The following is a 72089-nucleotide window of genomic DNA, read 5'->3' on the forward strand; positions in this document are numbered from 1 at the left end:
GACCACACCTGGAGTATTGCGTACAGTTTTGGTCTCCTAATCTGAGGAAAGACATTCTTGCCATAGAGGGAGTACAGAGAAGGTTCGCCAGACTGATTCCTGGGATGTCAGGACTTTCATATGAAGAAAGACTGGATAGACTCGGTTAGTACTCGCTAGAATTTAGAAGATTGAGGGGGGATCTTATAGAAACTTACAAAATTCTTAAGGGATTGGACAGGCTAGATGCAGGAAGATTGTTTCCGATGTTGGGGAAGTCCAGAACAAGGGGTCACAGTTTAAGGTTAAGGGGGAAATCTTTTAGGACCGAAATGAGGAAAACATTTTTCACACAGAGAGTGGTGAATCTCTGGAATTCTCTGCCACAGAAGGTAGTTGAGGCCAGTTTGTTGGCTATATTTAAGAGGGAGTTAGATGTGGCCCTTGTGGCTAAAGGGATCAGGGGGTATGGAGAGAAGGCAGGTACAGGATATTGAGTTGGATGATCAGCCATGATCATATTGAATGGCGGTGCAGGCTCGAAGGGCCGAATGGCCTACTCCTGCACCAATTTTCTATGTTTCTATTTTTTTGTATCTTTGTCCAAAAAGAGAGAGAAGAAGAGGGAATAACCAAGAGGTAGGTGGCCCTTGATTATTTTGGTTGATTTGCCGAGGCATCATAAAATGTAGTTGGAGATGATTGGGGATGGTGGTCTAGTTTGGGTGATGGACTGGGTTACATTCACAATTATCTGCAATTTCTTGCTGTCGTGGGCAGAGCAGTTGCCAACCCAAGATACTTCCTGATAATATGCTTTCTACAGTGCATCTTTAGACACTGGTAAGAGTCGTTGGAGACATGCCATATTTCCTTAGACTCATGAGGAAGTAGAGGCAATGTTGTGTTTTCTTCCCACAGCATCAATGTGGTTGGACCAGGACAAAATATTAGTGATATTTAAATCCATGGCCATGCATTTTCATGACCATCTCCACTTCAGCACTATCAATGCTGACTGGGGCATGACTGACAATTCCTTTCTCCCCATCTCAACCAGTCGAGTTCCACCAGCCATTTGTATTTTTTGTTCAAAAATATAGCCTTACCTTGTAGTGTAGTACTGCAGCAGGTTGTATTAACTAAATGAGATGAGAAACTAAGGTTCTGTCTGACATCCTGCATAGACCTGATTGATGCCATTGCTTCAAAGAAAAGCAACATCCTGCCATTAATTTTAGTTTATTTCAGTCCACTGAATCCATCGATCACTAGTTCTATGTTCTACACACGAGCGGCAATTACAGATGCCAATTAGCCTACAACCCATACGTCGTTGGAATGTGGGGGGAAACCGGACCACCAGGCGAAAACCCACACAGTCACACGGAGAACGTACAAACTCCACACAGACAGCATCCACAGTCAGGATCGAGCCTGGGTCTCTGGTGCTGTGAGATCGCAGCTCTACCACTGTGCTGCCCTATGTGTCCCTTAAATAAATCATTTTAACATATTATTTGGTCATTGTCATATTGTTTGAGCTTGCTGGCTGCAGATTGGTGGATAAATTTCACAAACTTGCGCAGGCGAATACATTTCAGATGCAATCCCTTAATGGCAATGCATTGTTGCATTCTGAAGTTATGATAAGTAATTATTATTATTAAACCATATGATCTCCTGTTTATATATTGCCTTCCTTTACTCCCTTTCTCCCTATGACCCTTCTTTATTTTCTTCCTTCCTTCCTTTCATTCACCCAACCATCAGTTTCTTTTAGTTTAGAGATACAGCGTGGAAACAGGCCCTTTGGCTCACTGAATCCACGCTGGCCATTCATCACCCGTACACTAGTTCCATGTTATCCCACTTTTGCATCCAATTTTGCACTAGGACCAATTTACGGAAGACAATTAACCAACAAACATAGAAACATAGAAACATAGAAATTAGGTGCAGGAGTAGGCCATTCGGCCCTTCGAGCCTGCACCGCCATTCAATATGATCATGGCTGATCATCCAACTCAGTATCCCGTACCTGCCTTCTCTCCATACCCTCTGATCCCCTTAGCCACAAGGGCCACATCTAACTCCCTCTTAAATATAGCCAATGAACTGGCCTCGACTACCCTCTGTGGCAGGGAGTTCCAGAGATTCACCACTCTCTGTGTGAAAAAAGTTCTTCTCATCTCGGTTTTAAAGGATTTCCCCCTTATCCTTAAGCTCTGACCCCTTGTCCTGGACTTCCCCAACATCGGGAGCAATCTTCCTGCATCTAGCCTGTCCAACCCCTTAAGAATTTTGTAAGTTTCTATAAGATCCCCTCTCAATCTCCTAAATTCTAGAGAGTATAAACCAAGTCTATCCAGTCTTTCTTCATAAGACAGTCCTGACATCCCAGGAATCAGTCTGGTGAACCTTCTCTGCACTCCCTCTATGGCAATAATGTCCTTCCTCAGATTTGGAGACCAAAACTGTACGCAATACTCCAGGTGTGGTCTCACCAAGACCCTGTACAACTGCAGTAGAACCTCCCTGCTCCTATACTCAAATCCTTTTGCTATGAAAGCTAACTTACCATTCACTTTCTTCACTGCCTGCTGCACCTGCATGCCCACTTTCAATGACTGGTGTACCATGACACCCAGGTCTCGCTGCATCTCCCCTTTTCCTAGTCGGCCACCATTTAGATAATAGTCTGCTTTCCTGTTTTTGCCACCAAAATGGATAACCTCACATTTATCCACATTATACTGCATCTGCCAAACATTTGCCCACTCACCCAGCCTATCCAAGTCACCTTGCAGTCTCCTAGCATCCTCCTCACAGCTAACACTGCCCCCCCAGCTTAGTGTCATCCGCAAACTTGGAGATATTGCCTTCAATTCCCTCATCCAGATCATTAATATATATTGTAAATAGCTGAGGTCCCAGCACTGAGCCTTGCGGTACCCCACTAGTCACTGCCTGCCATTGTGAAAAGGACCCGTTTACTCCTACTCTTTGCTTCCTGTTTGCCAGGCAGTTCTCTATCCACATCAATACTGAACCCCCAATGCCGTGTGCTTTAAGTTTGTAAACTAATCTCTTATGTGGGGCCTTGTCGAAAGCCTTCTGGAAGTCCAGATACACCACATCCACTGGTTCTCCCCTATCCACGCTACTAGTTACATCCTCGAAAAATTCTATAAGATTCGTCAGACATGATTTACCTTTTGTAAATCCATGCTGACTTTGTCCAATGATTTCACCACTTTCCAAATGTGCTGCTATCCCATCTTTAATAACTGACTCTAGCAGTTTCCCCACTACCGATGTTAGACTAACTGGTCTGTAATTCCCCGTTTTCTCTCTCCCTCCCTTCTTAAAAAGTGGGGTTACGTTTGCTACCCGCCAATCCTCAGGAACTACTCCAGAATCTAAAGAGTTTTGAAAGATTATTACTAATGCATCCACTATTTCTGGAGCTACTTCCTTAAGTACTCTGGGATGCAGCCTATCTGGCCCTGGGGATTTATCGGCCTTTAATCCATTTAATTTACCCAACACCACTTCCCGGCTAACCTGGATTTCACTCAATTCCTCCAACTCCTTTGACCCGCGGTCCCCTGCTATTTCCGGCAGATTATTTATGTCTTCCTTAGTGAAGACGGAACCAAAGTAGTTATTCAATTGGGCCGCCATATCCTTGTTCCCCATGATCAACTCACCCGTTTCTGACTGCAAGGGACCTACATTTGTTTTAACTAATCTCTTTCTTTTCACATATCTATAAAAACTTTTGCAGTCAGTTTTTATGTTCCCTGCCAGTTTTCTTTCATAATCTATTTTTCCTTTCCTAATTAAGCCCTTTGTCCTCCTCTGCTGGTCTCTGAATTTCTCCCAGTCCTCCGGTATGCTGCTTTTTCTGGCTAATTTGTACGCATCATCCTTCGAACATCTTTGGAATGTTGGAGGAAACCAGAGCACCTGGAGAATACCCGCATGGTCACGGGATCTTTACAGACAGCACCCATAGTCAGGATCGAAACCGGGTCTCTGGTGCGGTGAGGGAACAAACCCAGCCACTTCTTACAAAGATGATGCATTCATTTTGAGTAACTTCAATCTTCATACAGAATAGGTAAATCAAATTGGCAAAGGAGTCTTGAGGATGTTAATGGGATGCATTCAGTGCCTCTTCCTAGAACAACACCTGGTAGACACCACTAATAATTGTTCAAGAAGGAACTGAATTAGGGAAAAGGAATGTCTGGCCATATTTGATGCAACAGGATTTAATTCATTTATCTTTTCACCTGCTGGGCCGATGATTTTTTCCATTATTTTCAGCTTTTGTTTCATGATCCCGCTAATGTTGTTCTTTGATTTTGACTGGTTCCCAGTGTGTCGTGTTGTTCACAGTCCATCTCAGGACTAGATTGCCTGTTGTGGGAGAGTTAAAAAGGCAGTCTTGCGTGACCAGTTGCAACATTCCTTTGGCTGTTCCACCTCTGTAAGTGGGACAGGCCTGTTGTGTTAAGGGCCTGTCCCACTTACGTGTCCTTGGCACGCAAATTACGCGACCTCGTGATCGCGTTGAGCCGCGATGGTCCTGTGAAGGTCGGGCACGATTACATGCATACGCACAGCCGTCTGGAGCACGTGACATCATTTGAAGATGGACACAAAGCTGGAGTAACTCAGCGGGACCGGCAGCATCTCTGGAGAGAAGCAATGGGTGACGTTTCGTGTCGAGACTCTTCTTCAGTCTGAAAATGAGGGTCTTGACCCGAAACGTCACCCATTGCTTCTCTCCAGAGCTGCTGCCAGTCCCGCTGGGTTACTCCAGCATTTTGTGTCTATCTTCAATTTTCTTGGCCTCGCTCTGGGAGTAGAAGTGGGAGCGGATCCGGACCGCAACGGCCATGATCCTCAGGTTGAGTTTGGCGATCGTTTGCCTGCTTCTGCTGCTGTTGAAGGTGAGACGTTGCGTCGTACCAGGGTCTTGGGCCTGTCCCACTTTGGCCGTCAGATCCGTGACAGGCCATTGGCGCGCAAAGATATCGTTCACTACAAAAATTTCAGAGCTCCGCACGATGTCGCGCGCTACTACATACCCCTCTGCGCTTCTAAGTGGGACCGGCCCCGCGCGGCCATACGATGCCCGTACGCCTCAACGCGACCGTTAGGCCGCGTAATTTGCATGCCAAGGACACGTAAGTGGGACAGACCCTTTAGTAATTGAATAGTTGGATGCGAGAGTTAAAAAGACAGTCTTGCGTGACCAGTTGCAACATTTCTTTTGCTGTTCCACCTCTGGCTGGACAGGTTTCATTCACTCGCTAACCGTAGGTGTGGAGGGCTGAGAGTGGGGTTGGAACCAAGCAGAACAGAGGGTGGGACTGTGAAAGGTGAATATTACTTTGTCATGTTGTTCACAGTCCATCTCGGGACTAGATTGCCGGTTGTGTTAGTAATTAAATCGTTGGATGGGAGAGTTAAAAAGGCAGTCTTGCGTGACCAGTTGCAACATTCCTTTTGCTGTTCCACCTCTGGCTGGACAGGTTTCATTCACTCGTTAACTGTAGGTGTGGAGGGCTGAGAGTGCGGTTGGAAACAAGCAGTACAGAGGGTGGGACTGTGAAAGGTGAATATTACTTTACAACTTGTTGATCAGATGAAATTGTACAAGAGGACAGTTTCACTTCTTTACCCTGTGGAGGAATTCATGTTTTATAAATCAATAACAATTAGTTGTACATCATTCATTGCTCAATTATCTTGTTTTTTTCGTTGATAAATTTGAGCAAAAAGTCAAAATTAATTGTGTAGCATTACGGAGGAAGGGGTAGTTGTGTGGATAGGTCTAAATGTAGCAAAAGGCAGCAATGTAGAGTCAGAAATCCTCAAAGATATTGCACTATCCTTTTATTAGAACTGTTTATTTGTTTATATATAGGTATTGGAGCCTTTTCCAATCAAATTATTCTGAAGTCTGAAGAAGGGTCTCAACCCAAAACAACCTCTAGAGTAACTCAGCCTGCCCCGTTGAGTTGCTCCAGCATTTTGTGTCTATCTTCAAATATTTCATTTGGTGCCTTGTGGGACATGGATGGTGGTAACTGGCTGGTGACTGGCACTTCTGCAAGAGGAGAGGGATAGTCAGTTGAGATTTCGAGTGTGGAATTGCCAGTCAGTGGAGTTGGTGAGTGAACAAGAGGGGAATATAATGGGGCTTAACTGAGTTGGATGTCAGCCTGAATTAGCTTTATTAAAACCTGACAGTAAAAACAGAACATTCTGGCAATGTTCATTAGATTAGGCAGGAACCATGGAAAGAGAAACACAAACAAATGTTTTGGTCTATACAAGGTACTGTAGATGCTGGTATACAACGTTTTGTTGTTGGGACGCTTCTTCAGACTGATTGTTGGGGAGGGAAAGAAAGCTGGTACTCAGGAGGGTCAGGACAACGCCCGGCAGGTTGCTACAGGTGAGGGGCGGTTTTGATAGGAAGATGGTGGACAAAGACCAAAGATGAAAAGACAGAAGGTGTGAGACAAAAGGATTGGAAAGTTCCAAATTGTGAAACTAGAGGAAGGAATGAAGGTGGAGGGGAGAAATCATTTGTGAGTACAGATGGGGCACAGGGGAGGAGAGGGTGAAACGCAGGGGGGGGGGGGGGGGGGGGGGAGATAGGGAGGAAGAAGAGAGAGGTGGAGAGTTTTGTAGTTACCAAAAATTGGAGAATTAATTGTTCATACAGTTGGGCTGTAATCTACCCATATAAGGTGTTGTTCCTCCAGTTTCCGTGTGGCCTCATCCAGGACAGAAAGCTCAATATGGGAAGGAAGGTGGTTAGCAACTGTGATATCCAGCAGGCCATGGCAGATCGAGCAATTATTTTATTATCATTTGAAGTGGTTGTCATTAGAGTGAACAACAATGTGTGTTTCTCAAAACAATATCTACAATATGAACGTTAGAATTAAGAGCAGTAGGGAGTCACATGGTCCTTTAAACCAGCTTTCAACAGAATCGTAACTAATCCATTTATAACCACAATTGTGCGTCATGTGAATACTTCGTAATCTTACATCTACTTCCTTATTAAGTAAATGTCTACTTATTTCTTAAAGATATTCAAAGACTGTGCTTCCATTGGTCATTAGGGTATAGAGCTCCAAATGCTCACTCTCAGGAAGAAAAAATATTCTTATATCTTGAATGGGCAATATCATATTTTTAAACAGTCTGACCCCTCCTTCTAGATTCTCCTTATCCTCCATGTGAAAACCCATTTTTTGTGAAGTGTACTCATTTCCATGGCAGTGCTTCAATGAATGACGTTATCTAAATACACGTTATGAAAAGGAATTGCAGATGCTGGTGCGGTATGAATGCTGAATTCTTCAATTTTAGGTAACTTCAACAAACACCTCCCTACCCCTACTCTTCCTTCCCCTCCCTTCCTCCATTAAAAGTCCATTAACCAGCTCCACAATTCACAATTATGTATACCTCTAGAGCTCACACCTGTCCCTCACCAATAAGCGGCCTATCTGGTAACCTCCTTGCCAAAGGTTATCTGTTGCAGTCATGATTTTCACTTCCAGTTCCTCCGTTCCCCCACCCAAACTATAATCAGCCTGAAGAAATGTCCTGACCCGGAAAGTCACCTACCCATTTTCTCCAGAGATGCTACCTGACCTCCTGACCTGCTGAGTTAATCCAGCACGTTGTGTTTATCTGAATACATGGCTATTGGATGTACAGAGATGATACATGACCAGAATTGCTGATTACATTTTTAGATTGGCATGATTTGACTCAAATATAACCATGATCGTGTTCAGCTGTGGGGAAAATTTATCTTTCGACATTTGATGTTGAAAAGCAAACCTTGTATCCTTATGCAAATATTAATTGCTAAATACCACAAGTTAAGATGAGAGCCTGGGGTGTAATATATTCATATTTCATTTGGTCTATAGATAACAATAAATTAGAAATGGGCTTGGCTGTGACACATTTGTGGTTCTATGTTTCACAACATTATCGTGGTAAACTCACTTACATATTTTCAAGTTACAAGATAGAAAAAGAATGTGTTCAGGGGCAGGCTTTTCGGCTCCTCGTGCATTTTCATTTAGTAAGCTTGGGGGTAGGGTGTTGACATGGATTGAAAATTAGTTGGCAGACGTGAAGCAAATAGTATGAGTGAACGGGTCCTTTTCAGAATGGCAGGCAGTGGCACGTGGAGTGCCGCAAGGCTCGGTGTTGGGGCTGCAACTGTATATCATGTATATTAATGATTTTGAAGAGGGAATTAAGAGCAACACTGCGAGCAAAGTTTGCGGATGACACAAAGCTGGGTGGCAGTGTGAACGGTGAAGAGGATGTTAGGAAGTTAGGGGGGGGGGAGATAGGGAGGAAGAAGGGAGAGGTGGAGAGTTTTGTAGTTACCAAAAATTGGAGAATTAATTGTTCATACAGTTGGGCTGTAATCTACCCATATAAGGTGTTGTTCCTCCAGTTTCCGTGTGGCCTCACCCAGGACAGAAAGCTCAATATGGGAAGGAAGGTGGTTAGCAACTGTGATATCCAGCAGGCCATGGCAGATCGAGCAATTATTTTATTATCATTTGAAGTGGTTGTTCTTAGAGTGAACAACAATGTGTGTTTCTCAAAACAATATCTACAATATGATCGTTAGAATTAAGAGCAGTAGGGAGTCACATGGTCCTTTAAACCAGCTTTCAACAGAATCGTAACTAATCCATTTATAACCACAATTGTGCGTCATGTGAATACTTCGTAATCTTACATCTACTTCCTTATTAAGTAAATGTCTACTTATTTCTTAAAGATATTCAAAGACTGTGCTTCCATTGGTCATTAGGGTATAGAGCTCCAAATGCTCACTCTCAGGAAGAAAAAATATTCTTATATCTTGAATGGGCAATATCATATTTTTAAACAGTCTGACCCCTCCTTCTAGATTCTCCTTATCCTCCATGTGAAAACCCATTTTTTGTGAAGTGTACTCATTTCCATGGCAGTGCATCAATGAATGACGTTATCTAAATACACGTTATGAAAAGGAATTGCAGATGCTGGTGCGGTATGAATGCTGAATTCTTCAATTTTAGGTAACTTCAACAAACACCTCCCTACCCCTACTCTTCCTTCCCCTCCCTTCCTCCATTAAAAGTCCATTAACCAGCTCCACAATTCACAACTATGTATACCTCTAGAGCTCACACCTGTCCCTCACCAATAAGCGGCCTATCTGGTAACCTCCTTGCCAAAGGTTATCTGTTGCAGTCATGATTTTCACTTCCAGTTCCTCCGTTCCCCCACCCAAACTATAATCAGCCTGAAGAAATGTCCTGACCCGGAAAGTCACCTACCCATTTTCTCCAGAGATGCTACCTGACCTCCTGACCTGCTGAGTTAATCCAGCACGTTGTGTTTATCTGAATACATGGCTATTGGATGTACAGAGATGATACATGACCAGAATTGCTGATTACATTTTTAGATTGGCATGATTTGACTCAAATATAACCATGATCGTGTTCAGCTGTGGGGAAATTTTATCTTTCGACATTTGATGTTGAAAAGCAAACCTTGTATCCTTATGCAAATATTAATTGCTAAATACCACAAGTTAAGATGAGAGCCTGGGGTGTAATATATTCATATTTCATTTGGTCTATACATAACAATAAATTAGAAATGGGCTTGGTTGTGACACATTTGTGGTTCTATGTTTCACAACATTATCGTGGTAAACTCACTTACATATTTTCAAGTTACAAGATAGAAAAAGAATGTGTTCAGGGGCAGGCTTTTCGGCTCCTCGTGCATTTTCATTTAGTAAGCTTGGAGGTTGGGTGTTGACATGGATAGAAAATTAGTTGGCAGACGTGAAGCAAATAGTATGAGTGAACGGGTCCTTTTCAGAATGGCAGGCAGTGGCGAGTGGAGTGCCGCAAGGCTCGGTGTTGGGGCTGCAACTGTTTATCATGTATATTAATGATTTTGAAGAGGGAATTAAGAGCAACACTGCGAGCAAAGTTTGCGGATGACACAAAGCTGGGTGGCAGTGTGAACGGTGAAGAGGATGTTAGGAAGTTGCAGGGTGACCTGGACAGGTTGAGTGAGTGGGCAGATGCATGGCAGATGCAGTATAATATAGATAAAAGTGAGGTTATCCACTTTGGCGGCAAAATCAGGGGGGCAGATTATTATCTCAATGGGGTTGGGTTAGGTAAGGGGGAGGTGCAGCGAGACCTGTGTGTCCTTGTACACAAGTCACTGAAAGTTGCCGTGCAGGTACAGCAGGCAGTGAAGAAAGCTAATGGAATGTTGGCCTTCATAACAAGAGGATTTCAGTATGGGAGTAAAGAGGTACTTCTGCAGTTGCATAGGGCTCTGGTGAGATCTGGAGTATTGTGTACATTATTGGTCTCCTAATTTAAAGAAGGACATCCTTGTGATTGATGCAGTGCAGCGTAGGTTCACAAGATTGATCCCTGGGATGGCGGGACTGTCATATGAGGAAAGATTGAAAAGACTATGCTTGTATTCACTGGAGTTTAGAAGGATGAGAGGATATCTTATAGAAACATATAAAATTATTAAAGGACTGGTCAAGCTGGATGCAGAAAAAATGTTCCCAATGTTGGGCGAGTCCAGAACCAGAGGCCACAGTTTTAGAACAAAGGGGAGGCCATTTAAGACTGAGGTGAGAAACGTTTTCACCCAGAGAGTTGTGAAGTTGTGGAATTCCCTGCCACAGAGGGCAGTGGAGGCCAAATCACTGGATGGATTTAAGAGAGAGTTAGATAGAGCTCTAGGGGCTAGTGGAATCAAGAGATATTGGGAGAAGGTAGACACGGGTTATTGATTTGGGACGATCAGCCATGATCAAAATGAATGGCGGTGCTGGCTCGAAGGGCTGAATGACCTCCTCCTGCACCTATTTTCTATGTTTCTAAGACGGTGGCAGAACATTTTCCTCAGCGCCATTTGTCAAATTCATACAGTCACTCAACTCACCGTGACCTTACTGAGCTTTTTGCCCATCTCCACTAATCCAATTTGTTTGCACTAGCTCTGTATCCTTCCATACTTTGTATATTTAAGTCTCAATCAAAATATCCCCTAAACATAGTGATTATATCTGACTCCTCTGGAAGCAAGTACCAGATATCAGCCACTCTCTGAGTAAAAATGTTTCCTCTCAAATCCTCTTTAAAACTCTATTCCCTCACCATCAACCTATACCCTCTCTTGTTTTTGATACACTACCACAAGGAAAAAAAGTCTGACTACCTATTCTATCTGTGGCTCGTATACTTTTATAAACCTCTTCAGGTCATCAATCAACCTTCTTTGCTCCAGAGAAAATTAACCCAGTTTATCCAATCTCTCCCAAAATCAAGTCCTCCAATCCAAACAGCATGTTGATGAATCTCATCGGCACTCCAGCTAAAGCTTGTCCTTCCTATGTTGTGGCATCAGAAACTGCACCAGATACTCCATGCAATCTAACTAACGTTTTGTAAAATTGAAACGTTAAGTTCCAACGTTTATATTCTATGCCCTAACCTTTGAAGGCAGACATGCCACATGCCTTCTTCGCTACCCTGGTGATCTGTGTTGCTACTTTTAGGGAATAATGGACCTGAAACCCAAGGTCCTTTTGTTCATCAGTATCCGTTAGCATCCTTCCAATTACTGTGTTTATCCTTCCTCTATTTGACTTATGCATCACGTTGCTCTTCATGGGATCAGCTTCCATCTGCCAATATTCCACACAACTTTCCATCTGATCTATGTTCTGCTGCAGCCTAACACAACCGCACTTGCTATCCACAAAGCAAATTTATATGACAAGCGCAAACTGATTTTACTTCGGAGTCACGTGAGTGACTACGTGAAGAACCCGTTCAGCACGCATGCGCGACATGAGCGTTCACGCAGTGCAACAGCGATGAACGGGAGTACAGGCGCTCCCGCTACAAGCTTAAAAAGGCGGACCGTCAGGTAAGTACTTACTCTGAGGTCGTAATTACAAAACTTTGCTCTGCTTTTTGCACTCCAGATTAAGAAAAGCTGGAAAATGAGCAAAGCAAGACGGGGAAAAAAGACCGCCCCCCGTTCGACTCCAACAGAACAGGAGTGTTCCATCAGTGGGGGGCGAGAGGCGGCACCTGGACCGCACACGCTGCGGTCCACAATCATTGATACCGAGCCAAGCCCAGTACCGCTAGCGCAGCCTGACCAACAGCAGCGGACTGGAGGCAAATCAAAAAGAAAATCAGACCGGCCGGTAATTTCTGATAACTCCGACGAGGAAGACTCGCCGCCTAAGAGCGGCAGAGGTAGCCGACTGAGCCGCTTGGAAAGGCTCATGGAGCAAATGCTCCAGCGAGACTTGCTTCGGGTAGTCAATGAGGCACTAGAACTCTACTCGCCTCCGGAGAACTGCATTTCGCTCAACGTACTGGCCGTTAACAGCCAAATCTGGGGGTACGTTGGGCAGAGTATCCAAAACCAGGAACTAAAATTGCAGCGCATCCTCGAGCTCCTGACGTCAGCCATAACATCCTATGCTCATTCCGTGGATGGGGTGGACATGACCACCAACCAGCAAGACACCCTGGCTCTGCTGTGTAACACCCAATATGAAATAAACAACCTCCGCAAGGAGATAATAAGACCTGCCCTCAATCCCAAATTTGCAGGACTGTGCAAAACACCGGCCTCAGAGCCACAGATCCTGCTATTTGGTAAGGACTTGTCCAAACAAGTAAAAGACCTAGAGGAAGAGTCCAAAGCATTCAGCCTCATGAAGGCAGGCCCCGGAACGAGCAGACCCACAGAACCCAGACGGCAGTGTCCCACCGCATCCACCAGTCGACGTCAACCTCATGGGACTGGTGAAAGCTCGGGGTCCGCATACCATCCCTGAAAGCCTTTTTTAGGCCAGGGCCCAGAGCGGACCCCATGGAAAATGCGCCACCCCCACCCAGCAGTACATCCAGCAGTACAACGGCAGATAAAGAAACAGAAGAAACACCCATAACAATGGAGGTAGGTGGGTCTGGTTCCTACCAGCATATATAAAGTGGAGGAACTGTACTAACAGGTGGGAGATTACACCTATTCATGGAAGCATGGAGGACTATCACGAATGATAGTTATATACTTCACAGTATTCGTGGATACAAAATAGAATTCATTCAAGAAAATATGCCTCCAGTTCAGCATGCACCCCAAAGGGTCTTTACCCTCTCAGTCAAAGAAAAACTAGAGGGTCAAGCAGAACTGGTGAGGTTACTTCCAAAGGGTATCATTGAGAATTCCAAAACATGGACCTTTGGAATTTGTCTCGAATATATTTACCAAAAACAAAAAAGATGGTGGATGTCGCATCATCATTGACTTAACCTCACTAAATACCTTTGTTAAGTATATACATTTCAAAATGGAAACATTTGTAACTGCCAAACAACTGATTTCCAAAGGATACTTTATGGCAAGCATCAATTTAAAATTCAGTACCCATTCAAAAGGATCATCGCAGTTACCTGATATTTACCTGGATGGGGCAACAATGGCAGTTTAAAGCGTTGCCTAATGAGTTAACATCAGCCCCAAGACTATTTACCAAGATATTAAAACCAGCCTTGGCAATATTAAGAAAACGGAGACATATTGTCATGGCATATCTTGATGATATCTTAATAGTAGGCAAAACCATGGAATTGGCTAAATCAGCTGTATTAGCTACCAAACAATTGTTTGAAACCCTGGGATTTGTCTTGCATCCAGATAAATCTAAGTTGACGCCACCCACAACTATGGGATTCACAATTAACTGGGATTCACAATTAACTCAGTCCACATGTCTGTAACGTTGCCAAAAGATAAAGCAGCAGAATTGGCACAGACGTGTAACAATTTAATGGTTAGCGATCGACCAACCATCCGACAAGTGGCAAGAGTAATTGGCAAAATAGTAGCAGCATTTCCAGCTACACAATTTGGACCTCTGCACTATCAAAACCTACAAAGAGCAAAAGTGCATGCCAACATGAAGACTGTCCTCCCTCATTTCCATCAATATGTGGACTTTGCTACACGTGGAGAGAATACGCTGGACCGGGTCTACAGTAACATCAAGCAGGCTTTCAGAGCAGCACCCCGGCCTCACCTCGGCTCCTCTGACCACATCTCCTTAATGCTCATCCCAGCCTATAAGCCCCTGCTGATCAGAGAGAAACCCACTGTGAAGCAGGTTAGAGTCTGGTCTGAGGGAGCTATAGAAGCACTCCAGGACTGCTTTGAGTGCACGGACTGGGACATGTTCAGGACAGCAGCCACTTACAACCAAAACATCAATGTGGATGAGTAATGCCATGTCTGTGTCGGGATACATACAGAAGTGCATGGAGGACGTCACTGTCATCAGGAACATCATAACCCGGGCCAACCGCAAACCTTGGATTACTGCAGAGGTGCGTGCCATGCTGAAAGCACGGAATGCGGCTTTTAAATCTGGTGATTTGGGGGCTCTGAGAACAGCGAGAGCCAACCTCAACCGTGAAATAAGGAAAGCAAAGCGCGCCCACGGACAGAAAATCCAGGGTTTCTTCCAGGATGATACCAACACCAGGAACATGTGGGAAGGCATCCGGGCCATAACAAACTACAAGGCCCCTCAGATGTCTTGTAAGGATGACACAGACTTTCTCAATGAACTCAATAATTATTTCGGCAGGTTTGAGGCACTGAACACCACTTCAGTGAGGAAATTAGAGCCTCAACCAGGAGAACAGACACTGTCTTTTGAAACTGCTGAAGTCCGCAGAATCCTGGAGGGCATTGACAAGTGAAAGGCAGCCGGACCGGATAATATACCGGGGCGTCTGCTTAGGGGATGTGCCGACCAGCTGGCCCTGGTTCTGACAGACATTTTTAACACCTCCCTTTTTCAGGTCGCCTCCCCCGTGGCCTAACAGCAAGGATCGGCGCGGACTTTCCCGGAGACGCGCCCGGAGCTTCAGCGGCGGGCGCAGCGTGGACTCTCGGCGCGGAGCGGGTGAGGCCTCGCTGGAGGGGAGCGCTCCGTTACGCTGGCTTGCGGCAGCCGGCAGCCTGAAGCCGCGGTCTGCAGAACTCCAGCTGGTGCGGCGTCTACAGCCCGGGATCCCTCGTGGAGGACCCGGGGGGAAGAAGAAGCTTCCACCGCCGGCCCGCGGCCGTCTTCTACCGCGGGTGCGGCATGGACTTACAATCTCCCCTGGAGGGGAGCTTCGACTGCGGTGCTTCCGGCTGCGGCACGGCAGGTACTTTTAAACTTTGACCGCCGGCCTGCGGCCTTCACCAGCCTGAAGCCGCGGTCTCTGGTTGGGAAGAGCCGATCCTGGACTCACCTTGACTTTGACTTTGTCCCTTACCATCTGGACGCCCGGAGCAACGGCTGTGGAGGGTGGTGGTCCCGACCACGGGGGAAAATGGAGGAGGACTGGCCAAGCTCTGTGCCTTCCACCACAGTGATGAATGCTGTGGTGGATGTTTGTGTAAAATTTTTATTGTGGTTGTGTTCTTTATTATTGTACCGCTGCTGGCAACCGAAATACCACCGACCTTGGTTGTGTGGCAATTAAATTATATCAATATCAATATCAATCAACCAGGCCATTGTTCCATCATGTTTCAAGACAGCCACCATCATACCAGTCCCCAAAAAGTCCACAATAACCTGCCTGAATGATTACCGCCCCGTAGCACTCACACCAATAATAATGAAGTGCTTTGAGAGGCTTATTAAGCAGCACATGGTCTCTAAACTCCCCTCCAGTTTTGACCCGTTCCAGTTTGCTTATCGCCCGAACCGCTCCACAGAGGATGCTATCTCCTCTGCAGTCCACCTGAGCCTACAACACCTGGAGGAGAAGAACACCCACGTGCGGATGCTGTTTGTTGACTTCAGCTCAGCATTCAATACGATAATCCCCCAGCATCTGGTGAGCAAACTGGCACCCCTAGGATTCAATACCACACTATGCAACTGGATCCTGGATTTCCTTTCTGAAAGACCCCAGTCTGTGCGGGTGGGGAAGAACACCTCCTCGGTCATCACACTGAGCACCGGCTCCCCTCAGGGCTGTGTCCTGAGTCCGCTGCTCTTCACATTGATGACACATGACTGTGTCGCCAGGTCCACTACTAACCATATCATCAAATACGCGGATGACACAACAGTAGTGGGCCTCATCCGCAACAACGACGACCAGGCATACAGAGAGGAGGTGGAGCAGCTGGTGAGCTGGTGCAGCAGGAACAACCTTCTCCTAAATGTGGACAAAACCAAGGAGATTGTCGTCGACTTCAGAAAGAAAAATCAGCCCAGTCACACTCCGTTGTGCATCAACAACTTAGCAGTGGAGCAGGTGAAAAACATCAAGTTCCTGGGAGTGCATATAACGGATACCTTAACTTGGACCACAAACATCACATCTCTGGTAAAACGGGCACAGCAGCGTTTGTACTTCCTCCGCAGGATGAGAAGATCACACCTCCACCCTCCCATCCTCACCACATTCTACAGAAGCACCATTGAATCAGTCATGACCAGCTGCATCTCTATGTGGTGCGGCGGCTGTACAGCTGCGGACTGGAAGTGCCTTCAGAGAGTGGTGAGGACAGCGGAAAAAATCATTGGGACTTCTCTTCCTTCCATCATGGACATTGGTTACAAACGCTGTCTGACAAGAGCTAAGGGCATTACCAGAGCCCCCACGCACCCACAATATGGACAGTTTACACTGCTGAACTCTGGGAGGAGGTACCGCAGCATGAAGAGCGGGACAACCAGGTTCTGCAACAGCTTCATCCCCCAGGCCATAAGACTATTGAACTCACAATCAAACCGATGCCATAACTTTCTTATACATTGCCACTTTTAATAACTTTCCTACATATCTATTTTACAGAACTATGCACATGAAGCACTTTTTATGGACACAGTAAGCACTTTTACTGATCGCCTGATATAAATGTTATATTCTGCTGCTACTTTGAAGAGTCAATGCAACGAAATTTCGTTCAATGTGCACTGTGTCTATGTGTATATCTGAATGACAATTAAAGTTAATCTATTTTATCTTAAAATTAATCTATCTTAAAACGACATGCAGGTCACTTTGACCGAACCATGAAATTACCCATTGAAGCAATATCAGAGTTATAATGGTGGATAGAGAACATTTGGTATAGTTCCAGCCCTATCATCATCAATAACCCAACGTTAACTATACAAACAGATGCCAGTGCTCAAGGCTGGGGAGCAACTAATACCATATCCAGCACAGGTGGTAGATGGACTAACCTAGAATCATCTTTACTACAGACACTGGGCATAAATTATTTGGAAATGTTGGGTGCATTTTATGGTTTAAAAGCATATTCTATGAATATGTACAACTTGCATGTTCGTTTACAGATTGATAATACCACGGTGGTGGCCTATATCAACCATATGGGCGGAATAAAATCGATATCATGTGACAATTTGGTCAACATAATCTGGCAATGGTGTGTCGATAGACATATTTGGCTATCAGCAACTTACCTACCAGGTAAGCTAAATACAGTGGCAGAAACCAGGTCAGGCAAATTCAATGATAACACCGAATGGATGTTAAATCCCAAAGCATTTGCTAAAATTACAAAGCAATATGGCACACCAGATATCGATCTGTTTGCATCCAGACTAATGCGGCTTTTTCACGGGGCGACTTGACGCAAGAGTTAACCAGAGTTCAACATCGTGGGAACCTCGTGCGATAACAGTGCGGCATTCGTGGACCACCGTGGACCACCGTAGCGCTAACGGCAGGTCATCGTGTAACTTGGTCACTCGGGAGAAAATTCAAGAAAGTTTGAATTTCTCCAAGAGTGACTTGTACACTTGTGGTTGAGTATTGCAACATTATATGAACGTAGTGGCCAGTGCGATATCCGTAATAACTCTTGCGGGTACCGTGGGAACTCCTGCGAACGGTGAACCCGGAAGCTGGACAGAGGTGAGTAAAAATTATCTTATGTGGGATTGAATTTAAAAAATAAATAAAAATAAAGATTTGCATCCGCATATGGACATCAACTTATTCATGAGTTATGTTAATGAGATTCAAGAAAATAACTATGATCTTTAAAAGGGACTTTAAAAGGGACTTTACTGAAAGGTTACGCATTTTTTATGGTCCGTGAGAAATTTTTCACATGTACTTCTTTGAGAGATACAGGTCGGAGTCCTCGGGTCCAGGGGTCCGGAACGCTACCAATCAATGTTGTACAGAGACCCGTGTAAGGAGTGAACTGCACATGCTGGTTTAAACCGAAGACAGACACAAAAAGCTGGAGTAACTCAGCGAGTCAAGCAGCATCTCTGGAGAAAAAAAGCTGATGTTTCGGGACGAGACACATCTTCAGACTCAATTCCGATTAGGCTGTCTGAAGAAGGGTTCCGGTGTTGGGGGAGTCCAGAACCAGGGTCCCAGTTTTACAGTCTACCGTGGGAACTTAACTCAGTAAAGTAAAGTAGCCTTTATTGTCATATCAGCGCACAGGCAGCAGTTGACTGTTGCTCTATTCAGTTTCCCAGGGGGTCGGGACGGGACTGGAGTTGGGAGAGAAAGGTGGGGGAGGCGAGGGAGAGGAGGGGGAGACCGAGGGGGGGGTCTTCATTTACTGACGGCGGGTGTCTGTCACTGAAACAGGCAGGTGAGATTTCACATCCACCTTGTGTGTGCCTCTCTCTCTCTCTCCCTCCCTCTTACACAGGCTGAGAGACTCTGCCTCTGTGAGTGTACGTCTCTTTCTCCCCCTCTCCCACACACAGTAAGACCGAGGTACTGTGCTCAGTCCATCTGTGTCTCCCACATACACAGTAAAATATGTCTCCAAATGAGCCAATTCAACCAAGGGAGGATATATATAGTGTGTGAAAAAAAAAGTTACATCATTTGTGTCACGTGTAGTTCACGATGTTCATTCAAGATTTAACGGGAAAGCTCGGGAAACGGACAAGTTCACTCGCACAAATAGCAGAAATGCCGAGTACCGTGGGAACTCTTTATCTACTGCCGTTATATCGTGCGAGACTCGTGCTGGACCACGACCTCTTCACTCTGGTGACATCTTGCGTCAACTCGCCCCGTGAAAAGGCCGCTTAAATCACCAGGTACCAATGTATGTCGGTTGGGAACCAGACCCTGAGGTAGCAGCGATAGATGCATTCGGGATGGACTGCGGGAACTATTTATTTTATGCCTTTCCCCCCCCCCCTTCTGCCTCATCAGTCGGGTACTACGCAAAATACAGATGGACTCTGCTTCAGGTATTTTGATAGTACCCGACTGGCCTACACAGCCATGGTTCCCAGTGGTCCTCGACATGGTCATTGAAACTCCAATGACCATTCCCAGTAGCCCAGACCTATTGACTCACCCGGTGTCAGGCATAAGTCATCCATGCCATGACAGAATTAACCTACTGGGTTGCAGATTCTGAAAAGACCACTGCTGCGCCTGGGATTATTTGACAGGACCATCAACACGATGACAGCGTCCCACCGTATGTCCACCAGGAAACAATACCTATCGAGCATAAGGAAGTGGGAAAGATACTGCTTGAAAACTGGGACAACATATTCGTCTACAACCGTAACCAATGTACTGGAGTTCCTGGCCGGCCTTCACCATAATGAAGGACTGAGCTACAGCGCCATCAATACCGCCAGAAGTGCTCTGTCAGCCTACTTAAATCAGGCACCAGGACAACAGGCCATGGGGTCTCAGCCGATGGTGATCAAACTAATGAGAGAGATATTCAACTCCAACCCCCCCTAGACCTAGGTACACCTGAATCTGGGATGTCAGTGTGGTCCTGACATACCTAAGGGGATAGTCACCAGCCAGGTCTCTCACCCTGGAACAGCTAACCCTGAAAATGGTCATGCTGATGGCACTAGTCTCAGCACAAAGGGTCCAGTCCCTCCACTTACTGCGACTGGACAACATGGTTATAACACCAGACTGTATCACATTCACTATTCAGGAGCTGGTAAAGCTGAGTAGGCCAGGAACTCCAGGACTAGTTATGGATTTCCGGGCATACCCACCTGACCCACGGTTATGTGTCATGACTCATGTACTCATTTACATCAACACAACAAGAGATTCCCGAGGGAGAGAAAAAGCCCCATGGGTCAGCCACAAGAAACCTCATGGTCGGGTGTCGACCCAAACCATCTCAAGATGGCTCAAGCAGGTACTGGGAGCTGCTGGAGTAGATACTGACGTATATACATCTCACTCCACCAGGGCAGCATCCACATCGGTGGCTAAAAGGATGGACGTGCCATTGGACCACATCCTGGCTACAGCGGGGTGGTCCATGGAGAAAACATTCCAAAAGTTCTACAATAAGCCGCTAGCAGAACCTGTTTTATTTGCAGAAAGAGTTTTAGAATCTGCAAATATATAATTTAAGCCCGGGGGAGCATTATTTTCTTTTTGTTATTGTTTAATAAATACCATTATTGTTTTACAAATGGATTAATGGTTGATTATGATAACATACTTCCTCCCTTGAATGACTTTGGCAGCGAGTGCAGTATGAACTGTTACACGGTTTGGAATCACAGAGCTTTAAAATCTTCACGTAGTCACTCACGTGACTCCGAAGTAAAATAGTAAGATTAAACGAGCTTACCAGTTTGAAGTTTGATCTGTATTTTATGAGGAGTTACGATGAGGGATTACGTGCCCTCCGCTCCCACCCTCAATTATAGAGATCAACTGGTATCTTCTCCTTTTCTTTACTATGTTTATTTCAATTATTGTGTTTCCTGTGATTCCACACCGCTGCTTTGAAGTATGTCGCGCATGCGTGCTGGACGGGTTCTTCACGTAATCCCTCATCGTAACTCCTCATAAAATACAGATCAAACTTCAAGCTGGTAAATTCTCGTTTAATCTTACTATTATAACTCCTACATTCACATCTAAGTCATGAATGTAGGTCACAAACAATAAGGGTCCAGTATTGGTCCCTGGGGAATACCCCTGATCACAAACTTCCAATTAGTAAAAGATCCTTTCACCACTACATTCTGCCTCCTATCATCAAGCCAAGTTTGGATCCAATCAGTCAGCTCACTTTGGATTCCAAGTGCCAATCTTCTGGAGTGATCTACCATACATGAATTTGCAGGGAATGACGTGCATGCAGAGGAGATTAGTTTAATGCCCCTGTCCCACTTAGGAAACCTGAACAGAAACCTCTGTAAACTTTGCGCCCTACCCAAAGTTTCCGTGTGGTTCCTGGAGGTTGCAGGTGGTTGCCGGAGGTTGCAGGTAGTGGAAGCAGGTGGGGAGAATGACAAGAACCTCCGGGAACCGCACGGAACCCTTGGGTGGGGCGCAGTCTCCAGAGGTTTCCGTTCAGGTTTCCTAAGTGGGACAGGGGCATTACTGTGCATCATGTTCGGCAGAAGGGCCTGTTCCTGTGCTGTATTTCATATTACCTCCACAGAAAAACACCATTGAGAATTGTTGGTCACAGGTATTTAAGCAATTTCTCATTCATAGTGTTTTCTGGTATCACTTTGCAGGTGCTAATAATGGCATGATATGGAAATAGTATGACTCTTGATGGTCGGGTTGATATGTTGATCCTGGGTGTCACAGGCAACGCCAGCGTTTATTGTCCTTTACTAATTCACTACAGCTCGCCGTTCAATACCATCATTCGCTCCAAGCTGGTTACCAAGCTCACGGATCTGGGTCTCCGCGCATCCCCCTGCAATTGGATTCTCAACTGCCTCATCCACAGACCAAAGTCTGTCCATATTGGTGGAAATATGTCATCCCCGATAACAATCAGCACGGGAGAACCTCAAGGCTGTGTGCTCAGCACCATGCTGCACTCACTCTACACTCATGACAGTGTAGCCGGACATAGTGTGAACTCAATCAACAAGTTTGTCTACGACTGTTGTGGGACGAATCACTGATGGCGATGAGTATAGAAGTGGAGATCGACCGATTGACCAAATGGTGCCAGCACAACAACCTGGCTCTCAACACCAGCAAAACCGAGGAACTGATTGTGGACTTTGGAAGGGGTAGGATAGGGACCCACAATCCCGTTTATATCAACGGGACGATGGTGGAAAGGGTAAAAAACTTCAAATTCCTGGGCGTGCACATTTCCGAAGATTTTTCCTGGTCCCAGCACACTGATGCAATTATAAAGAAGGCACATCAGCACCTCTACTTCCTGAGAAGTGTACAGAGAGTCAGTATGTCAAGGAGGACTATCTCGAACTTCTACAGGTGCACAGTCGAGAGCACACAGACTGGCTGCATCGTGGCCTGGTTCGGAAACTTGAACATCCAGGATCGGAAAAGACTGCAGAAAGTTGTGACCACTGCCCAGTCTACCACCGGCTCTTATCTCCCCACCATCGAAGGGATCTATCAAAGTCGCTGCCTCAAAAAGGCAGCCAACATCATCATAGACCCACACCATCCTGGTCACACACTCATCTCTCCCTTGCATTGGGAAGAAGGTACAGAAGCCTGAAATCTGTAACATCCAGGTTCAGGTACAGCTACTTCCCCACAGCCATCAGGATATTAAACATGACATCAAATAAGCTCTGAACAATAACAGTCTATTATTATTATTGTACTATATCTTTATTTATTGTGCATATATGGTCCATGGTCTTTCGAGATACTGAACTTTTATCTTCCGTTTTGTATTATGTTTACATATTCTGTAAGTAAGTAAAGGGCCTGTCCCACGAGCATGCGAACAAACCAGAAGCGGGGGCCGCGCGGAGGTCGAGTGAGTGACATGAAGTTCGAGCGAAGTCCGCGGAAAGTTCGCTCGTGACGTACGGCGTCGAGACGGTGCATACAGCGTCGAGGCGGCTGTGGGCCGGCAGGCCGTTGCTGCGCGGAATTTTTGTATACGGTCAGTTTTTCGGAGCCCTGTACGGTTCAAGCGACCACGTTAGGTTGCGCTTGCCACATGGAGTCGCATGCTCGTGCGACAGGCTCTTTAGGTCGCACTTGCCGCATGGAGTCGCATGCTCGTGGGACAGGCCCTTAAGAATTTCATTGTCCTATCTGGGACACATGACAATAAAACGCTCTTGACTCTTGACTTGGTGAGCCTAAGTGTTAAAGCTGTAGTTCTTCTGCTGAAGTATTCCCACAATGCTGTCGGAAACCAATTCGGGAATTTAGGCCTAGCAACAATGAAAGACCGAAGATATGTTTCCAAGTCAGGGCGGTCGGCCACTTGGAGGAGAAGGTGCAGGTGGTGGTGTTCGAATGCACCCACTGCCCTTGTGTTGATGGGTAGTATCACAAGCTTCGGAGTTAATAGAGAAACATTGGTGAACAAGTGCAATGCATTTTATTGGTGGTACAAATGATAGGCACTCTGCACCAGTGGTGTATGGAATTAATGCTTAGGAAAGTTGGCGGGTTACTTGTGAGTTACTGTTGCTAGTTCAGACATATGAAGAATAGTCTGTTATTATCCTGGCTTGTGATTTATAGTGGAAAAAAAACCTATGGTGTCAGGAGGTGAGCACTCATCATAAGATAGTTAGCCTCTAGCTAGCTCCTGTAGCCACAAGTCTGAGTTTGAAGAAGGGTCACGACCCGAAACGTCACCCATTCCTTCTCTTCAGAGATACTGCCTCTGTGCAGCATCTGTGGAGAACCGTGGATAGGTGTTGTTTTGGTTCGGTATCCTTTTTCAGACTGATTGCAGGGGTGTCATAGTATCATAGTGATACAGTGTGGAAACAGGCCCTTCGGCCCAACTTGTCCACACGGGACAACATGTCCCAGCTACACCGGTGGATGGAAAAAAGGCTAGAAGAGTGGCGGGGCAGGACAAAGCATGGCAGGTGATAGAAGAACACTGGTAAGGAAGAGATTTTGATCGGCAGAAAGTTGGACAAAGGACAGAAATGAACACACATAAGGTTTGAGATGAAAGGAATAGAGAGTTGAGAATAATAATAATAATAATAAATTTTATTTAATGGGCGCCTTTCAGACATCTCAAGGACACCTTACATAGTAATCGGAATAACATATAATCGGAATATAACAAGTAATAAAGACATCACAGAGACACAAATTAAAAACAGAATTCAATCCAAAAACAGAAAATCAAAAACACAGTGTGAAGAGAGAGCAGCGGCAGCCAAAGCGCGCCAGCGTCCACTCTCTCTTCACGGCAGCCATCTTGGACACAGACCTACAGGACTACAATTAGACAAAAAAATCATCCCCCCACAGTGGATAGCACTGTGGGGGAAGGCACAATGTCCAGTCCCCACCCCATGTTCACCCCAAAGTCAGGCCTATTGAGGCCACCGCAATTGCCTCTACGGAGGCCCGATGTCTCTGGCCGTTCTCACCGGGTGGACTTGCCCCGGCGTTGGGAGAGTCCTTTTTGCGGCTGGGCCACCTGGAACGGCCGCTTCCTGGTTGGAGCCCGCGGCTGCCGAAGCCGACAAGGCCGCGCCGGTTTGGAGCTCCCAGGCTCCCGATGAAAAAGTCGGCGCCGCCTCTCCGCACTGCCGCCTCTCCGCTCCGCAGACCCGCAGCCCGGAGATGTTGCTCTCGGCGGTCCAGCTCGCCAGATCTCGAGCGCGGCGACCCAGGCATGGCATCGCCCGCAATGGAAAAGGCCCAGAACAAAAATGTCAGTATTGGGAATGGGAAGGGGAGTTAGCAACTGGGAATTCCCACATGCCTTGGTGGACTGAGTGCATGTATTCAGAAGGAATGGATAGGTGAGTCAGGATGTCGGTTTGTGACCCTTTGTAATTTTGATTTGGGAGCTTTCTTCAGACTGATTGTAGTTGGAGGGGGTGGTGGACAGAGAAAGGTCCAGGATCAGTTCATTCCAAAGAGGAAGAAAGATTCTAAGGGGAGGAAAAGGTTACCGTGGCTGACAATGGAAGTCAAGGACAGTATAAAAATAAAAAAGAGAAGTATAACATAGCAAAAATAAAAATAAAAAAGAGAAGTATAACATAGCAAAGATTTGCGGGAAGCCAGAGGATTGGGAAACTATTAAAGAAACAGAAAATAACAGGTAGTCAATAGACAATAGGTGCAGGAGTAGACCATTTGGCACTTCGAGCCAGCACCGCCATTCAATGTGATCATGGCTGATCATCCCCAATCAGTACCCCGTTCCTGCCTTCTCCCCATATCCCCTGACTCCGCTATTTTTAAGAGCCCTATCTAGCTCTCTCTTGAAAGCATCCAGAGAACCTGCCCCCACCGCCCTCTGAGGCAGAGAATTCCACAGACTCACCACTCTCTGTGAGGAAAAAGTGTTTCCTCGTCTCCGTTCTAAATGGCTTATTCCTTATTCTTAAACTGTGACCCCTGGTTCTGGACTCCCCCAACATCGGGAACATGCTTCCTGTCTCTCGCGTGTCCAAGCCCTTAACAATCTTATATGTTTCAATGAGATACCCTCTCATCCTTCTAAACTCCATAGTGTACAAGCCCAGCTGCTCCATTCTCTCACCATAGACAGTCCTGCCATCCTGGGAATTAATCTTGTAAACCTACGCTGCACTCCCTCAATAGCAAGAATGTCCTTCCTCAAGTTAGGGAACCAAACTGGTTGGCAGACAAGAAACAAAGTGTAGGGATTAATGGGTCCCTTTCAGAATGGCAGGCCACAAGTGATTCCTGGGGTAAGGCTTGGTGCTGAGATCACAGCTATTTACAATATACATTCATGATTTAGATGAAGGAATTAAAAGTAACATTAGCAAATTTGCAGATGACACAAAGCAGGGTGGGCATGTGACCTGTGAGGAGGATGCTATGAGGTTGCAGGGTGATGGGCAGTTTGGGTGAGTGGACAGATCCAGTTTAATGTGAATAAATATGAGGTTATCCACTTTTGCGGCAAGAACGGGAAGGCAGATTATTATATGAAATGTGTCAAGTTAGGAAAAGGGGAAGTACAATGAGATCTAGGGGTCCTTGTCACTGAAAGCATGCAGGTTCAGCAGGCAGTGAAGAAAGCCAATGGCATGTTGGCCTTCATAACAAGATGAGGAGTACAGGAGCAAATAGGTCCTGCAGTTTTACATGGCCCTGGTGAGACCAGACCTGGAGTATTGTGTGCAGATTTGGTCTCCAAATTTGAGGATGGACATTCTTGCTATCGTGGGGTGCAGTGTAGGTTCACAAGGTTAATTCACGGGATGGCTGGACTGTCATATGTTGAAAGAATGGAGTGACTGGGCTTGTATACTCTGGAATTAAGGATGTGACGAGATCTTATTGAATCATATAAGATTATATAAGGTCTGGACATGCTAGAGGCAGGAAACATGTTCCCAATGTTGGGGGAGTGCAGAACCAGGGGCCACAGTTTAACATAAGGGGTAGGCCATTTAGAACGGAGATGAAGAAAAACTTTTTCACCCAGGATGTTGTGAATCTGTGGAATTCTCTGCCGTGGCAGTGGAGGCCAATTCTCTGGATGCTTTCATGACAGAGTTAGATAGAGGTCCTAAAGATAGCGGAGTCCAGGGATATGGGGTGAAGGCAGGAATGGGGTACTAATTGTGGATGATCCGCCATGATCACATTGTCTATTGTCTATAAAGCTGGGAACAAAAGACAATAGATGCAAGAGTAGACCATTCGGCCCTTCGAGCCAGCACCGCCATTCAATGGGTTCATGGCTGACAGGAGGAGGCGGGGACAGGACAAGGCCTGGGAATTAAGGTGCATACAGTTGAAGGGGGTTTGTTTTGCAGATGGCTGGACAAAGAATGGTGATGCAAAGGAGTCACAAGGGTATCAGATAAGGATAGAAGTAGGGTGAAATGTAAAGCAAGAGGGAGGGATATAGGTGGAAGGGAACATGGGCAGAGGAAAAATAGAGGGGTGAGATAGTGGGAGAAAGGGGTGTGCACCGGGATGGTAGGGTACAGGAAAGAGAGAGGGGAATTCAGTGTTCATACCATTAGGCTCTGAACTGCTCAAGAAGAATATGAGGCGATGTTCCTCCAAATTGCGTGTGGCCTCAATCTGGCAATGGAGGTGGCCCCAGGGCAGGAAGATCAGTATGGGAATGGGAAGGGATGTTAACATTTCTAGTAACCGGGAGATCCATGAAGCCTTGACAGACTAGGTGCAAATGTTTGGTGGAACAATCACCTCGTCTACGCTTGGTCTCGCCAATGTAAAGTAGGCCTTGACGAAAGCACCAAATCCAGTAGGTGAGGTTTGACAAGCTGCATGTGGACCTTTGTCTCACCTGTAAGAGCTCAGTGACACAGCGGTAGAGTTGCTGCCTTATTGCACCAGATATCTAGTTAGATCCTGACTATGGGTGCTGTCTGTATGGTGTTTGAGGTTAAAGATATATGTGAATGCCTCTAACAATTTACACCAACTGCAACTTGGACATGACAGAACAATGTTGTGATCCAGGGGCAATGCTGTCCAAGATGTCCAGATTGTATGGAGCTACTGTGCACTCTAAATCTAACATTAAAGGCATTACACTTGGACAACCTCCACATCAGAAACAAACCAATTGTTAACTTGCTACTCCTGTGAATCAAGCACAGGAACAGAATAAAATTCCTCCTTTTATTTTTATGATGTTTCTGATGACCTCCAAGATAATCCTTTCACTGGACTTTTCTTATAATGATTAATGACATTTGTTCATGAAAGTTTCACAATTATTATAAATATAAATGCTTGAATGAGTCCAATGATGGACTTTGGGTGTGGTGCCTGATGAGATTGGCTCTCTATTAGTCTTGTGGGTGGATGGATTAGATATGGTTTATCTGTTCGACACAAAAACTGGAGTAATTCAGTTGGTGAGGCAGCATCTATGGAGAAAAGAACTAGGTGACATTTTGGGTCGAGACCCTTCTTCACACTTGACCCTTCTTCAGATTCGACTTCGGGTCATAACCTGAAACGCCACCTATTCTTTTTCACCAGAGATGCTGCCTGACCCGCTGCGTTACTCCAGCTTTTTGTATCTTATCTTTGGTTTAAACCAGTATCTGCTGTTCCTTCCTACACATGGTTTACCTGTTGTTTTTCTTTTAGGAGGAAGTTTACTCAGCCAGTTTGACTCAAGAAATTGTGTAATTATAGTGGCATAATGGAAAATTCGAAGAGAAGACTGACCACATTACTGGTATTCAAATCATCGGTGTGAAAGACGTCATCCTATCCACAATGAATGCAGCTCCCAAATGCACAAATACAATATGGTATTATTGATGGCTCTGCCCATTGAAAAATATTGAAAAGTGACTTGACACCACAGTAACTTTCCACTCCACTGGCTAGACGTGAAAGAAAACACCAACTGAATGCTTTCTTTTGGAAAACTTTGATTATTCTATTCTGAAGATTTATTTCAGAAAAGTATTCCACAGTAAAACTGCTGTTATTGCTCAGTAGCTACTATTTTGTGCAAACTGGAGTTGTACACAGAGATCTTTTTGTTAAGTACATATTTTGCAGGACCCACTTCTTGCTCTTCGTTTTTCTCTGTTGCCAAGCAGGCTTCACCATGCTGGTTTCACGCATTTTGTTTAGGCTGGGGAGGCTTCATTATTTGTTATATTTACTGTTTCTTGTGCTGATTTCTGCCTTATTTATCTGCACAAAATATATTTCACAACACCATCTCATGACAATGAGACTGTGCAAATGTAGCAAGTGTGTCTCTGAATTAGGTCTGTCGGAATGGTTTGACGAGCGTTACGTTTCGAACATGAACCCCATCCTGATGAAAAGCAACTACACAATTCCTGAGAAGTCTTACAATTGGTGGAAGGTAGGTGGTACACTTTACAGAGATTGGATCACTTTAAATGAAGGATAATTCATGGACTGAAATGAAATGTAAGAAAATACTTGATAAATGAAAGAATATGATAACTAAAAAACTCCCTTGTATATATTCTGGGATTTTATAGAAATTCAGATTATTTGTGTGCTCTCAATAGAGATAAAAGTTTTTCAGAATATCATCAGCATTCTGATTGAAAGTCAAAAGATATTTCTGTGAACTGGCCATTTTTCTGACTAAACTTTAGAGATATAAGCCTACTACTTTAATGCTTAGTGTCTGCCTTTCAACTATTTGAAAGAACTAACACTTTCTGTAGGCAACAAAGGATGGACAATAAAATCCAGCCTACCTGGTGACTGTCACATGCCAATAATATTTTTCGATTAAATAAAGGCCCTCTTCAGCAATATCAACTGCGAAATTGTAGATACTCATACACATGAACAAGCTCACAAATAATATTAAATTTGAACGCAAACCAGTCTTAAACAAAACAACAAAAAAAACTAAAGGGTTTCGGCCCGAAATGTTGCCTATTTCCTTCGCTCCATAGATGCTGCTGCACCCGTTGAGTTTCTCCAGCATTTTTGTGTAAAAACAAAATCATTGATACTCCATCAGTCTGAAGAAGGGTTTCGGCCCGAAACGTTCCCTATTCCCTTCGCTCCATAGATGCTGCTGCACCCGCTGAGTTTCTCCAGCACTTTTGTCTATCATTGATACTATGTAAGCTTCCCACAGTAATCAGATACCATTGCCTCTAAAGAACCCAGGCTGCCATTTTCAGCATAGGATGCCACGTAAGAATTGTTTTGGAAACTAACAAGCAATTACTTCCATTGATACTTGTGCAATGATACTTTATGAAACAATATAACATGCAATGTTATTTCAAACCCATTGAAATCAGCAATCAAGAAATCATAGGGTTTGTCAAAGGTCATTCACCATAAAGAAAAAGCAAACGAAGCGCTGGCTGTATAGGCTGTGTGTAAATTCTTATCTTTATTCATAATTCATTTATTAAAATATATTTAATCTGAGGAACGGGGATGTCAAGTAGCGGGAGAGCGAGGTGTAACAGCGAGAGAGAGAGAGGGGGCAGATGCGAGTGGGAGACAGGGGAGAGCGTGCACACAGACCCGTGCCTCATCCACAGCCAGGATTGAACCCGGGTCCCTGGCGCCACAAGTGCTGCCGAACTACCACTGGACCGAAGGTACACAAAAATGCTGGAGAAACTCAGTGGGTGCAGCAGCATCCATGGAGCGAAGGAAATAGGCAACGTTTCGGGCCAAAACCCTTCTTCAGACTGATTTATTTTCGGTTTCGGTTTCGGCCCGAAACGTTGCCTATTTCCTTTGCTCCATAGATGCTGCTGCACCCACTGAGTTTCTCCAGCATTTTTGTGTACACAGGGGGTGGAGAGGCAGGGAGAGGGGGGAGAGAGGGGGAAATGGAAAAATGGAGAGGGGCAGGTGGAGAGGGGGAGATGGACAGGAGGGGGAGGAGGGGCGAGGGGGGAGAGAGGGGGAAATGGAGAAATGGAGAGGGGGAGGTGGAGAGGGGGAGATGGACAGGAGGGGGAGGAGGGGTGAGGGGGATGGGACACACACACACACACACATCCCAACCCCCAAAACACACACACACTAACCACCCCCCTCCCCAAACACACACCACTAACCACCGAGGGGGGGCGAGGGGAGAGAGTAGGGGTGGAGGAAGGGGGGGGGAGATGGGATGGAAGGGGAGAGGAGGTGGAGAGGAGGGGGAAGAGAGGGGGAAATGGAGAGGGGGAAATGGAGCGTGACGGGGGATGGTGGGAGGGGGAGATAGGGGAGAGTGGGGAGGGAGAAAGGGGGGAGGGAGAGGGGATGAGGGAGAGGGTGAGGAGAGCAGGAAGGGGGGAGGAGGAAGGGAGGGGGAGGAGGAAGAGGGGTGGGGAGAGGGGGAATAGGGGGGAGAGGGGCAGGGGGAGAGGGAGGAAGGAGGGGAAGAGAACAACTGAGATCATGGACATTTAGACATAAGACCCTGTCATTGCAATTCGTTTGCTAGTTATAACATGTGGAAAAGGGGGTAATATGTCTTTGGTAGCAGCATTAAGGGCATTCAATGATCTCTCCATTTGTCTGGGTATGTCTAGCTTCAACACTCAAAAAGCTTGGAAGGTGGAAAAATGATAGGACTTTGATGAGAATCATTTCTGGAATTTTGTAATGGTCATGATGATGACATTTGAAACAGTAGGAATGGAATTTTAACATTTGGCAATATTGGAATTTAAAAAGTTATTCAAATGGTGGGAATAATTACAACCAATAGTTGAAATGACAGTGATGGGTCATAGAACTGCAACGAGTGAAAAATTGATGACAATAACGATTAAACCTTGATTGGGGTAAATAGATGAAATGTTAATGAAGAGAGCAACAATGGAACTCTGATAGTGGATGAAACCATTTGAACTAGTTGGACTACTGAGTGGATGTAAGTGATCAGGAGCCAGGAAGGGGTGGGAGATTGCAACCTTCACGTGGCCCGCCCTGTTTCGACGAATGTAATCAACCTGGTGTGCACAATCAAATAAGATCAATTAGAACGAGTTGTCTTGCACAAGTTGTCCAGCACAAATTTAGACTGTGCATGTCATATGCAAGAAGAAGAGGAGCCAGGAAGGTGATAAAGAGAATGGTGTGATCAACCAAAATCAACCAAATAAACCATTGCAATCAAAAACGTAATGTTGGCTATTTAAAACCATATAATTGCTTTATTTTGGACATTAAAGCTTCACATTGCCAGTTTAACCATATTACATGTACCATATAAAGTAGGTTAAAACAAATGCTGTATTTCGGTACTTACAGAATATCTACAAGAAATTGTTTCAAGCCATTCATAATCCCACTACCTGAAATTAGGACAAATGGTGAAACTTTACTGGTTTATTGGGCATATTAGTTGACGAGATGATAGTCTAATTTTCCCTTTAAAATTATATCATGTGTCATAATTATAAAAATCATAAAGTTATTGTGGTAATTCATGTTTAGTTTAGTTTTAGTTTAGAAATACAGTGCGGAAACAGTGAGACTGTGCCGACATGCACCAGCACCATCCTACACACTAGGGAAAGTTTGCAACTTTTTTTACCAAAGCAAATGAACCTACAAACCTGAATGTATTTTGGAATGTGGAGGAAACCGGAGCACCTGTGCAAAACCCACACAGTCACAGGGAGAACGAACAAACTCAGCAGACAGCACCCGTAGTCAGGACCGAGCCCGGGTCTCAGGCGCCGTAAGGCAGCAATTCTACCGCTGTTTAAGAAGGAACTGCAGATGCTGGAAAATCGAAGATAGACAAAAATGCTGGAGGAACTCAGCAGGTGCGGCAGCGTCTATGGAGCGAAGGAAATAGGCAACGTTTCGGGTCGAAACCCTTCTTCAGTCTGAAGAAGGGTTTCGACCCGAAACGTTGCTTATTCCCTTCGCTCCATAGATGCCTCACTAGCTGAGTTTTTCCAGCAATTCTACCACTGTACTGCCTAAATGGATTAAATATACACAGCACATAATGGAAACCTAAAATACTTAGCAGGTAAATCTACTCCATAAATCAACACCATTAAAAAATCATATGTTTAAAGTCTGTACTTATTTACGCTGGTTTAATTAGTTTCTGCCTGAGGTTTCATTGCACTTATACTAGGGAGGGAAAATTTGTCGTGCAAACAGGTGATACATGTAAGTCCAGCAGCCTTGAATGCTCTTAATGACCTCCCAAGTCCAACAGAGACAAGGATAGAAATTGTTTGCTCACCATTCTGATTTAAATTGTCATTCCTTTACTGTAACTGGGTCTAAATTATTTTCCAGCAGCAAAGTGGGAGTATCATTACTGGAAGAACGGGTAATCCGAAAATAAATTAAACTGTGCATTCAATGTTTATTTATTCCCTAAAGAAAGCTACACATTTTCACTCTTCAAATTGTAGGAAAATATTGATACCACACCATAGCTAACAATTATCAGTCTGAAATGCCAGCTTTTTCTTGGATAGGTTGATTTTACTTATATACAGCAATACTTTCAGTACCGTCTCAGACACCTCCATTGTTGGATTCCTGATAGTTACCTTCTCTCATACATATGAGTTAGGAAAAATAGGTCACTCAGGTTGTCAAGCCTTCTGCAATTTAAGGAGATTTGTGTTTTACATTGAACATAGAACAGGACAGCACAGGAGCATGTGGCCTCACAGCAAATTTAGCTCCATCAGCAAATTTAGCTTCCACAACATCATCGCCTTCATCGAGTCTGAAATGCAAAAAGCTGAGACCCAGCACCTATCCCTGTTGGACACCTCCCACTGCAACTTGCCAACTCCTTAAAAACCCATTAATTGATTCTTATTAGCCAGTCAATCGTTCATTCAGGCAAATACTCTGTCAACTTTCATTTTGCATCATATCCTTTGCTGTAATTACTTTCAAATGCCAGCTCAGAATCTAAATATAAAGTGTTTATCAGTTTTCCTTTATCTACACCACATTACTCCAATAAATCGGTCAAACATTTTTACCAGTTCATATGGCTATATTGACTTTATTAAATTATGTACAATTTCCTGCTTTGACATCTGTAAAGTTTCCCTATAACAAATGGAAAGATAAATGGCATTTGGCTTCCTGCTTTAGCTCCATAAGACATAGGAGCAGAATTAGACCATTTGGCCTGTTTCCACCATGTTCTACCCCATGACTACTGTGGATGTTAGCAATTTTGTTGATCATAATTATAATTTTGTAAATGTGTTTTGTGCCAATTTCACATTTTTTCCCTGCAGGACAAGATTATGGGTTGATGCAATAAGCTGCATGCTTTTCACAGAGCAGAAACCCCTCATGCTCAAATGTTGGCCATTGTTTTCATCAGTGTTCATGCTAACAGAAAGAACCAAGCATAAAAGCAGTCAGAGTGTCTTGGCACAGATGTTGCTGCCCCAATGATGGGTTGGATTGTTCTGTCATGAATATAGTATGGATTGGGGCAGGGTAGGGGAGTAGAGAAGTTCCACAGAAGGAGCATACCTGCCAGGTTTGAGAAGGATCTGTTAATAAACGAAACAATCCTTCTATCCAAAGGATAACACTGCATAATATTATTATGAATTGTGTTTGGGAAGGTTGAGCCTAATTACTGTAATGCATTTATTAGCATTTATGCTTAAGGAAATCATAATTGCAATCAGTAATAGAATAAATTATTGAATAGCCATTCTTACATGACTTCAAGATTATTATTATAACATAATAGTATTATTAACATATACTAATTTAAAATTATCTTCTGGTAGAGGCTTCAAGGTAGCAAAAATGCACCCTATTTCAACATCGTAATGGAACAAGTATTTAAGTTGTTTCCCGGAGACAACCTGCTCTCAGGCCATGGACCAAACCGATGCAGGACATGTGCCGTGGTTGGGAATTCTGGAAATCTGATAGGATCCAATTATGGACCAATAATTGACTCCCATAATTTTGTGATGAGGTAAGCCACCTAGTGCTAACTATGATTTCTTGATGTTGAAGCAGATGAAAAGGGCAAGCTGAACACTTGAGCTCAGTCCGCCAAGGTCTACTTGATCTCCCGGTTGCTAATCATTTTAATTCCCCTTCCCATTCCCACGTTAACCTTTCTGTCCTGGGCCTCCTCCATTGCCAGAGTGAGGCCACATGCAGACTGGAGGAACAGCACCTCAGATTCTGCTTGGCTAGCTTACAACCCAACAGTATGAACATTGAATTCTCCACTTTTAGGTAATCCCTAACTAACCCATCTCCCAGCCCCCCCCCCCCCCCCCCCCCCCACCCACCCCCTCCCCCTCTCGCCCTTCACCTTCCCTCCCCTGTGCCCCACCTGGAAGATCGCAGAGCAGCTGCAGCTAGACCAGCGAGAGCGGATTGACTGAGATCCTAATTAGTTGTGTGGATAGTTGACTTGATTAGATAAAATTTTCAGGTCTAGGGGAACGGCCTTGGTGAGGGAAAGTGCGAGTCTTTGGCAAGGAGGCTACACTTGAATCGGTTGTGTGTTTAATTTAATTTTATATATTTAAACTTGTGATGGCAGGAATATTATTGCAGTGTGTTTACTGCAGGATGTGGGAAGTCAGGGGCACTGCTGGGGGCACTGCTGGTGTCACTGACCACTACACCTGGGGCAACTGTGACCAGATGCAGCTCCTCAAGTTCCGAGTTAGGGAACTGGAGCAGCAGCTGGATGCCCTGCGGTCCATCCGGGACGACGAAAGTTTCCTGGACAGGACCTACAGTCAGGTCGTCACTCCAAGAGTGCAGGAGGTGCGACGGGTAGAGACAGAAAGAAAGGGGATGAAGCGAGTGCAGGATACCTTGGTGGAAGCACCTCTTGCGAACGGGTAACCCTCTTGGGAGTTGTCGGGGGAAGATGGTGCTTGCAGTCCGTTGGCAGACAGGTCTGTGACTTGAATCTTAGTGCTGAGACTCGACCAACGAGACTGACGTCAGGCACAGCCATAGTGGTGGGTGACTGTTGCGGACAGGAGATTCTGTGGCGATAGGCGAGACTCGAGCAAGGTGTGTTGCCTCCCCGGTGCCAGGGTCCAAGACGTCTCAGACCGACTTCAGAACATCCTCGAAAGGAAGGGGAGCAGCCGGAAGTAGTTGTGCATGTAGGCGCAAATGACATGGGTAAGAAGAGGAAGAAGGTTCTGCAACATGAGTAAAGAGAACTAGGCGTGAGGCTGAAAAGCAGGACTTCTAGGTTTGCTTCCAGTACCTCGTGCTAGTGAGGGTAGGAACAGGGAGATAGGGGATCTGAATGTGTGGCTGAGGAGTTGGTGCAGGGGGCAGGGATTTAGATTTCTAGATCACTGGAATCACTTCTGGGGCAGAGGTGACCTGTATAAAAGGGATGGGTTGCACCTTAATTGGAAAGGGGACCGACATTCTGGCAGGCAGGTTTGCCAGTACTACACACGTGGGTTTAAACTAAAGAGTGGGGGGTTGGAGTCAACAACATGGAAGCTTGTTCAGCTAACTGGAAAGAGAGTGTAGGAAAGGTCATGTTTAAACTAACAGGGCAGGGGGATGGGACCCAATGCAAGGAGACAGATGGCCATAAAAGGAGGACAGAAGCAAAGGTAGAAAGAAGATAAGAAAAACAAACCAGGGTGACCTAGGCTGGGAGCTAAACATACAGGGGTATTCGATATTCAGGAAGGATAGACAAAAAGGAAGAGGAGATGGGGCAGCATTGCTGGTTAATGCAGGGAGAGACATTAGCTTGAATGTTGTAGAATCGGTATGGTTAGAACTGCGAAATAGCCAAGAGCAGAAAGCATTTGTTGGAGTTGTATACAGACCACCAAACAGAAGTAGGGAGGTTGGGGGACAGCATCAAGCAGGAAATTAGGGATGCGTGTAGCAAAGGTACAGCGGTTATCATGGGTGACTTTAATCTACATATAGATTGGACCACCCAAATTGGTAACAGTGCTGAGAAGGAGGATTTCCTGGAATGTATACGGGATGGGTTTTTAAACCAATATGTAGAGGAACCGACTAGAGGGGACCTGCACTGGGTATTGTGTAATGAGGAAGGAATAGTTAGCGATCTTGTTATGCAAAGTCCCTTGGGCAACAGTGACCATATATGGTGGAATTCTGCATTAAGATGTAGAGTGACACGTTTAATTCAGAGACTAAGAAAGCTAAGTGCATGTTGGGTCTTCATTGTGAGAGGATTTGAGTTTAGGTGCAAGGAGGTCCTACTGTAGTTGTGCAGGGCACTGGTGAGACCGCACCTGGAGTATTGTGTGCAATTCTGGTCTCCTAATTTGAGGAAGGACATTATTGCTATGGAGGAAGTACAGCGTACCTGGTTAATTCCCGGGATGGCAGGAATGACATATGATGAAAGAACGGGTCGACTTGGCTTGTATTCACTGGAATTTAGGCTGAGAAGGGATCTTATAGAAACATATAACATTCTTAGAGGATTGGACAGGGTAGATGCCCACCCCCCTCGTCCCCCCCCCCCCCCCCCCCCGCCCCTATAATCAGTCTGAAAAAGGATCTTAACCAGAAACTTTGCCTATCCATGCTCTTCAGTGATGCTGTCTGATCTGCTGAGTTACTCCCACACTTTCTGTCCTTTTGTGTATTAACCAGTATCTGCAGTTCTTTGTTTCTATAGGGCTAGCTCCAAAGTTGATTAAAGTTTGTTAATGATTACATATTCGTGCAGATAGAATTTATCCACTGACTGTACAATGATGGCGATATCTTAGTCATATTTAAAGAGGATAAAAAGTGGAGGAGGATGGGATTAATGCATGTTATCCAAAACTCAATTCTATACTATTCCAGTTGGTTCAGCCGGTTAGGTTGCTGCCATTCTTTGATGTGGATCTGAAATAAACTTATGCTAAAAGATGGACACATAGAAATCAATAAACTATGGACTGATGTTATAGTAAACATTTTAGAAGCAATTGCAAAAGATGTAATTCCAGGGCAAACTCTCAAGAAAATTAATGTGGTTTTAAGACATATTTGACCAATTTATTGCTGTTGATGACGTAACATCTGCTGAGGACAAAGTTAATTAATTTCAGGAAGGAATTGATAGGGTGCAACTCAAAGGCTATTATGGAAATTTTTTAAATGGTGATGGAGGTAACATGTTGGTGTGGATTGAAGATTGGCTGGACACAGGAGAAAGAGATTTGGCATAAATGTTTCCTATTGTTTGACAAGATGTGATACGTGCTGTGCTACAGGGATCAGTTCTATGACTCCATTTTTTGCTTTTTCCATAAACTATCCAGATGATGGCTCAAATGGTAATAAGGCTTCTAAATTTACTGACCACAAACACAGACCGTCTGCTTATATCTATAGAAACTCAAAGATTCTCAAGATATTGCATTGGGCTTTATAGCCGATATAATTTTTTTGTAATGTATTCACTGTTGTAATGTAGGAAACTTGACAACCTATTTGCAAGGTGCCTCAAAGAACATTGTTAAAAAGTAGACTATTAGTTTTAAAATCGTTAGTCACAGTATCAAATTTGGCCTAGCCACCACCAGGCTAAAATTCATTCTCTAATTAGAATTTATTGTTTTCTAACCATCACATTAAAGAACAATTGTTTGAGTATCTGCTTAATGATCTGTATTTTTTAAATCATGCAGGATGAACCATGCAAAGACTGTTGGCTATGAGAGGGATGTGGGTACTAAAACCACACATCACTTCATGTACCCACAAAGTGCTCAAAACCTGGCGCACAATGTTTCTTTGGTTCTGATACCATTTAAAATATTGGACCTACAGTGGCTAATAAGTGCCATTACAACAGGCAATATCACTCGGTGAGTCGGTTGTTAATTCTTCCCAATGGAAACATACATAAACAGATAGCAATTTCAAGATGGTCCATTTTTCTCCATGTTACTCTTTTTTTTCTTTCTTGCTTCCCGGCCTGACAGCATTGACTCATTCTGAGTTATAGTATCTCATAGGCATCGGGCACTTCCAGATCTTGAATAAAAGGCTGTGGGCCGAGGCGCTTTTTCGTTTAAGTTTGACCCAAATCACATAACTACCTGAATTTTTAACATTTCAGAAATAATACCTGAAACTCGTCAAGACCAAAATCTGCACATATTTTAAAAATATGAAAAAAAACTCAAATTTTCCGAGTAGTAATTGTCCAATCAATGCACGTTTGACATTGCGTCGGACACCAATTGACCAATCACACGCTTTGTTTCATGGTAGCTAGGCAGCGAGCACTCTGGGATCATGGCTGCCTCCTAATTACATCAAAACAACAGCAAGGTTTCGAAGGAATAAAGGTAATGCTAACCTTGCTGATAATTTTGTTTTACAATTGATTTATCTTTGTAAAGTTATGATGTGAACTGTTAAATAAAAATGATAATAAAAATGTAGAGCTAGTGTTAGGATTAGGGTTAGTCTGTCAGTCTGTCAGTCAGTCGGTCTGTCGGTCGGTCGGTCAGCTCGTCAGTCAGTCGATCAGTCAGTCGGTCGGGCCATCAGTTGGGCTGTCGGTAGGCCGGTGGATGCTGCGAAGGATCGGTCGGGCTGTCGGGCTGCGGGTGGATACTGTGATGGGTCGGTCGGGCTGTCGGTAGCCGATGAGTGCTGTGACGGGTCGGTCGGGCTGTTGGGCTGCCAGTCAGTGCTGCGAGGGGTCAGTCAGGATGTCGGGCCGGCCCGTGGATGCTGTGTAGGATCGGTCAGGCTGTCGGTAGGCCTGTGGATGCTGCGAAGGGTCGGTCGGGCTGTTCGTAGGCCAATGTTGCAGCGAGCAAGGCAGTGCCACTCCCCACTATCAATACCATGATGATCCAGAAGGGCATGCTGGCCAAGGTGGATGCACTGAGCGGCCACACGTACAAAGCCCACAGTTGGTCCCAAAGCAGCTCCAGCTCCATCAGTGGGCAGCTCTGGAAGGGGGGGGCGTTAGGTTTAGGCATTTTCCTCTAAGTCGAAGGTGCCTTAGCCTTCCCCCAGCCTGGCACTGCCCCAGTCCCACTATGGCCGTGACCCCCACTCTGCCCACTGGCAGTCAGTGGGGTTCAGTAAACAGGGGAACCCACAAGAACTGCCCTCACTCATTAATTAGCTGGTTCAGGAGCCGGACCTCTGCGGCAGTCTCATTCAAAATACATACATGTGGTGGCACCCGGTGGTTGGGCCACTAGCTACACGAACCCTCCGCAGTCGGGGGTAGGGTCACTTAACTCAGCAATGGCAGGGAGGAGTTGTCAAGTGGTATAGGGGTGTGTCCTGGTATATATAATGAACCCCCGGACTACCCTCTGTTTCTCTTCTCTCTCTCTTTGAGCTGACCAGTTCTCTTCTGTCTAGAGGTGAGTTCTTCCACCGCAGCAGGGGCTCAGCTCCAGCCCACGAGGCACCAGCCTCACAACAGCAGCAGCAACAACTTTATGTTAGAGGACCAACGTGCATGTATAACAAACCTTTTATGGCTGAATAAAGTAAATTTCACCACATTTGGTGCCACTACATTGGTGACCCCGACGTTCCAAAATGGAGATTTTGGATTTTCCGACGCACGCAGCTGACCATCTACCTTGGTGACCTGATGTCTGCAGCCGGCAGCCCGGCTCTACGGTAATGACCGCTATGGATGCAGCCGTCAACTCTGTGCTGCACCCAGACGCCGCCTTGTGCCCTACCGACGTGGTCGGGCCGCTCGACTAACGCCAATGCCTGGTCTAATAAATCTCAGGCTGCCTGAGCCGCCCACCGGCATTCCGGGTCCACCACAGCAGAGAGCAGTGCAGCAGCCACGGTCCTAACTATCTCTCCCGCATGACCCAACCGGAGCCGACCACTGGGGCTAAGAGACCACGACTGCCGCCGCTCCCCCACCAGCTGCCGCAGGAGCTGCGAGGGTTGCAGCCCACCGCCCCCAGCATCACCGACGGCCTCGGGGACAGGGAGAGAGCGGGCCCACCCCTTACCCCGCCTGCCGCTGCTCAAAGCCTAGCCACCCGATAGGGCAGGCATACCTGGGGCGGCTGCCCGAAGACGTCCTCACCGGCACGCCTCCCGATAGAGCGGGCCTACCTGGGGCCGCTGACCGAAGACATCCTCACCGGCGCTGACCCCGAAGATCCCTGGGCGCTGGCTGCCCATCCGGCCCAGCAGCGGGGTGGCGCCTCGGCCGTTCATGAGTCAGCGGTCCCGTGACGGATTCCCCGGCAGCTTCCAGCCTCCACCAAGGGCGCGGCAGCACAGCCAGCCTTCGGTGACACCGGCGACAGTGGGTGGAGATCCTACCTGCAGCGGTGGGGCGAGGCCCATCGACGCTGGCCGCCAAAATGGCTGCCGCGGCCAACTCCCACATGGCTGCCCCAGCCAGTCGGAAGCGACACTCGACCTGCTGACCGCCGTAAACAGCGCCACCTCTGGGCGAGTGGCAACTCTGCAGCCTGACCGCCGTCAGTAGTGCCACCTCTGGTCGAGTGGCATCTACTGGTGTAGCCAGTGGTTGGGCCACTAGCTACACAAACCCTCAGCAGTTGGGGATAGGGTCACGTGACTCAGCAATGGCAGAGAGGAGTTTTCACGGGGTATAGGGGTGTGTCCTGGTATATATACTGAACCCCGGGACAACCCTCTTTCTCTTCTCTCTCTCTTACTTCGAGCTGACCAGTTCTCATCTCTCTAGCGGTGTGTGTCCTTCCACCTCAGCAGAGGCTCAGCTCGAGCCCACGAGACAACAGCTTTATGTTAGAGGACCGATGTGCATGTCTAACGAACCTTTTATGCCTGAATAAAGTCACCCATTTGTTCATCACATTTGGTGCCTCCACCCACTCACAATTATATTCATTATATTATTTCAATCTAATTTTCTAATTAGCTTAATTAATTAATGTGCAACTTTTGGCACTGACCTGTTATGACTTCCTTCTCAATTATATTTTTTCTAAATCTGTGCAAAATTTCTAGTTCCCAGACATGGGTCACGAAAGTTAAATTCTAGACACATTTTTGATGCTCGGCCCACAGCCTACAAATAGCTCTTATGAAGACTGTCAGATTTAACTCCAGGTTAGCAAAAAGTGGATGTGAAATGATGATCAATGTGAATTCTACTTTATGACTTGAATGATGTGGTCAATAAAATTTGGCAATTCATCAATTACCTCCTATTCATTGTCCATACATATATACAGTATCATTGGTTGTGGATAAATCATTGAGATGTCCATTGTGAACAAATTAATATTAATGATCAAAGTTGTTACATCACTGGGCAGCAGGTAACATTTCTTCAACAACAGATCACAAATTAGTCGGTTGGAGGTAAATAGGTACCAGAGATTAAAAAATATATTTGTATTGTGCAGGACTGAGATGAATTGATTATGTTTATTTTTTTATTATTTTATTAACAGTGCTCATAGTCGAGTGGTAAGTAAGATCAAGGCAAATAAAGATAAGGTGAGTTACAATTTAATTTGTCTTATTCGGGTGGGAAGGGCCTAAGGTTAAGTACAAATGGATGAATTTTGCTAACCATAAAGGTGGCATTTTTAAGAGTGTGGCATATCTACCTGACTTAACTGAAAAGCAAAACTAAGTAAATCTCGAAGACACAAGGAACTGCGGATACTGGTTTACAAAAAAAGACACACCGTCTAGGCCACCGAGGGGCTGAGATACCATCCTACAAAGTCAGCCTCGGAAGTCGCCTATGGGAACAGGTCTGATGGCTTTGGCTGGGCCGGAGTTCCAAAGCCGCGGCTGCAGGGAGCAAATTTGACCTGCCAATTGGTCATGGAAGTCGGCTGTGGGAATGGATGTGCCGGCTCTGGCCAGTTCAGTGTTCCAGAGGCCCGACTGCAGGGGGCAAATTTGACCCACTGATCAGCCGCTAAAGTCCTGATGAGGTTGCTAACAACCACCTCACCAGGCTTAAGTGCCATATTTTTGGAGGGACCTCTGGGGGGGGAGGTTTAAAGTGCACTCTCTTAATTTTGTCTAGATTATAGGAGGTGCTGGACCATCAGTTGCTGGAAAATGGTTGGTGGACTTGTACTATAAATATATATTAGAACATTTTATATTCTTTGTGGAAAAAAAGTTATCTATTTATCTTCCCCAGTCCATTCTGTGACATTCTCTCTCCTTTGAAAACCTACCTTGCTTTGCCTCTCCCCTGTCCATGTTACTTTAATTGTCCCCCCCTGCTTCATCTCTCCAGCTTTGAAAATATCTCTTCTATCTGTCGGCTGCAGAACATTCTGGAGGGGGAGGGTGAACAGCCAGTTGGCGTGGTGCACATTGGCACCAACGATATAGGTAAAAAACGGGATGAGATCCTACAAGGTGAATTTAGGGAGCTAGGAGAAACTTAAAAGTAGGACCTCAAAGGTAATAATCTCTGGATTACTACCAGTGCCACGTGCTAGTCAGAGTAGAAATAGGAAGATATTTCAGATGAATACGTGGCTTGAAAAATGGTGCAAGGGGGAGGGATTCACATTTCTAGGGCATTGGAACCAGTTCTGGGGGAGGTGGGACCAGTACAAACAGGACGGTCTGCACCTGGGCTGGAATGGAACCAATGTCCTTGGGGGAATGTTTGCTAGTGCTGTCGGGGAGGATTTAAACTAATGTGGCAGGGGATGGGAGCATGAGCAGAGAGACAGAGGGGTGTAAAATGAGGGTAGAAGCAATAGGTAGCAAGGTGAAAAGTAAAAGTGGCAGGCAGACAAATCCAGGGCAAAAATCAAAAAGGGCCATTTTTCAACATAATTGTATAAGGGGTAAGAGTGTTGTAAAAACAAGCCTGAAGGCTTTGTGTCTCAATGCAAGGAGCATTCGTAATAAGGTGGATGAGTTGAATGTGCAGATAGTTATTAATGAATATGTTATAGTTGTGATCACAGAGACATTGTTCCAGGGTGACCAAGGCTGGGAGCTGAACATCCAGGGATATTCAATATTCAGGAGGGGTAGACAGAAAGGAAAAGGAGGTGGGGTAGCGTTGCTGGTTAGAGTGGAGATTAACGCAATGGAAAGGAAGGACATTAGCTTGGAGGATGTGGAATCGATATGGGTAGAGCTGCGAAACACTAAGGGGCAGAAAACGCAAGTGGGAGTTATGTACAGGCCACCTAACAGTAGTAGTGGAGTTGAGGATGGCATCAAACAGGAAATTAGAAATGCGTGCAACAAAGGTAAAACAGTTATAATGGGTGACTTCAATCTCCATATAGATTGGGTGAATCAAATTGGCAAGGGTGCTGAGGAAGGGGATTTCTTGGAATGTATGCGGGATAGTTTTCAAAACCAACATGTAGAGGAACCAACGAGAGAGCAGGCTATTCTAGACTGGGTATTGAGTAATGAGGAAGGGTTAGTTAGCAGTCTTGTTGTGCGTGGCCCCTTGGGCAAGAGTGACCATAATATGGTTGAGTTCTTCATTAGGACGGAGAGTGTCATAGTTAATTCAGAAACAAGGGTTCTGAACTTAAAGAAAGGTAACTTTGAGGGTATGAGATGTGAATTGGCCAAGATAGACTGGCAATTGATTCTTAAAGGGTTGACGGTGGATATGCAATGGAAGGCATTTAAAGACCGCATGGATGAACTACAACAATTGTTCATCCCAGTTTGGCAAAATAATAAATCAGGGAAGGTAGTACATCCGTGGATAACAAGGGAAATCAGGGATAGTATCAAAACAAAAGATGAAGAATGCAAATTAGCCAGAAAAAGCAGCCTACCAGAGGACTGGGAGAAATTCAGAGTCCAGCAGAGGAGGACAAAGGGCTAATTAGGCAAGGGAAAATGGATTATGAAAGAAAACTGACAGGGAACATAAAAACTGACTGCAAAAGCTTTTATAGATATGTGAAGAGAAAAAGATTAGTTAAAACAAATGTAGGTCCCTTGCAGTCAGAAACAGGTGAATTGATCATGGGGAACAAGGACACGGCAGACCAATTGAATAACTACTTTGGTTCTGTCTTCACTAAGGAAGACATAAATAATCTGCCGGAAATAGCAGGGGGCCGGAGGTCAAAAGGATTTGAGTATAGAAGCAGGGAAGTTCTACACCCACAACCCCCCCCCCCCACACATCGCCCCGTCCCCAGTCCACCCACCTGCCTTCCTCTGGCCCCAACTCCCACCCCTGCCGGGTGTTCACCATCCCCCCCGACTTCCCCCTCTCCCACACCCAACGGTCTGTCCTCAGCAGAGGTCTCACCTTTGTCCCGCTCCGTCCCCATCTCATTGAGTTCCGCGCCCACCATGACTTGGAGCGCTTCTACCGTCGTCTCCGCCTCACAGCGCACTTCCATGGGAAGGAGTCCTCGCCCCCCAATGATGACCCTTTTTCCCGTCTCGAACGCACCCCCTCCTCGTGGAACCCCTCTCGTAAAGTCCCGGCTCTGGAACTCTTTATCCAGAACTGCCGCCGCGACGTCAACCGCCTCAACTTCTCCACTCCTCTGTCTCACTCTAATCTTTCCCGCTCTGAACGCACTGCCATTGAATCACTCCGCAAAAAACCCAGATTGGGTCATCAAACCAGCCGACAAGGGAGGTGCCGTGGTAGTCTGGTGCGTCGATCTCTACAAAGCTGAGGCCACGCGCCAACTCTCGGACACCTCCTCCTACTTACCCTTGGACCATGACCCCACTGACGAGCACCAGGCAACCATTTCTAGCACCATCACCGACTTCATCAATTCCCATGCCCTGCCCGACCTAGCTTCCAACCTCATCGTTCCCCAGCCCCGCACGGCCCGTTTTTACCTTCTCCCCAAAATCCACAAACCCGGCTCTCCCGGCAGACCCATTGTCTCTGCGTGTTCGTGCCCCACCGAACTCATCTCCACATACCTTGACTCCATCCTATCCCCCTTGGTCAAATCCCTTCCCACCTATGTTCTAGACACCTCAGACACTCTCCGCCGCCTCCACGCATTTCACTCTATAGGCCCTCACCCCCTCATCTTCACCATGGATGTCCAGTCACTCTACACCTCCATCACCCACCAGGATGGCCTCAAAGCCCTCCGGTTCTTCCTCGACCGGAGGAGCAACCTATACCCAGCCACTGACACTCTCCTCCACTTAGCGGAGTTGGTCCTCACCCTCAACAACTTTACATTTGACTCCTCCTATTTCCTCCAAACACAAGGCGTAGCTATGGGCACACGCATGGGCCCCAGCTACGCCTGCCTCTTTGTCGGGTACGTTGAACAATCCTTGTTCAATACGTACCAGGGCCCCATCCCCGACCTCTATCTCCGTTACATTGACGACTGCTTTGGGGCCACCTCCTGCACCTACACACAACTCACTGACTTCATCCACTTCACCACCAACTTCCATCCGGCACTCCAATACACCTGGACCATTTCCGACACTTCCCTACCATTCCTTGACCTCACCATCTCCATCGCAGGGGACAGACTCCTGACCGACATACATTACAAACCCACTGACTCACACGGCTATCTGGACTACACGTCTTCCCACCCTGCCCCCTGTAAAGACTCCATCCCCTACTCCCAATTCCTCCGCCTACGCCGCATCTGTTCCCAGGATGAGACATTCCATACCAGGGCATCGGAAATGTCCTCGTTCTTCAGGGAACGGGGATTCCCCTCCACCACCATAGATGAAGCTCACACCAGGGTCTCATCCATACCCCGCAACACTACCCTCTCTCCCCATCCCCGCATTCGCAACAAGGGCAGAGTCCCTCTGGTCCTCACCTTTCACCCCACCAGCCGGCAAATACAACACATAATCCTCTGCCATTTCCGCCACCTCCAACGTGACCCCACCACTCACCACATCTTCCCATCTCCCCCCATGTCTGCCTTCCGCAAAGACCGCTCCCTCCGCAACTCCCTCGTCAATTCTTCCCTTCCCTCCCGTACCACCCCCTCCCCGGGCACTTTCCGTTGCAACCGCAAGAAATGCAACACCTGTCCCTTCACCTCCCCCCTCGACTCCATTCAAGGACCCAAGCAGGCGTTCCAGGTGCGACAAAGGTTCACCTGTACCTCCTCCAACCTCATCTACTGCATCCGCTGCTCTAGATGTCAGCTGATTTACATCGTGGAGACTACGCGGAGGTTGGGCGATCGTTTCGCTGAACACCACTGCTCAGTCCGCAATAACCAATCTGACCTCCCGGTGGCTCAGCACTTCAACTCCCCCTCCCATTCCCAATCCGACCTCTCTGTCCTGGGTCTCCTCCATTGCCAGAGTGAGCAACGGCGGAAATTGGAGGAACAGCACCTCATATTCCGTCTGGGGACCTTGCGTCCGGATGGCATTAACATTGAATTCTCCCAATTTTGCTAGCCCTTGCTGTCTCCTCCCATTCCTTAACCCTCTAGCTGTCTCCTCCCACCCTCCCATCCGCCTGCCCTCATGCTCCTCCTCCTCCCCTTTTCCTTCCTTCTCCCCCCCACCCCCCATCAGTCTGAAGAAGGGTTTCGGCCCGAAACGTCACCTATTTCCTTCGCTCCATAGATGCTGCTGCACCCGCTGAGTTTCTCCAGCAATTTTGTGTACCTAAGTTCTACTGCAGTTGTACAGGGCCTTGGTGAGACCACACTTGGAGTATTGCATACAGTTATGGTCTCCTAATCTGAGGAAAGACATTCTTGCCCTAGAGGTAGTACACAGAAGGTTCACCAGACTGAGTCCTGGGATGGAAGGACTTTCATCCAGTTGTTTTTTTGCATCAATTTTTTGTTTTCAGGGGTCAGCTTCAGTAGTATTTTTCAGTGGTACAGTAGTATTGAAATTTACTTTAAACTTGTTAAAGTCGAGGACTTCCGGTTGGCACCACGATGTGAGTGGAATCGCGCCATTACAGCTCCGAAAAAAACTGAATTTAAAACGGGGGTAAAAGGGTCAAACAAACGCACTTACCACAGGAGATCGATTGTGAACGGCTCCGGCAGCGTTTAAAAGGTGCGTGACGTCATCAGGCGCGCGATTTTAAGAAGAAATTATGACCCAGCGCTCCCCCACCCCCACCGCTGGAAAAAAAGCTACGAGAAGGGAAACTGGCCTCAGCTCGGGTGCAACTGCTGCTTCTCAAGAAGATATCTCACAGAGGAAAGCTGAAATGGAGGAACTTAAGACTACCATTCTAGGTGAGATAAAGAAGCAGAGGAAGGAGTATATGGAGGAGATAAAGAAGCAGAGGAAGGAGTATATGGAGGAGATAAAAAGTTTAAAAGCGGATATGCTGGTGTCTCACGAGAAAAATAAAGAAGATAAAGAAGACTTAATAAAACAAGTTATAACGACGGTAAAAAGTATGATGGATGAGTGGAAGGAAAAGGCTAATGCCGAGTTACAAACTCAAATTGAGGATGTAAAGGAAATAGCTGCTGGGATGGAAAGAAAGCTGGATGACAAGATAGATCCTACTATAATTTCGCTAGACCAACAAGGCGAAGCAATTAAAGAGCTAACTAAAATTGCTGAAGTGAATACTAAGGAGACCGAAAAACTCCGTGCCGAGAACAAACGCCTCTTAGAATTATTACATAAAACAAACGAGAAATGTATCGATCTGGAGGGACGCCAACGCCGTAAAAATTTGCGTATAGTTGGTCTGAGCGAAGGTCGTGAGGGGAGTCAAGATCCTCGAAAATTTGTTGCAAAACTTTTAATGGATATTTTGAATTTGGATCATGAACCCCTGTTGAGCCGTGCACATAGGGCTCTAAGACGGGCCCCTGGGATAGGTTCATCGCCCAGACAAATGATTGTAAAAGTGGCCTTTGACCATGTCTTCGAAGAAATGATGAAGATAATAATAAAAAAGAGAAACCTGAAATACGAGGGAGACAACATCAGTATTTTTAGAGACTTCCCTGCAGAAGTGGCCAAGAAAAGAGCTCTATTTAAAGAAACAAAAGGTATTCTGAGGAATGTACAGAATACTAAGAATCTGAGATATGGCTTGATGTACCCAGCAATACTGAGAGTAACTTATGATGACAAGGAATATCGTTTCGTTAAGCATACTGAAGCATTGAAATTCGCCCGAGGCATACAGCAGAAGCCAGAAGATGAAGAGAGAGAAGATGCGGAGGAAGAACCCGAGGGAGAAGGAGAGGACTGAACTTTTATCATCGACCTGTGGTTATGAAATACTCACTTAGAAGGAAGTGGAATAATGGGCATTTAGTAGTAGTTCTGTATTAATTATTAGAAAATATTTAATTATTCCATGATAATAGTATTACATATTATAGTATTAAATACAATTGATATTAGTAATTAGCAAATAGTAATATGAATAATAGAAATAACTACTAAGTACTAAGTATATAAAGTTAGTACCCCACCCCAATATATATAGCATTTGAGATAGGAGCTGGTATAATCAACATCTTTTTTTTATTAAAAAAACGGAAGTCTTTAGATTAATGGCCACGTTAGTGTGGCTTTCACCTTCACATACTACACACTATACAAGTGTAGTTTCTTTTTTTTCTGAGCACCCTATTAACACCCTTTACTTTTTTTTTATTATTGATATTTCTTATTGTTTTTGTTTTTTATTGATCTTATATTATATATTATTTGAATGTAGATGTGAAGGATATTGTGTATTTAGTTTAAGAAGACATAGATGTGGATTAAGGTGGAAAGAAATTCTCATTGGATTGATGTCCGGGTGCAACGGGGAGCTGGGTGAGTCAAGAAGGCTACTCCAAAAAAAGCCGCCCTAATAGTAAAATGCATGATATAAAGGTGAAGACTGGGGGTGATGGAGTAACCTTCTGCAGTTGGAATGTAAAAGGCATTAATGAACCAATTAAAAGGGGAAAGGTATTAGCTCAGTTGAACAGATTGAAGACAGATGTCATTTTCCTTCAAGAGACTCATCTTAAAAAAGATGCTCAACATAGATTAACAGCTAAATGGATTTCTAAGGTGTATCATTCTACATTTATTCATAAATCTAGAGGAGTTGCAATAATTATTCGCAAAGGTATACCTTTCATACAAAGTTCTATTATAGAGGATAAAGAAGGCAGATATGTAATAATTACAGGGGAATTATATTCAAAAAAGGTAATTTTAATGAATATATATGCCCCTAATTTTGATAATCCATTATTTTTTAAGAAAATATTTAATAATATTCCTATATCCACTCAACACAATTTAATAATTGGAGGTGATTTAAATTGTACTTTAGATAATTATCTAGATAGATCATCCGCAAAAAGGAAAGCTGCCTCGAAATCAAGTAAATTCATAAATGCTTTTATCAATACATCTAATATTAAAGACATCTGGAGGTTAGATAACCCATCCGGACGAGAATATTCTTTTTTCTCGCCCGTACATGGAACCTATTCGAGGATAGATTATTTTTTAATAGATTCTAAATTACTTCCTTTTACGTATGATGCAAAATATCATAATATTATCATCTCGGATCATGCGCCATTAACATTTAAGATAAAATTAAAAGATATATCTAATAAAACTACTACCTGGAGATTTAACCCTCAGATATTAAAGGACAATGACTGTTGTAAATATGTGATGGATCAGATTAAATTATTTTTTGAAACTAATGATAATCCTGAAACTTCTCCATCACTATTTTGGGACACATTTAAGGCATTCATGCGTGGCGCAATAATATCCGCACAAGCACATCTCAATAAAGAAAATCGAAAAATAGAACAAAATTTAGAAAATGAGATAAAACGTCTAGATAATGAAAATATAAAACAGCCTTCCAAAGAGTTAAGTAATAAAATTGCATCAGTAAAATATAGATTAAATAAAATATATTCTAATCAAGTGATTAAACTTTTTCAACAAACTAAGCAAGTGTATTTTGAATTTGGAGATAAGCCACAAAATTACTAGCACGACAGCTTAGAAAATTAGAAGATGAGAAGATGATACACGGAATTAGATCTGAGTATGGAAATATATTAATTACTCCAAAAGATATTAATGATAGATTTTTACAATATTATAAAAATCTTTATTCGTCAAAACTAACAGGACAAACAGATAGTATGGAAATATTTTTACAAGAATGTCAAATCAATAGCTTAGATCAGGAAGGTAGAGAATTGTTAAATGCTGAAATAACAGTAAAAGATATTATAGAATCAATTAGTTCGCTTAAGAACGGAAAAGCAGCGGGCCCAGATGGCCTGAGTGCAGAATTTTATAAAAAATTTCAAGATCTGATTTCCCCAAGATTACAAATAATGTATAGATATGCATATGACCAAGGAAAATTACCAGAATCTTTAAATGAATCCACAATTACACTCATCCCTAAAGTAGATAAGGATTTGGAAGATCCTGGATCATATAGAGCGATTGCCCTTTTAAATACAGACCAAAAAATATTAACTAAGGTCTTATCTAGGAGATTAAGTTTAGTGATCTCTAAATTAATACATTATGATCAAACAGGTTTTATCCCAAAACGTTACTCATCCCATAATCTCAGACGTTTGTTTAATATTATATATTCAAAAAGAATACGAGATACGGAACTAGCGGTTATATCACTAGATGCAGAAAAAGCGTTTGATCAGGTGGAATGGATGTATTTATTTAATATAATGGAAAAGTTTCAATTGGGGGATAGATTTTGTAAATGGGTAAGAATTTTATACTCGAATCCTATGGCAAGAATTTTGACTAACCAAATTTTATCAGCCAAATTCAAACTCTCTAGGGGATGCAGACAGGGATGTCCGTTATCACCCTTATTGTTCGCATTGGTGATAGAACCATTGGCGGAAAAAATTAGATCTGAACCTGAAATATATGGCTATAATACTGATACAACAATTAATAAAATTTCTTTATATGCAGATGATGTTTTGATTTATATTACAAAACCGGAAATTAGTATTCCCAACCTGCTAAACATTATAACTAAGTTTGGTGCATTTTCTGGGTATAGGATTAATTGGGATAAAAGCGAGATTATGCCAATAACAGGAATAAATCTTAATACATTACAACAATACCCATTAAAAGTAGTTACAGACAAATTTAAATATTTAGGGATTAACGTAACTAAAACTCATAACTCATTAATAAAATCCAACTATCCTCAACTATTAGATAAACTTAGAAAAAATATTTTATATTGGAAAACACTGCCTATATCCATGATTGGTAGAATAAGTGCCATAAAGATGGTATTTCTACCGCAGTTGTTATATTTGTTTCAGGCTATTCCTTTTTTTCTTCCGAAAACTTTTTTTTAAAAAATTGATAATATTGTCAATAGCTTTATTTGGGATTATAAAAATCACAGAATAAATAAAAAACATCTATGCAAAGCTAAGATAAATGGAGGATTAGCACTTCCAAACTTTTTATATTATTTTTGGGCTGTTCAGATTAAGAATATGAATTTCTGGTGGGTAAATATGGATCATGAACCGACATGGTTAAATATAGAAAAGGAGGACTGTCTACCTTTCAATGTAGGTTCGATAATGTTTGCACCAACGGAAGTACAAAAAAAATATTATAAAGACAACCTAATAATATATAATAATAGACGTATTTGGAAACAAATAGTTAAGACTCTACACTTGGATAATCTCTCATTTAGATTACCAATTATGAATAATCCATCGTTTAAACCTGCTATATTAGATGGGGGGTTTAAACAATGGGATGATTTAGGAATTACAAGGATAGAACATCTGTATAGAAAAGGAAAATTTCTTTTATTCCAGGAGTTACAAGATATTTATGGATTGTCTCCACAACATTTGTTTAGGTATTTACAAATTAGAGATTATATTAAATCCAATACACAAGATTATAAAAATAAAGAAGCAGGATTGTTAGATGAACTGTTTAATTTATATCCAAATACAGAAAAATTAATAGCCTATATATATAACATCATTTTGGATAAGGAGAATCCAATAACGGAAGTATATCGTCAAGCATGGGAAAATGAAATGGGATTGGCTATAACAAAAGAAAACTGGGAAGAAAGTCTACAACGAATACACCGGTGTTCATTAAACGCCAGACATATACTGATACAATTTAAAGTATTATATAGGTTACATTATTCGAAAACTAAATTAAATAGTATTTTTCCGAATCTCTCCGCTATTTGTGATAAGTGCAAGAAAGCAGAGGCAAATTTAATACATAGTTTCGTTACATGTCCTAAATTGAATTATTACTGGACAGAAATCTTTAAAGTTATTTCTGAAGTCATCAAAGTTAAATTGGACCCTAACCCAAAGCTAATAATATTTGGAATTCCGGATTTACATCTATCACTTACAGTAAATCAAAGAAATTTCTTTGATTACTGTTTAATAATTGGAAAAAAAATCATATTGAAATTTTGGAAGGGAACATTATCCCCCACAACCAAAATGTGGGCAACAGAGATGATGGAGACGTTACATCTGGAAAGAATTAGATTTGTCCTATTGGACAAGTATAATTCTTTTGAACAGATATGGTCTCCATATATACAGTATTTAGAGAAGTAGCTGTTCTTGGCAACACAGCTCGACGTGCACCCTGCGGGATTTGGTGAGAATAATTCATTTTTATATTGGAATTACATATATGTCTTTATTGATACTATCACTTGTAGTAGTGTTATTAATAATACATATTGTGGTTACTAAAAATGTTTTTTTTTTTTTTTTTTTTTTTCGTTTCTCTTTTCTTTCTTATATATAATCAAATTATTATTTAATCACTCTCTTAATGATTTATTCTTTCTCTATTCTTTCTCTATCATTATTTCTAAAAAAACAGTAGATAAGTATTACTAGTGTTTTACTTAACGCAAATTGAATTAATTTGATATAAAGTTGTTTGAAGCATTGTAATTGATTACCTTTAATAAAAAAATATATTATAAAACTTGTTAAAGTCACATTTTGGAAAATAAATTTGGCTGAAGAATGCATCTTATTCTATCGTTCCCACTCAACATTCTGTGGGGCATTGCTAAAGTTCATTCAAACAAAACATGTATTGTTGGAGTGACCCGGTCTGGTTCCTGACAGAATGGCTGCATTGTTGATTTCGAAGCTAGAGAACCGTTCCTAAAATATGCACTGGATTCAGTGCTTCCTTGTATAGCAATCAGCTAAAATGGATTAACAAGATCAGCAAACTAACAGAAAATCACTGCAGATGCTGGATATTTGATTAGTTTTTCATGTGTGTTTGTGCCTGCTGCAAGCACGGTTTTCCATAGTACCCATGCCATATTCGTGCATATGACAACGAACTTGCACTTGATATTAGCGGTGCAGGTTTATTGCTATATGCATGAAAGGAGGTAGGTTAGAATGTAGACTAGATATGGGGGAGAATAATGTGTTTTAATGGAGAATAGACTAAGTGGGACCCGTTGGGTCCCTGTCACACAGGAGGCTTAGTCCCCCAACGCAATATTCCACCACTCACCCATAGCCCCCAACTGCACAGGCGAAGCTAATTTCCTCTCATCCCTAGCACTATCTCTCCCTCCTCCCCCTTCTTTCCCCTCTCCTCCTCCCCTCCCCAATCCCCCTCTCACCTCTCTCTCCCTCTCCTTTGCCCTATCCTCAGTCACTCCCTCCCTCCATCCATAACTCCTCTCCCCTCCATACATTCCTCCTATCCCTCTAGCCCCCATCTCCCCACTACACACTTCCCCCTATATCCCCACTATCCATCCTCACCTCCCCCACTGCCCTCCTCTTCCTCTATTCCCCACTCACTACCTCACCCACTCCCCACCTCCTCTAGTCCCCCTCCTCTCCCTCTATACCCCCTCCTTTCCCCATCACCTCCTCCCTCTTCTTTTCCTTCTCCTGTGGGGTGGGAGGGGAGGAGGGGTTTTGGGTGGGAGGGGTGTGGGGGGGGAGGGGTATGTGTGGACGGGTAGGTGTGGTTGGGGAGATGGTGGTGTGGGGGGAGGGGGGTGTGTGGGGGGGGGGTTGTGGAAGGGGGTGTGTGGCGGGGAAGACGTGTGTATGTGGACGGGAGGGGGAAGGAGGAATGTGGCAGGTGGAAAGGTGTGTGTGTGGGAGGGGGGAGTGCGTGGGCAGGAGGGGTGTTGTTGGGGAGGTTTGTGTGGGCTGGGAGTTGTGGAGGGGAGGGGTGTGTGGGCAGGGGGTTATGGGGTTATGGGGACGGGTCTGGGGACGGGTGAGTTGTGGGGGCAGGTGGGTTGTGGGGGTGGGGTGGGTTGTGGGGGGGGGGTGGGTTGTGGGGGCGGGTGGGTTGTGGGGGTGGGGTGGATTGTGGGGGCGGGTGGGTTGTGGGGGTGGGGTGGGTTGTGGGGGTGGGGTGATTGTGGGGGGAGGGGTGTGGGGGAGGGGGAGTTGTGGGGGAGAGGGATGTGTGGGGAGGAGTTGTGGGGGGAGAGGGGTGCGTGCGCAGGAGGGAGGGAGGGGGGAGTGAGCTCAGAGAAAAGGCGGGGAAGAGCCATGGGCGAGAGGGGGGTTTCACGGGGGAGGGGGGAGGAGCCAGTGAGGGGTACCAGAGGGGTAGTGGCTGGAATTGGTGGTGCGATGGGGACTCACAGCGGGCGCTGGTCACTGGTCTTTCACCTCTGTCGGGGTTAGAGTCTCTGCTTTCCGTTTGGCGATATCTGCGACATCTCCGGCTCCGGGCTGGGCTGGGTCTCCCACGCTGGGCTGGGCTGGGCAGGGTCTCCGACACTTGGTTGGGTCTCTGATGCTGGACCTCCGATGCTGGGCTGGGTCTCCGATGCTGGGTCTCCGACGCTGGGCTGCTTGTAGCTGGGCTGCTTGGGATCCCTCTGAAAATTATGTCCAGTTGGAAAACTCCGCCGTCCATCCTCAGCTCCAGTAAAGACGCGATGGTGCAGGAAGGGGGGGACCCGTCCCAGTGAGTGACGGGGAAGAGACTAATCCGCGTGGTGCTGAACTGCAGGAGAAGAGATCGATCGGCGCATGCGCTATCGTGAACCATTTTTGCACAAATAGAAAGACTGCACAAACTGGAAGATAACAAGATCAGAGTTTTAGTTATGTATAGATAAATTGGAGTGGTAAATGTTTTATACGGTGAGTGGTTGATATCTGGAACATTAGTGCAGATGTCAAGGATGCCATGGACATTGCCGCTCGGGTCCCTTTTAAATCTTTCCTACCTCACCTTAAAGCTATGCACTCTAGTTTTAGACTTGTCTACCTGAGGAAATTACTGTGACTATTCACCTTATCTATTCTCCTCGTAATTTTAGATATCTCTATAAAATCACCCCTTCCCTAATCTCATACACTTCAACATAAAAAAGACCCAGCCTATCCAGCTTCTATCAGAAATATTCACTTCATCCTGTCCAGTCCCCCCACCCTGTCTGCAACTGAAACTCTATTTTTCCCATTTTTGATGAACGTGATCTCTTCTCTTTTCACAGGTGCTGTCTGGCCAGTTGAGCGTTTCTTACATTTTCTGTTTTTATTTTGGAAATCTGGCATATGCAGTTAAAAAAAAAATAGATTCTCTAGACCAAAAATAAATCTCTTCTAAATCTTCTTGAACTTTGTATTTTCAGGTGTTGGTTTTGAGCCCACATTTTTTTAAGTATGTTCAAGACAACTGGAACGAACATCATGGGAAACAGCCATCGACTGGAATGCTGGTCACAATTTTTGCCCTTCATGTCTGCGATGAGGTAAATGTGGTTTCTGATGTAAAATGAAGAAAGTTTGATCACTTTCAAAGTCATAATGCAGAGTCCACCTTGTTAACTAATACGAGTAACAACCATGGGCTTTACTTGTATCTGCACATATTCAGTGAAGATTTCTTTAGTTGATTACTCGTGTTGGAATGAATATGAATATCAGATAAGTTCAAAAAAAGGACATTGCCTTCCACCTCTTTTCCCAAAGCTTAATACATTATTGATGCTAATGTCTAGAAGGCAGTCTCATCCTAAAAATCAGTTGTTTAGCAGGAGTTGTTGCAAGCATTATGCTTTAGAGAACAAAGGAAAACATAGGAGGATATCGATTAAAACATTAAGCTGCAAGTTGAATCGGTAGAAAAGAAAGCAAATGCATTGCTAGCATTTATGTCGAGAGGGCTTGTATACAAAAACAGGGATGCAATGCTGAAGCTCTATAAGGTGCTGGTCAGGCTTTATTGTGGTCAGGCCTTATTGTGAGCAAATTTGGGCACCATATCTGAGAAATTATGTGCTGGTTCTGGAGAGGGTCCGGAGGAGGTTTACAAGAATGATGCCAGAAATGAGTAGGTTAACATATGAAGAGCAGTTGACGGCACTGGGCTTCCACTCGCTGGAGTGTAGAAGAATGAGGATGGACCTCATTAAACAATACAGAATAGTGAAAGGCTTGGATAGAGTGGATGTGGAGAGGATGTTTTCACTAGTGGCGGAGCCTAGGACTAGAGGTCATAGCCTCAGAATTAAAGGACGTTCTTTTAGTAAGAAGACGAGGAGGAATTTCTTGTGTCAGAGGGTGGTGAATCTGTGGAATTATTTGCTACAGAAGGCTGTGGAAGCAAAGTCAGTGTATATATTTAAGGCAGAGATAGATAGATTCTTGATTAGTACGGGTGGCAGCGGTTATGGGGAGAAGGCAGGAGAATGGGGTTAGGAGGGAGAGATAGATAGAAACATAGATATAGAAACATAGAAAATAGGTGCAGGAGTAGGCCATTCGGCTCTTCGAGCCAGAACCGCCATTCAATATGATCATGGCTAATCAGCCATGATTGAATGGCGGCGTAGACTTGAGTGGCCGAATGGCCTAATTCTGCTCCTATCACTTGTTATCTTATGATACTTCTTGGTTACATTATTATTCTAACATCTGTGACCTCTGTGGATTGCAGGTGGATGTTTATGGATTTGGTGCCAACAATTTGGGGCACTGGCATCATTACTGGGAGAAGAATGCTGGTGCAGGGGCTTTCCGTGTGACAGGAGTTCATGATGGAGACTTCGAAGCCAATGTTACCAAGACACTTGCCAAAGATAACAAAATTTATTTTTTTAAAGATGTTAAGCCTGCAAGACTGTGACTGATATCCAGGCAAACACTACATACTATAAATTATCTATTATCATTTAGGTGTTGGGAGTAGAACACTACTTTAAACTCAGGACAGCAAATGTAAAAGAAAGCTATTCCCTTCTAGTAATGTGCCTTAAGTCTATCCTTAGATGACCATTCCTTACAACAACTGATTATTTTTCTCCAGTTTTTACACATGTACTATCGTCTGGATCCAACTGAATCCAGTTCTCATTTGCAAGCGAATAAGTACAAAATTATTGATAGTTTCATATAGTGCACCTGTGTCGCCCGGGAACACATCTAACTCTAACCACACTCATCTCATTTCTCCTCCTCTTTGGTGAAGGAAGATTGCCAACTCAGTGTGCAAGGTGAGGGGGAGCAAACTTGATTACCTGTGGTAGATTAAAATATTATCATAGAGTGAAGTGCCATTCTTAATTTTGAGTTAGGTAGATATGAGCATGTGTGCAGCACCTTATTATCTCAAAGTGCTTTAAAGCATACAGTGAAGTACTTTTGAAACAGTCACTTTTAAGATGTCAGAAATAGAGCAAACATTTTGCATGTTCCATAAATAACTTTGCCCAAGGTGTGACCAGGAAGGATAATATCCTCCACAGTAAAATACACTACCATGGAATATTTTCCATTCAGATGAGACATTCCATTAGGACGTTGGTTTAACATCTCATTCAACATTTCAACGTTGATACTAAAAGTTTGGTGTAGTTTAGTTTAGTTGAGAGATACAACATGGAAACAGGCTCTTCAGCCCACTGAGTCCACGCCGACTGCCAATCTCCCAGTCACACTAATTCTATGTTATCCCACTTTCCCATCCACTCCTTCCACACGTGTGGCAATTTACAGAGGCCAATTAACCTACATTCATATATGTTCAAGAATGCTGATTGATTTAAATTAGTTTAACTTCTTGGTGCTTTCATTCAAGCAGCATGATAGAGACTGATTTACTTAACCATGTGTGTTGCTGGGTAAATGTAACACTCAAAAGGACAGTAAATTTTAATTGTCTCTCTCGAAAGGTTCTCGATTCTTTGCTGGTTTGTGCATATTTAACCAATCTATGCAGGATAACTAGTTAGAATGTCCCAGAAGGTCCTCTTGCTTTAGTCCTGAAATAACTTTTGAATTACCTTGGCAATAATATGTGTACACACAGGCATTGGATGAGGATAGCATTATGACTATTACTGTGATTCCAGCACATTTTGAATAGCCTGTTGTTGCTCATAGACCAGATTTGAACTATGGTAACATTACCCTGTATTCTTAGCATCATGGAATAATATCCCCCAATTCCAACAGAATTCAACTTCTGAAGTTATAAAAACTTCCACTAGTATTTTGATTTACATCTGATGGAAATAATGCCACTAAGTGTCAAAGTAAACCAGAAGAAACATAAGAGACTGCAGGCACTGTAATCTTGACCAAAAACCAAACTGGTGGAGGAACTCAATGGCTCAGGCAGCACCAGTGAATGGAAATGGACAGACATTTTGTATCAGGAAAAGACAGAAAGTGCTGTTGTTCATCAGCGGGTCACACATAATTTCTGGAGAACATGGACAGCTTATGTGCCTTTTGCAAACCAGCGTCTACAATTTCTTGTTTCTGCATTTCGGATCAGGACCCGTCTTCCAACCAGAAGACAAGTCATGAATTTGCTAGAACTGAAACAGTCTTGGGAGAATATCCAAATCCGACTGAATTCAAGTTAAAATCACTACCTCTTGAACAGAAAACTGTACTTCCATAAAGAACAAATCTAAATGCTGCACATTTTAAGAGACAAAATTGCCATAGAAAGGCTGTAAAAGAAAATGAAGTTGTTGTGTGATACAGTATAGATAATCAAAGAGGAGAAAATATCTCCCATGCATTTAACTTTGAATAGCTGGGCTAAATATGTAAATACATGCTTCAAAGTGGTTACATTCAATTTGATGCATATTTATAATTTGGATGGCTGTTTATGCATTTTTGTCATGTCCATGTCAAATTAAAAGCACGTTCAGATTTTATTAACGTTATCTCAGGAATATTATGGGGTATTATAACAATTTTCAGTTAAAATGAATTGACATCAAATTATTACCTATGCTTAATTCACTGGGTCTTTTGGGTTAAGTTAATCCTAAAACCAAAGAAGTAGGAAGCTGTTAACTAAACCTAACCAGATTTACTGTAAGTGGAAGGATGTTGTCATTAATGTAGGTCCAAAGTAAATATTGCTGGACTGCTGGTGAACAAGAAATTTTCTAAATTAAAGTATGTAATTGGGAGTCAACCTGCCAAGAATTCATACCAGATTCAACGGCTTTTAGATAATTATTTTTTAGTTGAAGCTTAATATGAGATTGAGTGAAAAATAATAATGGCTAAGAATTCAGGTTTTAAGGTTGAAAAGGGGAGGATGAAGTGGTGCGTTCATTCTGAATTTTGATTTCCACCTTGCATTATAAAACAGACCTATATTATAGATTTCCTTTAATGTTCTAATAATTCTTTATATATAATTATTGATTACCTCTAAGCAATTACATTATCTGTGGACCACTTTGTTGTTACCTTTGAATAATAATGATCTGTGAAATTACCTCATAAATTAAAATCACCCAGATAACTCAGTTTGCAAATAGGCTGTTTGATTTAGTCATATAGCTCATGGCTGTTCTATTGATTAGTGTGAAATAAAGATAATCTCTGGCTTGTGATGGGAACATCACTGTTGAATTGAATTGAATTGAATCCTTTATTTGTCATTCAGACCTTTCGGTCTGAACGAAATGTCGTTGCCTGCAGCCATACATGTAATAATAAACAACACACAATAAACACAAATTAACATCCACCACAGTGAGTTCACCAAGCACCTCCTCACTGTGATGGAGGCAAAAGTCTTAGGGTTGCTGTCTCTTCCCTCCTCTTCTCCCTCTGCGCTGAGGCGATACCCCACCGGGCGATGGTAAGTCAGTCCCGCGGTTCAAGCTCCGCGGCCCGGGGGTGGTCGAAGCTGCCGCCCTCCAGTCCAGCGGACGCAGTTGTTGCCACGGGAGCTCCGGAAAACAGGCATCAACCTGTGACCCGCGAGCTCCCGACGATGTCATCCACTGGCCCGCGGCCGAGCCCCGGATTCAGGTCACCGCCGCCAGAACGCCGCCTCAGCCACCGGAGCACCGTCTCCGCCCCGCACCGGGCCGCCCACACGGGAGCATCTCAGCCCCGCAACGGGCTGCCCCCACGGGAGCGCCTTCCAGCCGGGAGCCGGGCCGTCCTCACAGGAGCACCTTCCAGCCGGGAGCCGGGCCGCCCACACAGGAGCACCTTCCATCCGGGAGCCGGGCCACCCACATGGGAGCACCTTCCAGCCGGGAGGCGGGCCGCCCACACAGGAGCGTCTCAGCCCGCGCCGTCCGCCCACATGGGAGCGCCTTCCAGCCGGGAGCCGGGCCACCCACACAGGACTGTCTCAGCCCCGCGCCGTCCACCCTCACCGGAGCGCCGAGTCGTGCCGCTGCCCGAACGCTGCCGCAGCTCGAAGACGGCCAGCCTTCAACTTCAACTCACCATGCACAGCAGTTGGCTGAGGAAAACATGGAGATTAAGACCTCAAAGCTGGCATTATGCTCATGTGGCAGCAGTGATCACTGACATTTGTACACTTTGGAGACATGGACTACCTACAGCAGGCCGCGCTATGGAGAGTTATCAAGTATGCTGACTCTGGAAAAGTTCTCCAAATCCACTGGCAGGATGAGTGAAGAAACATCAGCATTCTCTCCTGGACCAACATCTCCAGCATTGTGACCCTAATTATACTCAATCACCTCCAAGATCACATCGATTGCATGCCCAAAATTAGACTCCAAATATAGACTATATTTCAGTACAGTACAGTAAGGATTACTAGAAGGATGGAGTAAAGGATTCTCAAAAAAATGGTCTCACAAGTTTCTGAAATCACCGTGTGTAACTGAGCTGCTTGACACAACACAGGCACGCTTCTTCGGACACTAAACATTCATTTCTTCCAAGGCCCATGCACAACCAATTAAATGCACATCAATAATTCACCCAAGCTAACATGATGAAACCTCCCGCAGCCTCTACCATTAATACCAAGGGGAGCATGCACATGAGAACACCATTTGCAGGTTCCCCATCATCTTGACTTGGAAATATTTCACCAGCACTTTATTATTGCTGGGTCAACATCCTGGAACTATGTCCAACAGAACTATGCAAATAACTTCAGCCAAAATATGTCGCTTATTCCTGTCTTTTTAAGGGTGGTTGGGGAACCGCCAGGTTCATGTTTTATGAAACATGGGATAAGGAAATATTAAAACCAGCTTGGATTACCAATCTCGGCGGTTGTCCAGTGATCTTCCGCTGTTTAGAAGCACAAGAATAATCTTAGCTTCAAGCTCATTGTGTATCTCTACAAGAAGTCCCTTCCTTTAATAAAGTGGGGTAGTACCAGGAAAAGTGCAGGACTGTCTGGATTAACATACAGCAAGAACAAGTTTCCACCAGTGATGAATAATCTTTACCATTTTCAATCTCTTTTGGAAAGTCATGAATTTAGTAGCTATGAGTTTTGCCCCATAAATTTTAATAGGCTGCTTCACTAACCAAAGATAATACATGATGTGTTGCAAGCTTATCATTGACATTCTGATTTCTTAAATGGAAGAGGGAGGAAAATATCTTTAATTTTCAAAACATTCCTATTTGAAAATACAATACAGGCCAAGGAACTTGTATTTATTAGGATTATTGATTGTTACCAGACCAGAATTTCAAATCAAACTTCTTCCTTCAGACTTGATTAATGTTGATTAATAGTGCCAATAAAATTGATGAAAAGATGGTGCTTTTTTGTTTTTTCAAACTCACCTTCATTCCTATGTTATGTTATACCTTAGCATACAAAAACAGTGAAAAATTAACTTCATTCTTTGCAAAGTGTATTTATTTTTTTCAAGCCGAGTGAGTGAGCATGTCTGCAAACACAGGAAAGATGTGGAGGCTTAGGAGAGGACGCAGCTGAGGTATAGCAGGATGCCAACTGGATTTGTGGGTAATAGCCATAAGAAGAGATTGGACAAACTTGGATTGTTTCTTCTGGAGCGTCAGAGGCTTAAATATAACATAGTGTATACTAGACTAAGTGGGACCCATTGGGTCCCCTTCACATGGGAGGCCTGGTCCCCAAACGCAACCCGTTCCCCAACGCAATATTCCACCACTCACCCGTCCCCCCAATGCAATATTGCACTACTCATGCATAGCCCCAAACTGTGCAGGCACGGCTCATTTTACCTCATCCCCCTGCACTCCCTCCCTCTCTTCTTCACCCTCCCTCTTCTTTCCCCTCTCCTCCCCAATCCGTCCCTCCCTCTCCTTTCCCCTACCCTCAGTCACTCCCTCCCTCCCTCCATAACTCCTCACCCCTCCCTACCACTCCTATCCCTCTATCCCCCAGTCCTCACCTCCCCCTATCCCCCCTCCCCCCACTATCCTGACCTCAGAGAGAGATTATATATATATTTATTTTTTTAATAGATATAAGATAGATAGAGAGAGAGAGATAGAGAGATATATTTCCACTACAATTCCACTATAAAACAGACCACAGTTAATATTACCTCTTTTAAAAAAAAATATTTTAAAGTATTTACTAAATTTAAGTGTAATAATCTCCAAGTGCAAAATAACGTATTGAATGTATTGGATGTGACTTTGTCTTGTTTGGACTTGTTTTGGTTGCACTGATCAGGAGTAGCTCTCCTAACTTTGTTGTATTTCTAAGTATAATGACAATAAAGGCTTATTATTATGGAGATAGATAGAGAGAGCAAGAAAGAGATCATATTTAAGGTAGACATTCAGAGAGAGAGATATGGCACGAAATGGAGAGATATGGCACGAAATTTTGTTCAGACCGTAAGGTCTGAATGACAATAAAGGCATTCAATTCAATTCAATTCAATTCAATTCAATTCAATATTTAAGGTAGACATTCAGGACTTTTTCCCCCAGTGTGAAAATGTCAGATACTAGAGGGTACAATTTTAAGGGGGAAAGTTTACAGGAGATGTGCAGGGCAAGTTTTTTTTTACACAGAGAGTGGTAGATGTCGGGAATGCACTGCCAGGAGAGGATAATGGAAGCAACACAATAGTGGCATGTAAGGGCTTTTAGATAGGCGCATTAATATGCTGGAAGGGATATGGAGTACGAGCAGGGAGAAGAGTTTAGTTTAACTTAACATCATGTTCAGCACAGACATCTTGAGTTGAAGGTCATGTTCCTCTGATGTACTGTACTGTGTTCTTATCAAGTCCACATCACAAGATTAGAAATTGTTCAGCCAGAGCTGAAAACAGTCTTGCGCTTCTAGTGGTGGAAAGATTGGTGGAAACAGGGCCACGACGTGAACACTCTTTCCTTGACCCCGACTGTGTTCTAAAGTTACCAGATCGAGTGTAGCAATACATAGGGGGAAGGTTGCCTTGGGCATGGTGACATCTCTCATAAATTGAACTGCATGCAGAGCATCAATGCAACGCACGGTCCCCTCTGATCTAACAACAGTGAGGAGACGCTTTAAAGTCGGCCTTCCTCACAAATCTATCACCATCTGCTGTATGCTCCACAATGACATGGAAGCTGTAACCTCATCAATGGGTCCACAACTAATCCCAGTGCAGAGTGGAGTCAAGGAGGTTTCAGCACCTCCAACATATACTCCCTCCACCACCCACCCAAGGGACGAAAAAAATGGCATTCTTCATGTCAATTCTAGAATAATGATTACCCTAACTTCAATAACCATGGGTATGGTTATTGTTAAACTCCTTGATTCAATGTTAAAAGACTCTTGCATGGGATGTTGGCATACTTTCTGTTTCCACAAATGCTGTTTGACTTGCATTCTGTTCTAGAATATTGTTTTTATTTCAGATTTCCAACATCTATATATTTTGCTTTTCAGTTACACATACAATATTTCACTAATTTTAAACAAATCTAAACGATTACCTTTGTCATTGACTCAATGCAGAAGATATGGTTTTACAAATAACACATCATATGCTACTCAGGTCTACATCCAAAGGCGAGAATACTGAATTCTCCAATTTCAGGCAATCCATACGCCTCTGTCCCTTTCTCTCTCTATCTACCTTGGTCCTCTCAATAAACCCGTCTTCCCAGAATAAAACCGTAACCACCCACCTAACCATCTGCATGAGCAATTGCTTAATCCTCGCTCAGGAGCTTCGACTGCCCCGACGTGGGAGCTTCAACCACCTCGTGAGAGAGCTTCGATCGGCCCGACGCAGGGGCTTCGACCGCTGGCTACGGGAGCTTTGATCACCCTGACCGCGGATGGTTCGACTGCCCTGACCGCAGGAGAAAAATAAGGGAAGAAGATTAGACTTTATTGCCTTCCATCACAGTGAGGAATGTAGGGAATCCTGCATGTTTATGTTAAATTTATGTGGTTGTGTGTCTTGTAGCTTTTCTTTAGTATGGCTGTATGGTAGTATGAATATCACTCTACCTTAATTGGCAGATGTGACAATAAAAGACCTTTGAAACCTTTAAATATTTTCATAGGTGGTAACCTCCTTTGCTCATCCACCTTGTCAGGACTCCTCAACATCTTATGTGTCCCCTCTCAATCCTGTAACCCCCAGCAGATACAAACCTACCTTCCTCTCTGATATAATCTGCCCAAATCATATTGGGTCCAGTAGGTACTCAAAAATGCTGGAGAAACTCAGCGGGTGCAGCAGCATCTATGGAGCGAAGGAAATAGGCAATGTTTTTGGCCGAAACCCTTCTTCAGACCCTTCTTCGGCGCAAAACGTTTCCTTTGCTCCATAGATGCTGCTGCACCCGCTGAGTTTCTCCAGCATTTTTGTGTACCTTCGATTTTCCAGCATCTGCAGTTCCTTCTTAAACACTATTAGTCCAGTAGTCTTTCTCTAAACTGTATCCAATTTATATGTTTAAGAAGGAACTGCAGATGCTGGAAAATCGATGGTAGACAAAAATGCTGGAAAAACTCAGCGGGTGAGGCGGCATTTATTTAGATTTTTCATTGAATAAAGAAACCAATATTGGCCAGAATATTCCAAATTAGACTTCATTGTGTTCTATAGCATTAATCATGATTTCTATACAAATATCTCACGATAAATTATATAATTCTATTGGATTTCCCAATTAATTGTTGTACTTGAATTTTTCATCTTTTGCATTCACTCCCGGGACAAGTGCCAGAGCATAGCGACTCTTTGTTTGCTGGTCCCAGAAATGGATCTACTATTCACTTCAATAGTTCCACTCATTTAAAATCGCTGTTGTACAGGTGATTGACTTCACTGAACTCATGTATAATATTTTTTGACTGGAAAGCATGTTAACATGATTCAAATCTCTCTGCATCTCAGACCTCTGCAATCTCACCATTTAGTAACCTTTTTCATAATTGTCATGCCAAAATGGACAATTTTATAGTTTCCCATTTTCTTTTATATATGCTAGATCTTTGCCAAATTGTTTAATCATATATTTTCTTACTTAATAAAACACATTTGGACAGATATATTGATAGGATAGGATTAGAGGGATATGGGCCAAACGCGAGCAGGGGCAAGTGTAGATGGGGCATCCTGGTTGGAAGGGGCAAGTTGTGCAAAGGGCCTGATTCCATGTTGTATGAATCTATGTCATCAGCAGATTGAGCAACAGCACATTTAGTGTCATCACCCACGACACATATATATATATATAAAATAAAAGCTGAGGTCCCTGTATTGATCCCTCACGCACAAATCTCATCGCGTCTTGTCAACCAGAGATATACCTGTTTATGCCTACAATTGATTTCAAAATTTTTTAAGGGGAATTTGAATGCACAATATATAGCACTGGGTTTGCACACCAGAAAAGATGAAATCCAATTTCTAACCAATTAACAACAGCGATGCTGAGGAGGACTTAATCATATAGCATCAGAAGTAAGAAAAACTGGTGTTTTGGAGATGTTTCTTCATGCAAAGAGGAAAGTGTGTGGTGGGGAAATGGTGAGGGGGAATGTTCCACTAGACGGAGCTCCACTGCCAAACCTCAAGATCTCATCTATAATGTCTGGAGCCAGGAAGTTTAGGCACTAAAAAACTCTGAAATAGGCAGGCAAAAAGGCATAATAAAATTACAAAAAAGGCATGAAAAGGGCATTTATTGACAAAAAAAAGGCATGTATTTCCACCACCAAAATATGGTTAAATATGATAATATAAAGGTATACTATATTAAATGAGCAAAGTTGCCTGGTTGCACATAATTATCTGGTGTTAAACTATACCGTCTGTCAACAGAATATGCTTCAGTTGTGAAAAACTTCTTTGTACCCCAGCTGAGGTCACTTGTGCATACCCGAAACAAGCTACAGACTCTATATTCATATTGATATCTTGTGTATTACAACTAACTTTGAGAACTTTAGCTATGTTTTGTATTTCTTCAAGATCTTTGTTAGCTAAAATCACTCTCTCACATTTTCCTTGTATGTTTTTACCTACATCACCAGGAACTTTACGAATATTGTCAGTTACTTCATGGCCGTCCGATGCACCCACTTTTTTTCCAGAGTAAAACAAAATCCCCCCTCAAAAAAAATTGGAACGCAATCAGTGTTTCCACTTTGAAGAAAATGACCCGAAAAGCGGAAATTCTGGTTCCAGCCCGCGGGATAATTTGAGGGGAAAAATATATTTGCGACCATCCGCGCCTGCGCAGTTGGGGGAAGCCGAGGCGAGAAATAGTATTGGGTAGGCTAATGGGACTGAAGGATGATAAATCCCGTGGGCCGGATGGTCTGCATCCCAGGGTCCTCAAGGAGGTGGCTCTAGAAATAGTGGACGCATTGGTGATCATTTTCGAATGTTCAATGGATTTAGTTCCTGTGGACTGGAGGATAGCTAATGTTATCCCACCTTTCAAGAAAGGAGCGAGAGAGAAAACAGGGAATTACAGACCAGTTAGCCTGACTTCAGTGTTGGGAAAGATGCTGGAGTCAATTATTAAAGAGGTAATAATGGGGCATTTGGATAGCAGTAAAAAGATTAGTTCAAGTCACCATGGATTTATGAAAGGGAAATCATGCTTGACTGATCTTCTGGAATTTTTTGAAGATGTGACAAGTAAAATGGATGAAGGGGAGCCAGTGGATGTAATGTATCTAGACTTTCAGAAAGCCTTTAATAAGGTCCCGCATGGGAGACTGGTGACTAAAATTAGAACACATGCTATTGGGGGTAGGGTGTTGACATGGATAGAAAATTGGTTGGCAGACAGGAAGCAAAGAGTAGGAGTGAACGGGTCCTTTTCAGAATGGCAGGCAGTGGTGAGTGGAGTGCCGCAATGCTCGGTGTTGGGGCCGCAACTGTTTACCATATATATTAATGATTTGGAAGAGGGAATTAGAAGCAACACTAGCACGTTTGTGGATGACACAAAGCTGGGTGGCAGTGTGAACTGTGAAGAGGATATTAGGAGGTTGCAGGGTGGCCTGGACAGGTTGAGTGAGTGGGCAGTTGCGTGGCAGATGCAGTATAATATAGATATATGTGAGGTTGTCCACTTTGGCGGCTAAAACAAGCGGGCAGATTATTATGTTCAAAAGGGAACTGCAGATGCTGGAATATCGAAGGGCAGATTATTATCTTGGCCTTGGGTAGGCAGCGCGACCGATGTCGCAGCGGCCTCTGCAGTCCGTCTGTCTTTTTAAAACATTTTTTTTTAAATGTATTGTCCTGTTGAGGGTATAGTTTGTGGTGGGTTTTTGACTGTGTATGTGTGGGGGGTGTGGGGGGTGGGGTGGGTGGGGGAAACTTTTAGATCTCTTACCTGTACGGGGACCCGACGTTTTCCCTGTCAGGTCTCCGTTGCCGTTGGGGCCTAGCGCCGTGGAGCGGCCTCCAACCGGAACGACAGCTCAAGTCACAGAGCCTGCGGAGCTGCGGACCTACCATCGTGGAGCTGGCCGGCTTCGGGGCGTGGAGAGCTGCTGTGGCGCGCTGCTGCGACCCGATTCCGGGGGATGGTGTCACCGGGAGCTCGCGGGTCCCCGGTGGGAGACCGCTTTGAGGGGCACCGGCAACGGCGACTTCTCCCGCTCGAATTGCGGGGTTGACAGTGACCTGGAGCAGGGCCTTACATCACCCGACGCGGCTTAAACAGCCGCGGGACTTGATAGCGCCTGCCGGGGGCTCCAACATCAAGGCCCGGAGCAGGGCCTTACATCGCCAGGCGCGGCTTTAAGTGGCCGTGGGACTTGCTAGCGCCCGCTGGGGGCTTTGACTTTGACCGGGAGAGGATTGGAGAGCAGGGGAGAGACAAGACTTTGCATTCCATCACAGTGAGGAGGAGATTCACTGTGATGGATGTTTGTGTAAATTGTGTGTGTGTCTTGGTTCTTTTCTTGTATGACTGCAGAAATCAAATTTCGTTTGAACTTCATGTGAGTTTCAAATGACAAATAAACGGTATTGTATTGTATTGTATTGTATTGTATTATATCTCAATGAGGTTAGGTTAGGTAAGGGGGAGGTGCAGCGAGACCTGGGTGTCCTTGTACATCAGTCACTGAAAGTTGGCGTGCAGGTACAGCAGGCAGTGAAGAAAGCTAATGGAATGTTGGTCTTCATAAGGAGAGGATTTCAGTATAGGAGTAAAGAGGTTCTTCTGCAGTTGTACAGTTCTCTGGTAATACCATATCTGGAGTATTGTGCACAATTTTGGTCTCCTAATTTGACGAAGGATATCCTTGTGATTGAGGCAGTGCAGCGTAGGTTCACGAGATTGATCCTTGGGATGGTGGGACTGTCATATGAGGAAAGATTGAAAAGACTAGGCTTGTATTCACTGGAGTTTAGAAGGATGAGGGGGTTCTTATAGAAACATATAAAATTACTAGACTAAGTGGGACACGTTGGGTCCCAGCATCACATGGGAGAGCTGGTCCCCGAACGCAATATTCCACCTCTCCACCAATTCCAATATTGGTGGCCAGTGGGGGGGGGGGGGGGGGGGGTTCTGGAGCACTAATATGGGTGTTGTGGGCTGAGGGACTGGTTTCCAGAGGGCTAGTATGGACATTGTGGGCCGAATGGATTCTTGGGCTGGCAGCTCAGTCACTCAAGCCTGTTGTGCTGGCAGCTCACTCACTCACGGCTGGTGGGCTGGCAGTTGACTTACGGCTATTCCTTGAAATTCCTTTTCAAATAGGGGTGCAAGGACACTTAATTCAAGTGTCGTTTCTTACCACTTCAAGCAGGGTGCAAGGCCACCAAATTCAAGTGCAGTTTCATACCATTTCAAGCAGGGTGCAAGACTATAAAACCCACACTTCTGGGTTTTATAGTCCCTCCCCCCCCCCCCCCCCCCCCCCCCCCACCAGAAGGGGGTGTGGCGTGATTGACAGGAGAGAGAATCTCAACATTATTTAACCACTAAATAACTCTTTTATTTTTCATCGATGGGAAAAATCCTCTTGTACGGATGGGGACTCTGAGTAAGATGGCCAAAAATCACAGCCATACGTGGCAGCGTTTTTTCTAAAATCAATATAAAGCGCAAGCAGGAAGTGGTCAAGATTAGATTTTTAATTGTATAGAAGGCAAGGCAACTTTAATTTGGCAAGGCAACTTTAATTAGGCAAGGCAACTTTAATTAGGCAATGCAACTTTAATTAGGCAACACAGCTTCAGCATTTCCAAACCAAAGGCAACACAGCTTTACCATTTCCAAACCAAAGGCAACACAGCTTTACCATTTCCAAACCAAAGACAACACAGCTTTAGCATTTCCAAACTATATTTTCAAACCACATTAAGGGCACTGGCATGTCAGTAAAACCACTCACAGTTTAGTAGTGTTCAGTGTTATTCTGTGTTATTCAACTTAACTGGCAGCGTTTTTTCTAAAATCAATATACAGAACAACAGGAAGTGGTCAAGATCAGACTTTTGGTAATATAGATAAAAGGACTGGATAAGCTGGATGCAGGAAAAATGTTCCCAATGTTGGGCAAGTCCAGAACCAGGGGCCACAGTCTTAGAATAAAGGGAAGGCCATTTAAGACTGAGGTGAGGGCAGTGGAGGCCAAATCACTGTAGTTAGATAGAGCTCTAGGGGCTAGTGGAATCAAGGGATATGGGGAGAAGGCAGGCATGGGTTATTGATTTGGGACAATCAGCCATGATCACAATGAATGGCGGTGCTGGCTCGAAGGGCCAAATGGCCTCCTCCTGCACCTATTTTCTATGTAAAACAGATGTCATGGCGCGAGTGTTGTCTGTATGGTCGTGAGTCTCCTAGTCACCCAAGAGTCGTAGCGTCTTTCTGGTTGCCGCTAAATTTTCAACATGTTTTTCAACATGAATTTTCACATATAATTTTTGTAATCCTGTCATGCCACCCCACTTTTTGAAAAGCTTCATACGGGCCTGTACTTTGCTGAAAACCTGCAAGTTATTCACTAATGTTTCACCACGTTTCTCAAGGGAAGTGATAGCTTGTGGGAACTTTGCAAAATTGGAATCAATAAACACAAGATTGCGGTTGAGGGACTTTTTCAAAATTTGCAGCATAGTAGGGTACAGCAGAGAGCCATGTACCCATCTAGTCAAAACGGGCTGAGGAGGTAGCGGAATCTTGGGTGCCATTTCCTTGAACAACTGCACACGTGACGGTGCTTTGAGGAAGATTTTCTTGACATTGGAAACTAGGCGATCGACATTTGGAAACAAGCTGCGTATGTGCTTGGCAATTCTATGAAGTCCTTGAGCTAATAAGCATGACAAATGCAACATTTTGGGAAATAAATCTTTAAGAGCACGAACAGCTTTTTTCACGTACGGAGCTGCATCAGTCACAAACAGAAGAACATTCTTGTGTTTTATACCTTCTGGCCAAAGTACAGCAAGTGAGATGTAAACAACTGAGCAATAGTTGAGCTGTTCGACTTCTCCAATACTTCTGATGTCAACAAATACTCTTTTGATGGTTGACCTGCCTCCAGTGTACCACATTGGCAACATATCTCTCCACAGCATCGGTTGGCTCGTCTATTGAGATCCATATTTTGTTGCATGCTACTTCATCTCTAATTTTCTGCACAGCAATGTTGAAGTTGCTATCAACATCATTTTCCATAATGATGACTCACTTTATATATGTTTCTTTTTTATTTATTTTTTAATTTTTATTAGAAGTACAGTAAATTACAGTAATAGACATCACATGTATCTTATTACATTTTGTTGTACCTCTTCGTTTTTCGAGCTTTAAAAAAGGTAAAAATAAAAGAAGTAAGGAACGTGAGCAAGAATCGTGAAGGTACAGG

General features: G+C 44.2%; 1 protein-coding gene across 1 annotated transcript; it reads left to right on the forward strand.

Annotated features, from left to right (window-relative positions):
* Positions 1–28625: 28625 nt before the first annotated feature.
* LOC116972582 (CMP-N-acetylneuraminate-beta-galactosamide-alpha-2,3-sialyltransferase 1-like) lies at positions 28626–57638 on the forward strand. The gene is made up of 6 exons (XM_033020399.1): positions 28626–28938; positions 34322–34515; positions 38207–38386; positions 41975–42020; positions 56143–56262; positions 57450–57638. The coding sequence occupies exons 1-6, from the start codon at positions 28672–28674 to the stop codon at positions 57636–57638; spliced, it is 996 nt and encodes a 331-aa protein (XP_032876290.1). The 5' UTR covers positions 28626–28671.
* Positions 57639–72089: the final 14451 nt, after the last annotated feature.

The sequence above is a fragment of the Amblyraja radiata genome, chromosome 4 (assembly GCF_010909765.2).
Source record: "Amblyraja radiata isolate CabotCenter1 chromosome 4, sAmbRad1.1.pri, whole genome shotgun sequence".
In the NCBI taxonomy this organism is placed as follows: domain Eukaryota; kingdom Metazoa; phylum Chordata; class Chondrichthyes; order Rajiformes; family Rajidae; genus Amblyraja; species Amblyraja radiata.

Bases quoted from the DNA above. Each gene is read 5' to 3' on its own strand.
- LOC116972582 (XM_033020399.1), top strand. From the start codon at position 28,672: ATGCTGGTTTCACGCATTTTGTTTAGGCTGGGGAGGCTTCATTATTTG. The intron at 28,939-34,321 runs GTAGGTGGTACA...ATCTTCTGGTAG, and splicing joins AGTCTTACAATTGGTGGAAG to AGGCTTCAAGGTAGCAAAAA. The intron at 42,021-56,142 runs GTGAGTTACAAT...TTGTATTTTCAG, and splicing joins TCAAGGCAAATAAAGATAAG to GTGTTGGTTTTGAGCCCACA.